The 72,089-nt window shown below is 37.0% G+C and overlaps 4 protein-coding genes and 1 long non-coding RNA gene across 5 annotated transcripts; 3 read left to right on the forward strand and 2 right to left on the reverse strand.

Moving 5' to 3' along the window:
* Positions 1-4,014: 4,014 nt before the first annotated feature.
* On the reverse strand, positions 4,015-15,719 carry LOC104439612 (cell division cycle 20.1, cofactor of APC complex-like). The gene is made up of 5 exons (XM_039309594.1): positions 15,672-15,719; positions 15,255-15,461; positions 4,605-4,863; positions 4,150-4,418; positions 4,015-4,041 (listed from the first exon to the last, which is right to left on the reverse strand). Exons 1-5 carry the CDS (start codon positions 15,717-15,719, stop codon positions 4,015-4,017), a joined length of 810 nt encoding a protein of 269 aa, XP_039165528.1.
* A 270-nt stretch (positions 15,720-15,989) lies between these two features.
* On the reverse strand, positions 15,990-18,565 carry LOC104437473 (cell division cycle 20.2, cofactor of APC complex). Its single transcript, XM_010050432.3, has 5 exons — positions 18,073-18,565; positions 17,662-17,937; positions 17,223-17,492; positions 16,538-17,113; positions 15,990-16,423 (listed from the first exon to the last, which is right to left on the reverse strand). Exons 1-5 carry the CDS (start codon positions 18,145-18,147, stop codon positions 16,283-16,285), a joined length of 1,338 nt encoding a protein of 445 aa, XP_010048734.2. The 5' UTR covers positions 18,148-18,565; the 3' UTR covers positions 15,990-16,282.
* Positions 18,566-21,579: 3,014 nt separating this feature from the next.
* On the forward strand, positions 21,580-25,047 carry LOC104437393 (casein kinase 1-like protein HD16). Its single transcript, XM_039308869.1, has 7 exons — positions 21,580-21,723; positions 21,979-22,764; positions 22,859-22,914; positions 23,028-23,099; positions 23,248-23,342; positions 23,443-24,241; positions 24,321-25,047. Exons 2-6 carry the CDS (start codon positions 22,729-22,731, stop codon positions 23,550-23,552), a joined length of 369 nt encoding a protein of 122 aa, XP_039164803.1. The 5' UTR covers positions 21,580-21,723; positions 21,979-22,728; the 3' UTR covers positions 23,553-24,241; positions 24,321-25,047.
* An 18,235-nt stretch (positions 25,048-43,282) lies between these two features.
* LOC104439687 (MDIS1-interacting receptor like kinase 2) lies at positions 43,283-45,158 on the forward strand. Its single transcript, XM_039309595.1, has 3 exons — positions 43,283-44,195; positions 44,628-45,020; positions 45,142-45,158. The coding sequence occupies exons 1-3, from the start codon at positions 43,283-43,285 to the stop codon at positions 45,156-45,158; spliced, it is 1,323 nt and encodes a 440-aa protein (XP_039165529.1).
* Positions 45,159-54,309: 9,151 nt separating this feature from the next.
* Positions 54,310-55,830, forward strand: LOC108958593. Its single transcript, XR_005549376.1, has 3 exons — positions 54,310-54,530; positions 54,634-55,672; positions 55,815-55,830. It is a non-coding gene; the product is annotated as an uncharacterized LOC108958593 (long non-coding RNA).
* The last annotated feature ends 16,259 nt before the right edge of the window (positions 55,831-72,089 follow it).

The raw sequence follows: 72,089 nt of genomic DNA on the forward strand, positions 1-72,089 counted from the left end.
ATGGACAATCCCATCAATCTAAATGAAACTCCAAGTAGAAACTATGACTACTTTATTTTCCTTCATAGATTTCACAGTTGCAAGATTTCATCCCAATTGCCCATCTTAGCATATATATGTTGCCTGAAGGATATAGCGTCCACTATGTTGAGGTTCTAGTTTTGGATCAAATTCCTGCCTACTTTCTCTCCTAACTTAACATAGCCATGCATCCTACACCCCATTCACCAAAGATGCCTAAAATGCACCATCTGGTTAAATTTTAGAGATGAAGGGATGAAAACTAAAGAAGGGCAGATATCCTAAAACAATTAGTTAATTCTTAGCTTCAAGTAACTTTTACCAGGAGTCAACTTAGTAAATAAGTTATATTTGGTGAAACACATGCAGAAGAGAAGTCATGATGAGGCCAAATGAAGAAAGCTAAGGATGGCTAATTATTAGCTGTGTGAGGAGATAAGCTAGCAATACTCATAAAGCTTATCACCAATCTCTATACGGAAGAAAGAATGGCCAAAAGAACCTATTCTCCGATCAAGTCTAAAATGGTTACACGACCAGAACCTAGCCACAACGGTGGTCAGGGCTTAAAAAGAAAATAGCAAAGGATAATAGTATATGATATGAAGGAAGCGCATATCAGAAGGTCAATCGTGTTGGTCAGGACTTAAATAGAAAATAGCAAAGGATAATAGTATAATATGAAGGAAGTGCATATCAGAAGGTCAATCATGCATGGAAGATTTATTGAATGAAAAGGAAAGGTCTTTTAAAGTAAAATATGATTTGATCAAAAGGGAAGCGGTCGTTTGATGAAAAAGGTCACTAACGTGGTCCTTATTGTAATTTATATCAATGTGACTTGGTTTGGTTCAACATTCAAACCACGTCTTACTCATCCTAAGGACTATAAAAAACTTGTGACATTACTCCAATATATCTATTGTTATTATAAAATATAGGGAAAATTCCAAATAAAAACTTAAAGTGACCATGATCGTTTCAAATAAGAGCTTAAAGTAATCATGGTTGTTTGAAATAAAGGTCTGACCTCACCAGTCGTCAGCTAGCTAAATATTTTGACTAGTCAAAGGCGTTATCATCCAATTACAATTTCAATCTTACATTATTTTTATTCTTTTCTTTTCTTTCCTTTTTTTCAATTTTTTTTTTTTAGCAGGGGCTAGTGGTCGCCAATGAGGGTCGAGGGCTCTATGAGCCTCGCTAACCACTGGTAAGGGCTGACCAGCCCTCATTGGCCCTAGGAGAAGCCAACCCTCGCCAGATGGCTGCGAGGGCAGCCTCCCTTAGGGTGAGGGTCACTAAGCCCTCGTTAATCCCAAAGCAACTAGAAAAAGAAAAAAAAAAAAAAAAAAAATTTCGAAAAGAAAATAAATGACTAAAATACCATTTATCAGCCAAAAAGTAAGGCCCTTATTTAAAATAGACATAGTCACTTCAAATCATTATTTAAAATAAAATCTATTTCATGTCCTTATTTGAAAAAAATGAGAACACTTCGGGCCCTTATTTAAAATAAGATCCACTTCAAACTCTTATTTAAGAAAATGGCATTTCAAGCCCTTATTTGGAATTTTTCTTAAAATATATTCAAAAGCACTTTCAACTTATCTATACATATATATAACAAATAGATCGGATAGAATAGCTTTCCATGATTGTATGAAATATCAGAATATTGTCATTCCGCACTTTTGCATTAATGGACATCATCGATCCATATGACATTTGAGGGCCACAAGGAGACAAAATTCTGTTTCTGAGCTCTTTCCTTTAGCCATGTGGCTGCACTTGTGTATTGCATGTGGCCTTTAACTCTTTTGATGTGAAGCCGAGCTAATTACGTGCACATTTAAGCCAAGCCAAATAGTAACATTTTTGGGGCCATCAAAGGGGGAAAGGGGGGAAATATCTTGATAACAAAGCAAAAAGAGCCAAGCTAATAATTTTTTTTTTAGAATAAATTTATGGGAAAAGAGCAATGTGTGGAGATTTATTGTGATGAATTTGATTTTAAAGCCCCAAGTTCCGGGCGCTCGAAGGCAATGAGAATTCGAAAGGATGAATACCTTTAAAGTTACATGCGAGGGAGTCATTTGTTTTCGAGTTTTTGGCGGTTGTCTTTGTATGAGTAAGATACATGACAAGTGAATTCTTGTGGGAGACAAGCTTCCTCAAGTGAGAATTAGGAAGCAAAATTGTTGATTATACCAGAGCATAACGGTGTGGGATGATGGTGCCGGGGCTTCTTTTTCTTTTCTTCCCCCCCCGGGCACCCCTCCACTCATTGTGTTTCTCTCTCTGAGTGCAAGCTGGTGCAGGGGCTCCCCTTGCTGTACAGTTGTATAGCGTTTTACAATAGTTAATATATCTTTTATCTTTACCCAAAAAAAAAAAAAAACGGTGTGGGATGATGTCGACTAAATATCGAGGTGTGTCTACAAATCCCTTCCACAAAATATGAGACCACCTACAAATCCATTCAACAAGGTAGGAGAAAAGTCTTCTTGACAAAGCCTAAATTGTATGCGTAGTAGGTTTAGTATTAAATGAGGAAATCATTACAACAATAAAGAAGATGTACAACTGAAATTAATATCGACAAATACAGTTTTTATATCTTGTCTTATTTTGAAGCCAAATACGAGAAGACATTTATCAAGAAGGTTACATGGCACAACATGTTTGACCTGTCTTCAATGCAAACTCTTGCTATAAGGAATCCCTAAACATATTTTCCTAATCCGAAATGATAGATATGCCGACTTTTCAAATTTGAGTTAAAAGGAAAAGCAATTTGGATATGATCCATATTTTATACTTTTCGTGCTACGCAACCCTAACTTAAGACTCAGAGATGTGTGATTTCTGAAGCATTTACTCCCAATAACACAATCACATTTTGGTTTTACACGGTAAAAGAATTTTTTTTAAAAAAACATTTCACTACCTGCGGCGTTTATTCAAAAAAATAATAAATTGGGCCCATCCAAGAACTGGGCCATGATAACCCAAGGTAGGCCCAATATCTAGAATATTATGTTTTATGAGTAATAGCCCGAGATGGACGCCTTGTCAGCAACATAAGTCCAGATTTTGATATCATTGGCATTGTTGATTGAATTCCAGAAGAAGAAACCAAAAATAAACGAAATGTAAATTAAGGTTTTTCTGAGTTAAATAAACTATACTATTAATTTCAATTTTAGTTAAGTACATGTGGTTGAATTAAATATAATATTTCATTTAAGTTAGAAAATGATAAGTTTTGTTAAGTTAAACGAATCATATCGTTTCTTTTGTTCTTAATTTGATAGATTTGATTGAGTTTAAAAAAAAAAAACTATATCATTTACAAACGAATTTTAAGATATATTCGATTTATTCCTTATTTACAATTGAAACTTGATAAGAGATGGAGTTCATGGATGACTAATCAACCAATAATACTGTTAGCTTCAGTTTTATTAGAAAAAACAAAAATGCTCTATTTTCTAGAAGGATATTTCCAGAGAATGAGCTGGTTCTCAGTAGGCCCGTGAGAGCTTAGCAATTCCCTCTCCCTCTTGCTCCACAACAGTGCACACACCTGAGAACCGGTGTCCACTGAATTCAGACACATGCCCGTGCATGTGTTCCAAAATTTAACACATCGGTCACTCCCTCCCGAGGCCAGTAAATTCACCTGAAATGGGCACCAAGCAAGGGCTTTCTCTTCACAGTGGCTGTGTGGGCTTCAATGTTGTGAAGCCACTGAGTGCCGAACTTCAAAAAGGCTCTAGATCTGTTCCACAAGTAAAGGAGATTGTCATTTCCTCCGCTAGCCAGCTGTTTTCCCGAGGGCGACCATTTCAGGCCCCAGACTTCCTGGTGATTCCCGCTGTAGGTTCCAACAATGTGGGATCTGAGTCTCACATCATTGTTGATGACCATACAGTCCATGCCTCCTGTAGTGAGGACGTGATTGTTCCAGGTCAAGGAACCAACTCGGAGTCAATGGCCTCCTCTTAAAATTCTCAGCTGCATAAGAGGAAGCGAAAACAAAAAGCAAAAAGCACAGCCTGAATAAGAACCCGTCAGCCACAGGTGAAACGCTAATGCTATCAAAACAAGAAGCAACCAGCTTACCTGTCTTTGAGCAGAGAAATCCCAGAGCTGGACATGAGAATTTTGTAAGCCGATGGCAATACGCTGACCATCAGGAGCCCCGCTCACGCTCGTGACAGGACCCTCCTCATTATTGAAGGTCACCTGTTCTGTAATAGAGCCGTTGGAGGCATTCCACAAGTACACCGTTTCGGAAAGAGCAATCGCTACCACGTCGTTGGCACCCCAGTCCAGCAAGTTCAGATTATAATCATCCGATATGTTAGGGAATCTAGCATCCTCTGGCAGGCCTATCAATTGACAAACCAAAGAAAATATTTCAAAACACTAATTCCACGGTCTTTGAGAGCACAAGCAAAACCAGTACATACTAATGTTCCGGGGAACAAATGCTAACTTGTTGGTCAAGTTTTATGTCATCAATAAAAGAAACAGCACTGGGCATGAATTTGAGGCTACCTTGGGTATCGATCGACAGGGCTTGATGAATTTAGACCGGTAAGCAGTGGGGGAGAGCCAGCTTTTTGGGATTAGCCCTACTGGGGTCGGTGGCTTGTTCTTGAAGGCCAGGATTCGACTTCGGTTCATGTCAAGTGCCTCTGCGAGATGCTTCTGGTACGCCTCACTTGATGCTGACATCACCGCAGACTTCTCCTTCCACTTCTTCCCTCCAGTCAAGAGAGAATGAGCGTAGTCGAAGTCCATAGCCGAGCGGTTCGGGATGAATCTGTCCAACTGTCATTATAAAAAAAACACAACCCAGAATTAGAAGGAAACAATCATATTCAAACTTACTAACAAAGAAAGAAAAAAGAAGCAAAATTGCTTGTGAATCCTCTAAAAGAGGAATTAATCCTAACTTTGTTGTTCTACAGTGAAAAGTACCATATGGTTTGTTCTCTGTCTGCGACGAATGTTACCAGAGAATGGTGACAAAAAAATCCTAAACCCACATAATTCACAATTTTCACTGAATAACATCATAAAATAAAGCCGTAGAGAATTCACATTGCAACTCAAGTATCAATCAAAACCCTTCATTTGTAGAACATTCATTACCGAAAAAACAAACGACTCTCAAAAGTCTCTGTAAAGAAAAAAAAAAGGCACCTCAGAATCAGAAGGAAACAATTCTATCGGAACTTACCAACACAGGAAAAAAGGAAGAAGCAAAATTGCTTGTAAAATTAATCCTAACTTTGTTGTTCTACAGTGAAAAGTACCGTAAGGTTTGTTCTCTGTCTGCGATGAATGTTACCAAAGAATGGTGACAAAAACTCCTAAGCCCCACATATTTCACAATTTCCACTCAATAACATCATAAAATAAAGGCCTAGAGAATTCACATTGCAACTCGAGTATCAATCAAAACCCTTCATCCATAGAACATTCATTACCGAAAAAACAAACGACTCTAAAAATTCTCTATTTAAAAAAAAAAAGACACCCAGAATCAGAAGGAAACAATTCTACCTGAAATTACCAACAAGGAAAGAAAAAAGAAGCAAAATTGCTTGTGAATCCTCTAAAAGAGGAATGAATCCTAACTTTGTTGTTCTATAGTGAAAAGTACCGGATGGTTTGTTCTTTGTCTGCGATGAATGTTACTAGAGAATGGTGACAAAAAGTCCTAAGCCCCACATAATTCACAATTTTCACACAATAACATCATAAAATAAAGGCCTAGAGAATTCACACTACAACTCGAGTATCAATCAAAACCCTTCGTCCGTAGAACATTCATTATCGAAAAAACAAACGACTCTAAAAAGTCTCCGTATAAAAAAAAAAAAAAATAAAAATAAAAAGCACCCTAGAATCAGAAGGAAACAATTCTATCGGAACTTACCAACAAGGAAACAAAAAAGAAGCAAAATTGCTTGTGAATGATGAATTAATCCTAACTTTGTTGTTCTACAGTGAAAAGTGTCGTATGGTTTCTTCTCTATCCGCAATAAATGTTACTAGAGAATGATGACAAAAAGTCATAAGCCCCACATAATTCACAATTTTAACTCAATAATATCATAAAACAAAGGCCTAGAGAATTCACACTGCAACTCGAGTATCAATCAAAAACCTTTCTCCGTAGAACATTCACTACCGAAAAAACAAATGACTCTAAAAAGTTTCTGTAAAAAAAAAAAAAACAGCACCCCAGAATCAGAAGGAAACAATTCTATTGGAACTTACCAACGAGGAAAGAAAAAAGAAGCAAAATTGCGTGTGAATCCTCTAAAAAGAGGAATTAATCCTATCTTTATTGTTCTACACTGATTAGTATCGTATTGTTTGCTCTATGTCTGTTGCGATGAATGTTACCAGAGAATGGTCACAAAAAAGTCCTAAGCCCCACATAATTCACAATTTTCACTCAATAACATCATAAAATAAAGGCCTAGAAAATTCACATTGCAACTTGAGTATCAATCAAAACCCTTCGTCCGTAAAACATTCATTACCGAAAAAACAAACTACTCTAAAAAGTCTCTATTTAAAAAAGAAAAATGCACCCCAGAATCAAAAGGAAACAATTCTATCGGAACTTACCAACAAGGAAAGAAAAAAGAAGCAAAATTGCTTGTGAATCCTCTAAAAGATGAATTAATCCGAACTTTGTTGTTCTAAAGTGAAAAGTACCATATCGTTTGCTCTCTGTCTGTTGTGATGAATGTTACCAGAGAATGGTGACAATAAAGTCCTAAGCTCCAGATAATTCACAAATTTCCCTCAATAACATGACAAAATAAAGGCCTAGAGCATTCACATTGCAACTCGAGTATCAATCAAAACCCTTCATCCGTAGAACAATCATTACCGAAAAAATAAACGAGTCTAAAAGTCTTTATTTTTAAAAAAAAAAAACAAAAAAACAAAAAAAGCACCCCAAAATTAGAAGAAAACAATTCTAACGAAACTTACCAACAAGGAAAGAAAAAACAAGCAAAATTGCTTGTGAATCCTCTAAAAGAGGAATGAATCATAACTTTATTGTTCTACAGTGAAAAGTACCGTATGGTTTGTTCTCTGTCTACAATGAATGTTACCAGAGAATGGTGACAAAAAAGTCCTAAGCCCCACATAATTCACAATTTTCACTCAATAACATCATAAAATAAAGGCCTAGAGAATTCACATTGCAACTCAAATATCAATCAAAACCTTCCGTTCGTAGAACATTCATTACCGAAAAAACAAATGACTCTAAAAAGTCTCTACAAAAAAAAAAAAAAAAAAGAAAAAAAAAAAGCACCCCAGAATAAGAAGGAAACAATTATATCGGAACTTACCAACAAGGAAAGAAAAAAGAAGCAAAATTGCTTGTGAATCCTCTAAAAGAGGAATTAATCCTAACTTTGTTGTTCTATAGTGATTAATACCTTATCGTTTGCTCTATGTCTATTGCGATGAATGTTACCAGAGAATGGTGACAAAAAAGTCCTAAGCCCCACATAATTCACAATTTTCACTCAATAACATCATAAAATAAAGGCCTAAAAAATTCACATTGCAACTCGAGTATCAATCAAAACCCTTCGTCCGTAGAACATTCATCACTGAAAAAACAAACGACTCTAAAAAGTCTCTATCTAAAAAAAAAAATGCACCCCAAAATCAAAAGCATACAATTCTATCAGAAGTTACCAACAATGAATGAAAAAAGAAGCAAAATTGCTTGTGAATCCTTTAAAAGAGGAATTAATCCGAACTTTGTTATTCTAAAGTGAAAAGTACCATATCGTTTGCTCTCTATCTATTGTGATGAATGTTACTAGAGAATGGTGACAAAAAAGTCCTTAGCCCCACATAATTCACAATTTTCACTCAATAACATGACAAAATAAAGGCCTAGAGCATTCACATTGCAACTCGAGTATCAATCAAAACCCTTCGTCCGTAGAACATTCATTACTGAAAAAACAAACGACTCTAAAAAGTCTTTATTTTTTTTTTTTACAAAAAAGGCAACCCAAAATTAGAAGGAAACAATCCTATTGGATCTTACTGACAAGGAAAGAAAAAACATGCAAAATTGCTTGTGAATCCTCTAAAAGAGGAATGAATCCTAATTTTGTTGTTCTACAGTGAAAAGTACTATATGGTTTGTTCTCTGTCTCCAATGAATGTTACCAGAGAATGGTGACAAAAAAGTCCTAAGCCCCACATAATTCACAATTTTCACTCAATAACATCATAAAATAAAATCCTAGAGAATTCACATTGCAACTTGAGTATCAATCAAAACCCTTCATCCGTAGAACATTCACTACCGAAAAAATAAATGACTCTAAAAAGTCTCTGTAAAAAAAAAAAAAAAAGCATCCCAGAATCAAAGAAAACAATTCTATCGGAAGTTACCAACAAGGAAAGAAAACGAAGAAAAATTGCTTGTGAATCCTCTATATTTGGAATTAATCCTCACTCTGCTGATTTTCAATAAAAAGTACTGTGAGGTTGGTTCTATCTGCAATGAATGTTACTAGAGAATGATGACAAAAAAGTCCTAAGCCCCACATAATTCACAATTTTAACTCAATAATATCATAAAACAAAGGCCTAGAGAATTCACATTGCAACTCGAGTATCAATCAAAACCGCTCCTCCGTAGAACATTCACTACCGAAAAAACAAATGACTCTAAAAAGTCTCTGTAACAGAAAAAAAAAAAAAAAAAAAAAAAACACCCTAGAATCAAAAGGAAACAATTCTATCGGAACTTACCAACAAGGGAATAAAAAAGAAGCAAAATTGCTTGTAAATCCTCTAAAAGAGGAATTAATCCTAACTTGATTGTTCTACAGTGATTAGTACCGTATCGTTTGCTCTCTATCTATTGCAATGAATGTTACCAGAGAATGGTGACAAAAAAGTCCTAAGCCCCACATAATTCACAATTTTCACTCAATAACATCACAAAAAAAAGGCCTAGAAAATTCACATTGCAACTCAAGTATCAATCAAAACCCTTCGTCCATAGAATATTCATTACCGAAAAAACAAACGACTCTAAAAGTCTCTGTAAAAAAAAAGGGGCACCCAAGAATAAAAAAGAAACAATTCTATCGGAAGTTACCAACGAGGAATAAAAACGAAGAAAAATTGCTTGTGAATCCTCTATATGAGGAATTAATCCTAACTCTATTGTTTTTCAATAAAAAGTACCGTGAGATTGGTTCTGTCTACGATCAATGTTATCGGAGAATGGTGACCAAAAAGTCCTAAGCCCCACATAATTCACAATTTTCACTCAATAGCATCATAAAATAAAGGCCTATAGAATTCACATTGCAACTCGAGTATCATTCAAAACCCTTTGTTCATAGAACATTCTTTACCAAAAAAACAAATAACTCTAAAAAGTCTCTGTAAAAAAAAGAAAAAAAAAACAGCACCCTAGAATCAGAATGAAACAATTCTATCAGAACTTACCAATGAGGAAAGAAAAAAGAAGCAAAATTGCGTGTGAATCCTCTAAAAGATGAATTAATCCTAACTTTATTGTTCTACAGTGAAAAGTATCGTATGGTTTGTTCTCTGTCCGTGATGAATGTTACTGGAGAATGGTGACAAAAAATTCATAAGCCCCACATAATTCACAATTTTCACTCAATAACATCATAAAATAAAGGCCTAGAGAATTCACATTGCAACTCGAGTTTGAATCAAAACCATTCGTCTGTGGAACATTCATTTCCGAAAAAACAATTCTATCGGAACTTACCCACAAGGAAAGAAAAAAGAAGCAAAATTGCCCGTGAATCATCTAAAAGAAAAATGAATCCTAACTTTGTTGTTCTACAGTGAAAAGTACCGTATGGTTTGTTCTCTGTCTGTGATGAATGTTACCAGAGAATGGTGACAAAAAAGTCCTAAGCCCCACATAATTCCCAATTTTCACTCAATAACATAATAAAATAAAGGCCTAGAGAATCCACCTTGCAACTCGAGTATCAATCAAAACCCTTCATTCGTAGAAGATTCATTACCGAAAAAACAAATGACTCTAAAAAGTCTCTGTAAAAAAAAAAAATGCTCCCCAGAATCAGAATGAAACAATTCTATTGGAACTTACCAACAATGAAGGAAAAAAGAAGCAATATTGCTTGTGAATCCTCTAAAAGAGGAATTAATCCTAACTTTGTTGTTTTACAGATATTAGTACTATATCGTTTGCTCTCTGTCTCTGTTGGGTGTGATGAATGTTACTAGAGAGTGGTGACAAAAAAGTCCTAAGCCCCACATAATTCACAATTTTCACTCAATAACATCACAAAATAAAGGCCTAGAAAATTCATATTGCAACTCGAGTATCAATCAAAACCCTTCGTCCGTAGAACATTCATTTCCAAAAAAACAAACGACTCTAAAAAGTCTCTGTAAAAAAACAAAAAACAAAAAAACAAAAGGCACCCCAGCATCAGAAGAAAACAATTCTATTGGAACTTACCAACACGGAAAGAAAAAGAAGCAAAATTACTTGTGAATCCTCTAAAAGAGGAATTAATCCTAACTCTATTGTTTCAATAAAAAGTACGGTGACGTTGAAACTGTCTGCGATGAATGTTATCAGAGAATGGTGACCAAAAAGTCCTAAGCCCCACATAATTCACAATTTTCACTCAATAACATCATAAAATAAAGGCCTAGAGAATTCACATTGCAACTCGAGTATCAATCAAAACCCTTCGCTCGTAGAACATTCATTATTGAAAAAACAAACAAGTCTAAAGTCTCTATTTAAAAAAGAAAAAGGCACCCCAGAATCAGAAAGAAATAATTCTATCAGAACTTACCAACAAGGAAAGAAAAAAGAAGCAAAATTGCTTGTGAATCCTCTAAAATAGGAATTAATCCTAACTCTATTGTTCTATAGTGAAAAGTACTGTATGGTTTGTTTTCTGTCCACAATGAATGTTACTAGAGAATGGTGACAAAAAAGTCCTAAGCGCCACATATTTCACAATTTTCACTCATTAACATCATAAAATAAAGACCTAGAGAATTCACATTGCAACTCGAGTATTAATCAAAACCCTTCGTCCATAGAACATTCATTACTGAAAAAACAAACGACTCTAAAAGTCTCTATTTAAAAATAAAATAAAATAAAATAAAAAAGCACCCCCAAATCAGAACGAAACAATTCTATCGAAACTTACCAACAAGGAAAGAAAAATGAAGCAAACTTGCTTGTGAATGCTCTAAAAGAGGAATTAATCCTAACTTTGTTGTTCTACAGTGAAAAGTACCGTATGGTTTGTTCTCTGTCTGCGATTAATGTTACTAGAGAATGGTGACAAAAGAGTCTTAAGCCCCACATAATTCATAATTTTCACTCAATAACATCATAAAATAAAGGCCTAGAAAATTCACATTGCAACTCAAGTATCAATCAATACCCTTCGTCCGTAGAACATTCATTACCGAAAAAAGAAACGACTCTAAAAAGTCTCTGTAAAAAAAAATCAAAGGGCACCCCAGAATTAGAAGGAGACAATTCTATCGGAACTTACCAACAAGGAAAGAAAAAAGAAGCAAAATTGCTTGTGAATCCTCTAAAGAGGAATTAATCCTAACTTTGTTGTTCTACAATAGTTAGTACCGTATGGTTTGCTCTCCGTCGGCTGTGATGAATATTACCAGAGAATGGTGACAAAAAAGTCCTAATCCCCACATAATTCACAATTTTCACTCAATAACATAATAAAATAAAGGCCTAGAAAATTCACATTGCAACTCGAGTATCAATTAAAACCCTTCGTCCGTAGAACATTCATTACCGAAAAAACAAACGACTCTAAAAAGTCTCTGTAATATATATGGCATCCCAGAATAAGAAGGAAACAATTCTATCGGAACTTACCAACAAGGAAAGAAAAAATAAGCAAAATTGCTTGTGAATCCTCTAAAATAGGAATTAACCTAACTTTGTTGTTCTATAGTGAAAAGTACGGTATGGTTTGTTCTCTGTCTGTGATGAATGTTACTAGAGAATTGTGACAAAAAAGTCCTAAGCCCCACATAATTCACAATTTTTACTCAATAACATCATAAAATAAAAGCCTAGAGATTTCACATTGCAACTCGAGTATCAATCAAAACCCTTCGTCCGTAAAACATTCATTACCGAAAAAACATACGACTCTAAAAAGTCTCTATTTAAAAATAAAAATAAAAACGCACCCCATAATTAGAAGGAAACAATTCTATCGGAACTTACCAACAAGGAAAGAAAAAAGAAGCAAAATTGCTTGTGAATCCTCTAAAAGAGGAATTAATCCTAACTTTGTTGTTCTACAGCGAAAAGTTTTGTTTTCTATCCACGATGAATGTTACCAGAGAATGATGACAAAAAAGTCCTAAGCCCCACATAATTCACAATTTTCACTCAATAACATCATAAAATAAAGGCCTACGGAATTTACATTGCAACTTGAGTATCAATCAAAACCCTTCGTCCGTAGAACATTCATTATCGAAAAAACAAAGGACTCTAAAAAGTCTCTATATATATATAAACCGCCCTAGAATCAAAAGGAAACAATTCTTTTGGAACTTACCAACAAGGAAAGAAAAAAGAAGCAAAATTGCTTGTGAATCCTTTAAAAGATGAATTAATCCTAACTCTGTTGTTTTTCAATAAAAAGTACCGTGACGTTGGTTCCGTCTCTATGAATCTTATCAGAGAATGGTGACCATAAAGTCCTAAGCCCCACATAATTCACAATTTTCACTCAATAACATTATAAAATAAAGGCCTAGAGAATTCACATTGCAACTTGAGTATCAATCAAAACCCTTCGTCCGTAGAACATTCATTATCGAAAAAACAAAGAACTCTAAAAAGTCTCTATATATACATATAAAGCACCCTAGAATTAGAATGAAACAATTCTATTGGAACTTACCAACAAGGAAAGAAAAAAAAAGGCAAAATTGCTTGTAAATCCTTTAAAAGATGAATTAATCCTAACTCTATTGTTTTTCAATAAAAAGTACCGTGAGGTTGGTTCTGTTTGCGATGAATCTTATCAGAGAATGGTGACCATAAAGTCTTAAGCCCCACATAATTCACAATTTTCACTCAATAACATCATAAAATAAAGGCCTAGAGAATTCACATTGCAACTCGAGTATCAATCAAAACCCTTCGTCCGTAGAACATTCATTACCGAATATATAATTGTGGCCAAAACTAATGCTATTACCTAGTCTTGGTGAAGATGGACCGTTGCATGAATCTACAACATAAATAAGAATGCTAAAAGGATTAGGATTCTTCTATCTACTAAGATTTCAGTACTATTAGATTTGCGGAGCTTCCAATTTTACAAGGCCTTTCCTATTTTTAAGTAGGATTCATGTTCCTCTCAACCTAGTGTAGGTCTTAGTAGAGTATCTGAATAAGATTATTTCTTATGAAGAATGTAATGAACGCCAGGTGAATGAATTTGTTTTGAATTTTGCAAGCCTTTCTTTTGAATTGTGTGATGCAATTCTTCTCTTCATCTTGATGCTTAGGGAGGTGTGATGCTTCGAGGAATGTATCCTTCCTGACATGTGATTTGCTGCAAGTCCTTTTGGAATCTCAATCCTCGGAGGGCAGACTATTTTGGACTCAAGAGTTTCACGTCAATGCATTATATCCAGAAATGTTAAACATCACGTCTCCATTGAAGATAACATGTTCAGCCACAAAATATGCAATACCTTTTTTGGAGTTGATTACATTAAAATTCTGTGGGGGTCCGAGTGTGCTTAAGATTGTCAAGTGTTCATGAAATGGAAACAAAATCAATTTGTAGTTGGCAGCACTTTGGTCATGGTATGCTGTAGTAAGATCAATTGTCTATCTTTTCTCCGATAAAACAGATCAGTGGTCTGAAGAGGTGGTAAAAATGATAACTTCTGCCCAAGGTCGAAACTTGGCTAAAAAGGAAAAGGGCACATGGACAAAACAAGAGTGCTTGTGCAGTGTATAGGCACTCAGATAGTATCCACCCAAAACGGCTGCTTTGGTTTTGCGGGTGGTCAAATTCCCTTATATGCTCGCTGCAGAAGCCTTTGGAAGTTGTGTATTTCTAGATGACATCGGGAAGAAGACGAAAACTTGATAAAATGAATCAAATTTTGCAATGCGACCTTATGGAAAAATGTCAAGTTCTCGTCTGAACTAATCTTGTTTTGCCTCAACTCTTTTATGTAATGTTGCGTTTGCCTATTAAGGTGGATGCTTCTCAGCGCTTCTAGTTTTTTTTTTTTTTTTTCATCATTCATGTTGCCCCCTCAATGACATGATTTCATCAACTAATGGGAGATTGCTGAAGGGTGTACACACGTCAATGATGTTGCTCAGAAATTGTCTTCCAGTGGATAAGATCATCTCTCTCTCACACACACCAGCACAAACCCACGGCCTCACCCCTAATCTGTCTTTAGCTTTGAGTCTCTTGTTTGGGCTATGACAGGGAAGCCATCTGTTATTTGGAAGCGGAAGGTTTGGTTTATTCGATGATTAATGACTTCCACCACAAATCAACTGCCAGTCCACGTTTTTTACTAAACAGCTTTTGGGAGAGCCATTATAAAACAGGAGATGTTATATCCCCTAGCATGATCTCCTAGTGCTTTAACATTTTAACATGCCCGGCTGAGTGGGCTAATGAAAGCATATGTCTTTAGCTTATAATCCTTTTGTTGTTCCATTTATCTTTGTCATGTAAATAGCGGGACATCTAGGATTGCATATCTACCTTCCAAAAGGGTAGTATAGATTGTATCATCCTGTGACCATGAGGATTGCTTGCATTTCTCAAACAGAATGATTTTGCACCCACAAGCCACAAATGTTATAGAAGAGGTTGAAGTTCACATTTCACCAATTACAGTGCAAGTTGGATGAGCTGGAAGTTCTCAGAAACTAATTTATACTTATCCTATAGAAGGAAGAAAGAGATACAAGAGAAGAAGTGATTAGATTAATTGGAGAAAGCACACTGAATACGGTATCAAAGAGCAATATCGCTTTGCCTCCGTCCTAGGCTCACATAACTAGACCCTAATGATTAACAAAACATGTATCAAATCGCACCTGTCCGTGAGAAAAAGAATGATTAAAAGAATACTGCAGTTCTGAGCAGGTGCTTCTTGGTTGTATCCTCTGTCCTGCTGTTGATCAGCATGAGGTCCATTGTATCCTCCCCATTTGCAGCCACGAAAACCATGTCCTCTTCCTCGACCAAGCCTTTGGCATGACCTTGGTTGTGGTCCCAACCTCCATCATCATACTCAGAATTCACAAAACCATTCCCCGAAACGAGCAATATTATACGCTGTTACCAGCAAGCAAACATATGAAGGATTGCAGATGCAGCAGCAAGGGGTATTGCCATCTGCATATTCCTCAAAGAAGTACATTAACATTTTGGTGCCATTACAACAGAGAATGAAAACAATTTACTTAACCATGATGCAAGATCCCATATCTAAAACACTCCCTTCCATGCGATCTAAAAAATTGTTCAGTTTTGTGAATGCAATACCTCTAGATCTTGGTCTTCCTCTACCACCGCGACCTCTTCCTCGCCCATTAGGTGATCCCCCTATTTAAATGAGGAACATAACTAGAAGAAAATTAGAGAAATCACATTACAGTCACTAATAGACAATAATGACAGAATAATTTCTAGAAGTAACCCCTCATAACGAAGCTCTGACGATGTCTCCACCATCTCAACAGATAATAGAGGCTGATACCTGCAATAGAGGGCATTTGAGGCTTATGATGGATCAAACGTCAAGCTCTAAATATTTCTTAACTCTCACAATGAAGAATCAGTGACAAGAGACGAGTGCCATGAACTCATCCAACAGCCGATGTATCCAGTTCCTTCTTTGAAAGATTTACTATAATCATCGACGCATGCCTCAAGGTCTCCAACCAACCCAAACAAGAGAAAGACATTAGATGGAGAAAGAAGAGCACTTTTGAAATTGAAAATTCATGGCCAGTCAGTTTGCAACTACACTTACGCGACAATTTCCTGTCTGAATATCAACTTGCAGCTCCAAATCCAATGTTGGTTAAGCAAATAGGCTGAAAAAATTCTGGGCAGAAGCAGTAAAATGATGAGCACCAATCAATCTGTTGAGTTCAACGGATACCGTGCCAAAGGGCAAATGGCTCAGAAGAGGTTTTGGGTGTGGGCTTAGCCACTTCTGGTATCCCAAACACTTGCCAAAACATTAATCTTTCATCTGCTGCTGCAGATGCCACCTTGCATTCATCCGGACTCTGCAGAACAAGTATATGACAATGAGAATCAGCAGAATGATCAATTCAACAAGCAAACTTCAAAAGTATTTACACTGAAATGCAGATGACTATGATAAGCATACAAAGTAGTACCTGTGCCAGGAACAGAACTCTAGATGTGTGTCCACTTAGCTCTGCCATCCTTCGCATAGAAGGATATTTCCAGAGAATGAGCTGGTTCTCAGCAGGCCCGTGAGAGCTTAGCAATTCCCTCTCCCTCTTGCTCCACAACAGTGCACACACCTGAGAACCGGTGTCCACTGAATTCAGACACGTGCCCGTGCATGTGTTCCAAAATTTAACACATCGGTCGCTCCCTCCCGAGGCCAGTAAATTCGCCTGAAATGGGCACCAAGCAAGGGCTTTCACAGTGGTTGTGTGGGCTTCAATCTTGTGAAGCCACTGAGTGCTGGAACTCAAAGAGGCTCTAGATCTGTCCCACAAGTAAAGGAGATTGTCATTTCCTCCGCTAGCCAGCTGTTTTCCCGAGGGCGACCATTTCAGGCCGCAGACTTCCTGGTGATGCCCCCTGTAGGTTCCAACAATGTGGGATCTGAGTCTCACATCATTGTTGATGACCATACAGTCCATGCCTCCTGTAGTGAGGACGTGATTGTTCCAGGCCAAGGAACCAACTCGGAGTCGATGGCCTCCTCTTAAAGTTCTCAGCTGCATGAGAGGGAACGAAAACAAAAAGCAAAAAGCACAGCCTGAATAAGAACCCATCCTCTCAAACAAAAAGCAAAAAGCACATCAAAACAAGAAGCAACCAGCTTACCTGTCTTTGAGCAGAGGAATCCCAGAGCTGGACATGAGAATTTTGTAAGCCAATGGCAATACTCTGACCATCAGGAGCCCAGCTCACGCTCGTGACAGGACCCTCCTCATTATTGAAGGTCGCCAGTTCTGTAGTAGAGCCGTTGGAGGCATTCCACAAGTACACCGTTTCGGAAAGAGCAATCACTACCAGGTTGTTGGCACCCCAGTCCAGCAAGTTCAAATTATAATCATCCAATATGTTAGGAGCATCCAGCATCCTCTGGCAGGTCTATCAATTGACAAACCAAAGAAAATGTTTCAAAACACTAATTTGACAGTCTTTGAGAGCACAAGCAAAACCAGTACATACTAATGTTCCAGGGAACAAATGCTAACTTGTTGGTCAAGTTTTATGTCATCAATAAAAGAAACAGCGATGGGCATGAATTTGAGGCTACCTTGGGTATCCATCGACAGGGCTTGATGAATTTAGACTGGTAAGCAGTGGGGGAGAGCCAGCTTTTTGGGATTAGCTCTTCTGGGGTCGGTGGCTTGTTCTTGAAGGCCAGGATTCGACTTCGGTTCATGTCAAGTGCCTCTGCGAGAAGCTTCTGGTACGCCTCACTTGATGCTGACATCACCGCAGACTTCTCCTTCCACTTCTTCCCTCCAGTCAAGAGAGAACGAGCGTAGTCGAAGTCCATAGCTGAGCGGTTCGGGATGAATCTATCCAACTGTGATTATAAAAAAACAAACACTTCCAATAACTGTTTTTTTTTTTTTTTTGGTAAAGTACTTCCAATAACTGTTGTTTTTCAATAAAAGTCTAAAAGGTCTCTGTAAATGACACAAGAAAACCACTGGCTTACGTTTTCTCGAGAATTCTTCTTCTGAAGGTATTCCTGGAGAAGATCCAGCGACCACTCCTCGCCCGGTGAAGCCATGGTCCAGCGAACGCCCCCGCCGCAGAGGTAGGTCGAAATTCTGCCAAAAAAAAAAAAAAGAAAGGAAATTTCAAGGACAGAAGAAGACCCAGAAGCGGAGGAACAAAGAGGGACCGAGCGTTGATGATGGATCGTCAGCTTTTCAACTAAAGAGGCTAGATTTTCTCTGGCAATGCCCTCGAATCAGAGGCGCACAGAGGGCGAGCGAGAGAGCGAGATTCAGAGAGCAGCTTGAGAAGGAAGAGCTAGTTTGCTCGCGGAATAACCGGTGAAATCATGGTCCGACGAACGCCCCCGCCGCAGAGCTCGGTCAAAATCCTGCGAAAAAAAAAGGGGGGGAGAAATTTTGAGGACAGAAGAAGACCCAGATGTAGACGAATGAAGAGGAACCGAGCGCCGTTGATGGGTCGCCACTGTTTCAACTGAAGCCCCCAGATTTTCTGTCGCTGTACGCTCAAATCAGAGGCCCACAGAGAGCGAGCGAGAGAGCGAGATTCAGAGAGCAGCTTGAGAAGGGAGAGCTAGTTCGCTCGCAGAGTAACCGGTGAAATCATGGTCCGACGAACGCCCCCGCCGCAGAGCTCGGTCAAAATCCTGCATAAAAAAGTGGGGGAAATTCCAAGGACGGAAGAAGACCCAGATGCAGACGAACGACGAAGGACCGAGCGCCGTTGATGGGTCGCCACTTTTTCAACTGAAGCGACCAGATTTCCTCTCGCTGTGCGCTCAAATCAGAGGCGTGCAGAGAGCGAGCGAGACAGCGACAGAGAGAGAGAGATTCAGAGAGCAGCTAACAGCTAAGATCGTTCGCAGAGGAATGGGTGAGAGGGAGAAGATGACGATGAAGAAGGAAGAAGAAGATGATTTTGAATCAACGTTGCGGGCGGGAACGGGAGTAGTTATGCCAAGGAATACAAGGAGCCGTTGGCGGCAGCGTTCCTCCGATGCCAATGTAATTACTAGCTTATTATATATAATTTACTCGATAATATATTGTTAACTTATTGACTCTTCTTTTTCGTCCGAAAAATAAATTATTGACTCTTCACTACCCATGAAATTATGAAACAACTTTATTTTTCAATCAGCACAAACAGAAAAAAAAAAAAAAAAAACCCACTAATATTCTCTAATCCTCACTATAATTGGTTAATCAAGAAAATTAATTGATGGCTTTTCATACGTCAAATTAGATAATGAAATTTTGTGCACCTCAAAGTGTCATGTAAAAATCAATTTCCGTGAGATGATAGGAGGCGAATTATCGTTCTCATTTTTTTTCTTAAACAAAGTACAATTCTCGATATAGATTTTGAAGATACCATTTTATTTACTAAAAAACTATACGTATTATAAACACAAAGATTGTTTCGACCATCCAAAGATCTCTTGAATTCATTAGTTAGTGATTCTTTACAAATGCACTTTGCCAAATGCCCCGTTCACTCTGCACGGATAAATATTTAAAAAATAAAAAATAAAATTTTATTTTTGAGAAATGTACTCTAAAATTACTAAATAATTTTACCACTTTCGCACTAATAAAACTGAAATTATGCTATCCTTTACGCTAAGAAAAATGTACTCTAAAATTAACTGCATTGTGATGGTGCTATTGGTTGGATTTAATGATTTTACCATTGACATCATTATAATTATACATCTTACGGTATTATACTAGTTAGTGATTCACACAGTACAAGCCACATTACTTATGCACGCTGTATAGTTAATGAATTTGAAAATCAAAGTTCAATGGGTAAAATTTGCTCTAAAGTTAGGTCTACATTTTTACTTTTTGGCGCATATAATCAAGTGTTAATCTTATATTCTATCGAAGTTTGGTTTAATTTTATTTCCATTTTTAATTTTTTTAATGAATACATCATATTTGTATATATAATTTTGATTGTTGTAAGGAAAATCATTTTAATTAATCTCGACAAAATGCAGTAATTGGGATTTATTCTTTCTTAGATTGAATTTATTCGAGTTAAATTTTTTTCTTGGAATTAAAATTTAAAATATTTTAGTACTTTATGAAATTGAGAATTTATTTATTTTTTTCATTTTGTGATGCTCTTTGTTTTTTTTTTTTTTTGTGGTATTATTCGATTGTTGATTGGCCATATGTTCAGACATGTTCCTTGAAGACTTTGCCATGCGCCTAACCCTTTATTTATTTGGCATAAATGAATGATATAGAAAATATTTACCTAAAATAATCACTTGAAATAATTAGCCATTGAAAAATATTTTTATAATTGATAATAATTTATGTCTCAACATTTTCATGAAAAATATATATTTTTTCATTAATTCAATTTTTAAAACGATATATTTAATGAAATCAATTTTACTTAAATCTCGGATGCTAAAAGAAGCTTTGTCAAACAAGTGATGGGCTCAACTAATCCAAAAGAGACTTAGGGGCTCAGATGATAATTACAAGACAATTACAATCGTGATAAAAAAAAATTACTATATTGTCTTAAGCGGTTAAGCACAAAGATCATTCAAACTAGGGTGATCGGTTTCCGATCCCATCCGAGGAACTAAACTTGGAGGACTAGTTCCCAAAATTGGTAAATGAGAACCGGACTATTTAGTCCTAAAATCGAGAATGAAACTGTCATTTTTCAATTTAGTTTGACAGAACTGGCCACATTTTTTTTCCATGAGGATTTAGTTTAAATTTAATATATATGTGTGTGTTTAAGAAATAAAATAGTCTATTTTAGAATTTATTGCTATTTTTAAGAAATAAAAAATATAGTCTTAAAAAAAAGTCGGTATGGTCCAATTCTCTCTCAAAATTAGGAATTTGACTGAAAATCACCGATTCCATAAAATTGGAACCGAGAGCCGAACCAAACCGGTATAAAGACACTATTTATTATAAGTTAAAATTAATTTATTTTTTAGCTAAACTAAGTAATTTTATTCTAAAAAAAAGTTAGAAGACACGATTATTTTGAAAAATGAAAAGGAAAAGAAAAACCTTTCAACCAAGATATATAATTTGAAATACCCTTATTATTTTATAAAAGAAGCAATTCTTTTCCCTTCATAAATCCAATTTAGGGCTTTTCCTTATTTCCACTTTTCTTGAAAGGACGATTTACTATAAGATTTATGCGTACATTATACTTTTCAAACACCATACAAATCAATCAAATTACATGCCTTGTGACATCCGGAATTTTATATTTGGTTCTCCCCAAAATTGGGAAATTGCCGGGGGCTATATTTTCCATTTTCATTGTGATGATAATTTTTGTTATATAGATTTTTTTACAATTTTGTTTTTATAGAAATAGGAAGGGAAAAATAAAAAGGAAACAAACATAAAACGAAAGGACTTAGAGAGAGGGAGAAAGGGAGGGAGAAGTTTCCATCATTTCGCGCCTCTCTCTCTCTCTCTCTCTCTCTCTCTCTCTTCCTTCTCGGCTTCTTCTCGGCGAAGAAGAAGGAGAAGAGGGAAGAGGATAGCTGCTTCAGGTCGATCGCGTGGGTCGCGAATGGCGGCGGAAGGACGATTCCTTCTCCTCTGCTCCCCAGCGAATCTGCCGATGTGTACGTCCCCGATCTTCATTTCTAATACATTCTTTTTATACATACTTTGGGGGCATATAGCTTGTTTGAGTTTTACATGTACTCTTCTACAAGTTATTTCGGGATTGCAGTTACTTGAAGACCTAGCATGAGTAGCGACGGAGCTGGAGTTGAATTTGAAAGCCTGGAAACGTACTGAAATTGTTTACTCCAACTTGTGTGTTTAAGAAATAAATAAGTCTATTTTTAGTTATTGTTTATTTGGTGTTTTACCAGGATGGAATCAACGTGCAGAGCATGGGGTAGGGAGATGAGAGAAGCATTATTACCTGATGATTTGAATGATCTCTCTGGGGACCTCCTTACTACTTTTAGAAACAGCAAAGTGGCAGGCATTTCCTTGTTTTGCCCTCCTGAACCTAAGGTTACTCGATTTGTTTACCTGGTATTCCTCTGTCAAAAGTTTCCAATAGCACTGGGTCCTTAAAATTGTCGTCATTGGTCTTCTTAGAGATGTAGAGTAGGTCGCTACTGCACCGTTGCCTTTTAGCATCTCCTACTTCACAGATTCTCATGTTGAGGCTTACACTTACTTGGCTTGAAGTTGGAAATCACATCGTATCAGAGGGCTTTCAAACTCTGCTTACAGATCCATTGAACATACAGAATAATTTTTTTTAAGCCATGCGCTATATTTTTCCTTGGAACTGATATGTGTGTGCTCATTGGATCTTTTTAAGCTGGGAGAATTTGAGAGAGCGGTCAGGCTTAGCTATAGGCCTTGTGGTGGCGAAAGTACTACGGCTCGAGATGGACAGTTTATTGTGGCTATCAGAGATCAAATCTCTCATGTTGAAGCAGCATTGCCAGAATTTCTTAGTGAGGGGGGAGGGGTGTGGAACAGCCTGCATTGAACATCTTTGAAGGATTTCATTTTGGAAAATTATGATGAGAAGGAAAATGTGGGGTCTAATACCAGTGCTGCTTGCAGCAGTGGCTTAATGGATGAGAGCAAGAGCTTAAAGGATGGAAAATCTAATGAGGATTACAAAGGGCAACAAGGTGACATTATGTCATAGTATGTGGATTCCCTTCCTTCGACATGGATTTTGTACTTTAAAGAATATGAAGTTTTTGATGATCTTTGAATAAGTAGGTCATGGATTTGCTCGGACCCAGTTTACAACCCCGTTTCGTCAACAACTTCCCAAAGTATATTTGGCCGTGCAGTTAACAGCTTTTACTGTGTCTGCTCTTCAGGTTCTCTTAAACAATTTCTGATTCTTTGTCCGCTTCTGATGCTAGCTCTTTCCTTACTGTTCCAGCGTGCCATTGGAAGCAATTGCATATATTGCCGTCGAAGTAATCTCTATACTTGAGAAGCTACACTTTGGAGGGTAATAGCCGACGAGCTTCCAATCGGATCTTTGTTAGTTTTTTCTTTATTAGACAGTGAATCAATGCTTTGGTAGACCAGACTATCAGAAATACAAGCCAGATTCGACTTTTTGTAATGTTTCTCATGCGTGCTTCTTTTATGGGCAGGTACATCCATGGTGACATAATACTAGGTAAATTTTTGCTTGGTCCTCCAGGAACTCCTGAAGAGAGGAGACTGTTTCTGACCGACCTAGGATTAGGTATCTGCCATTTGCATGAATACTTTATATGCTCTAGGAATCAGCGATTGTGAAGGAGAACGCACATGTCTCATCATTTTCATTATTCATGACCTTGCAGTCACAAGATGGCGGGATCCCACCATTGGTTCACATGTCAAGTACTACCAAACTCCAGATGATATCGGGTTCGAACAAAATGATGTTAGTATATCTTGCCTACCTGTGTAATTACTGTTCCATGCACCCAACTAAAGGATTTGTTACAGAAGAACAATTCGATTTGCAAGTGTTCACACTCAACTTGGTAGAACAAGTAGGGGGAGGAATGATCTAGAGTCTCTGGTTTACGTGCTCATGTATCTTGTCAGTGCTTGTTTGCCTAGGCCAAGACATCGGGTTTCATCCCTATACCCAGAGAAGATTTCTTGCACTAAACCCCTGTATCGGTCTTTTGATCACCAGTCTTTCAGGGAGAGGATAAGGCTTACCTTGTTTGCAAGCGAAAGATGGCCACTCCTCTAGACATGCCGTGTGATGCTTGTCCTGGGCCTTACCTGCAATTCACTGCGTCTGTGCTTGATCTGAAATTCGATGAAGAACCAAACTACGCTGAATACATCTCTCTCTTCCATGGGAACACTGGTCAAAATATATACATTTGGCCCGTGCACAGAGATGCTAGTCAGGAGGTAGTATCCATTTCCTGTGAAAAGCAATAGATGTGAATGAAATTTCTTATTTGCGCTTGTCCTCTAATTGCGCCATATTTTTCTCTTTCATGTGATATGGACAGATTAGGTACCTTGTGAGCAAGTGCAGTTAAAGGATGACAACGAGCCATCAAAGAGAACGCGAATAGGGTTGAAATTAAAACAATGGATGAGCATTTACCATGTGCATTTACCAATGAAGCAAAGGTGAGGACTTGAATTTCAGATTCATTTATTTTTTTCTGTGGTGACTTAAGTTTATTCGTAATCTTCCTGTTTCTCGCAGATATTTGTCTAATTCGAATGATGTCAACTTGGTCTTACACATTCAGAAGGGACGTGCGAGGGGAAATGCATGTCACCAATGTGGCTTTTGATCCCCATTCTAAGTCATGGGCCATAATAATGGATGATAGCGTCGGCTACACTGCTCGGACTTATGCTATTTCATTCGGCTATCTACCCGAGGTTTTTGTTGAGCAGCTTTACTTTGAACTTTCAATCATGGTAGATCCCATAGGTGCATATCACAATTCTTATAATACAAACCAGGATGAATTTGTGTTGGACCTATGAGGAACACACACACACCAACCTCTTACCGTGGAATTCTTGATTATGACAGTCTTGACTGCTTGTTTCCATATTCGAAGGACTGGATTCGGGCACATAGGTCGCAGAACTATTACATCACCATAGTGGCTGGAGCAGTTGACCACAGATTTCTTGTTATAAGGTCCAAGGGTTGGTCCGTGAATGTTTAATTTCTATTCCAATGACTCCTAAGTAATGTTATACTTCACCATTTTACCAGTTTTTATTGATATGCCACAAGGACCCCCAGTGTTAGGCAGTATTGTTGTGTTACCAATACATTTCCTTTCAAGTGAAGAGGGCAGAAGGTTTTTACGTCACCGCCTTTTTGAAGTACTTCTATTCAACAGCAATACAAACTAGCTTGTAAGCTGTCAAACGTACATTTTATAGTCTAAAGAAAGCGGATTTCTTTCTTCGTTGTCATGTTCAAATGACATTTTCAATCAATCTTAATGGCTTACTTTAAACCTAAGATCATTTCTACTTCTCCGTGATTAAATTCTATTTGACTTGTAAGGTTACAAGCAAAACCTATGAAACATCAAACTAAAAAAATTACAACTTTCAAGTTCCTCTCTTGCCCAATTTGTTTTAAAATCAATTTAAACTTAAGCGCAAAACTATGTGATGCTCCTTCCGACATGGAAATTGGTTAAATGGCTTATCTTTAAACGACGTAACTATATTTGGAATGAGTGCATTTCAGAGGAAGAAAAGAGAAGCGAATGAAATGTGTGTCTATAAATATATATATAATTTTCTTAAGGATTTGCTGAATTAAATAAACTATTCCAATTTTTCCACTCTTAATTAAGTATATGTGGTTGAATTGAACAAAATGTCTTTTAATAAAAAAATAATCATTCAAAGAAATATATTTTATTCTTCGTTGATGAGTTTTGTTAAATTACATAAATCATATCATTTCTTTCGTTCTTAATTAGACAAATTCAATTGAGTTAAACAAAAATATCACTTAAAAAGAATTAAGATATTTTTCGTTTATCTATAACCCTAACAAGATATGGAACTTGTGGATTGTAAATCAATAACAAATATTGTCGGCTCCCACTTTTTTAAAAAACAATTACCTTAAATTTAGGATGGGCTATTGAGTTTGGGTTCCCTTCGCTAGATTTGGTGCTAGGGCCCCTGAATTATCGAAAATTAAAAAAGGAGGCAATTCATAAACTAGGTAGAAATTCGAAAAGTTGAACTTGTTGAATGTTGATATTTCCCTCGTGTAGCACACATCCATGCGGACAGAACCCAGGCACACGGTACCACGGAAGAAAAATGAGATGAAGGCCTAAATATGTTGCGGAAATGGGCCTTTACTTTGTAGGAACTACAAAAAAGGCTCATGAAGTCCGTGTCTTTTTATCAGGAAGGTCCCATTCATAATATGTTGCAGAACAGCTTCTTCTTTTTTAAGATTAAAAAAACGATTTTTAAAAAAAAATTAAAAAAAAAAAAAAACTTAAAAATCTTGGAAAATTCAAAATTCATAAAAACAATAGAAAATCCCTAAAAGTTATAATTCCTTGAAAAATATTTAAAATAGTTTGTTTTGGGTAGTCTTCTCTTAACATTGCGGGAAAATCATTAAAAAAATTCATACAAAAAAAAAAAATTAAACAAGCCCATAAAACTCTATCTTAGGGTTTCAATTGTCTATAAGGACAATCACCTTTGTTTGCGTACTTACATTGATTTTGGCTTTCCTTTAGTCTAGTTAGAATTAGTATTTATCTTTTTCTTAATATTAGGTATTTGTTATTCGATGCAATTATTTAATGTTTTCTTAATTACTATTTGTTATGTTAATGATTGCACACCTGCATGATTACTTTACACATTATTGGATAGGTATAAAATCAATTCAGATTGCTCGATAAAAATCTTTTAATGAAATGAACAAGATTATGTACCGAAATGGCAATAATTAGTTAATTAGTGTAATCAAATCATTGACCCTAGATTTTTTGATTATGTAGGAAGTGAAGTACGCTCTCACACTTCACTTGGTTCTTAGTTGACCATAATGGGCTAGTGGTAACTCCTTTGTTAAAATTTGCATAGGCTTAATTGATTAAAATTTTGAACTTTCGATGTCCCGCAAGGTATAGACTTGGGAGAGTTCGCGTCTAAATCATGAGTCATAGGCCCGTTCTTTAGGCAATACCCCTAAACCTAACTCTCTCTCCCCCAAGGGATTAGGTCACGACACTCTTTTTTCTTTTCTTTTCATACACACAACTTTAACACATTTAAAGTGAAATTCCAAGAGAGAAATTGAGTGAACTTATTTCTCTATGGCTTTGGTGTGTATTTTGAAGGTATATTTGTTCTAAACCCAACAACAATAATAGTAGAGGCAAATAATACCTTGAAAATAATGATCATCATCATGTATCAAAATATTAAGGATCTATTTCTACTTCTCTATTTTCATCCACAATCAAATTTCCCCAACAATTTGCACTAGTTTATCATCATGATAGAACTCCTTTAATTGTCAAAATAAACCAGAATCATTCTGTCAAGGGTTTTAAGGCATCTAATACCTCAGTGACCAAGCCTTCCGCTACTCACACTTGTCAGTTACCACTTCAGATCAATGTGGGGTTGATCCCAAGGTAATCCCTTCCGTGCTATCTTATTTTAAATGGGGAAAGTGTCAAAGAAGTCCTAAACATTTTGTATTTATATCAATTTAGTCATAAACATTTTTACTAGTGCTAATTTAGTCCTAAATATTTTCACTTTATACCAATTCAGTCCTTTTTGGCTAATTTTGGCCAGATTTTGCCGATTGGGCATCGGTCGGCTGGCGTGGCATGATTAGCGTTGACGTGGACAAATTTTAATAATATTTTAATATTTTTTGAAATTTTTATTTTTCTTTTTTCCTTTCTCCTTCTCTTTCCTCTAGCCGATCACCAAGCCTCGGTGACCAACCAGAGGTGATGGCCGACGAGGCTTGCCATGGCCGGCAAGGCTTGACCTTCGCCAACCAAGCACAAGGCCACCCTCGTGGCCTGGGCAGCCTCGCCAAAGGCTAGTCGTTGAGGCCTCGGCAACTAACTGGAGGAAGGAGGAGGATAAATAAAAATAAAAATAAAATATAACAAAATTCAAAATTCAAAAAATATTAAAATATTAATAAAAGTTGTCTACGTCGGCGCCGATCGTGCCACATCAATCGACCGAGTGCCTAGTTAGCAAAATTTGGCCAAAATTAGTCGGAAATGACTAAATTGACACAAAATGAAAATGTTTAGGACTAAATTGGCATCAATAAAAGGTTTATGACTAAATGGCACAAATGCAAAAGATTTAGGACTTCTTTGACACTTTTCCCTCTTTTAAATATACTCAATTTCCCAGCAGTGATATGTTGTTGCGATGCTTAACAAAAGGAGTAAGTCAAGCACTTGTCAGCCAAAAAGAAAATAGGAAGCGATGGCACTTAGATTTGAGGACTATTTATAGCACAAAGGCCCATTACCATTGGATTCATGATTGTCATTCCTCTTAATTTTTTAGTTCAATTGGGCTCGATTGTCCAAAACCAACGTCAACTAAACTCAATAAGGAAGGAAATTCAATCAAAGCTCAAGCTCACATGCTGAAAATCCTATAAATTTGAGAAACATATTATTTATCTATTCCTCATATCGACAAATATCAAGTTGAGAATGATCTTGTTTATTTGTTTGTAACGTGGTTAACGTGCTTTGTGACAGTCTGATTTTCCACTTCTGTTTTCAATGGAATAAATGGAGCTTTTCATCGACATGTTTATAGTGCTATTCTCCGAACTGATTACTCATGAGATAACTAGACTAGTTGGAGAAGTTAGTAAGGGATTTTAGTGCAACAGGCTTGAGAATTCGACTAGGAATCGACTACTCGACTATGTTTGTTTGCAATGGTTATTGCGGCACAGTCGAAAATCTATCAGAGACCAGAAATAGGTCGATTTGACTGAGGTAAATAGTTAAGTACGAGTGATTCCACTTAATTACAAAAAAAAAAAAAAATCTCGTCAATCGACACTAAATCGATTTTTCTGTCGTTTTGGTACCTTGTGCCCGTAAATGAAACCTCAAGATTTTTCACGACAACTGAGAGTCGCTAATGAATAGAAGATGTACATAGTGGCTTGAAAATAATCGACCACGAGTCCATTGCACCGAAAATTCCCAAAAACTACCTAATAGTTTAAGCCGCGCTGAAATCACGTTTGACTGAATTTAACTGCGAAATTTATTCTGATTTCAGAAATTGAGAACTTTCATGTATCACAATTAATCCTAGGGATATTGTTATATCTTTTCAAAATTTATTGATGACGAAAATTGTTTGTGAAAAATGCAAGAGTGACAAATTAAAAGAATAACGGAAATGCCATATTTTAAATATGTTTTTGGGCCTTTAAGGTGGAACATTTAGAGAAGGAATTATAAGGACTTAAATGAGGAATTGTCCTTATTAACTAAGATTGTGAAATGGGAAAGTGGAAAAAAGGAAAAAAAAATTCTAGAAATGAGGTAAATTCGTATGAAGGCCTTAGGCATGAGATTTCATCGACATTTGAGTTTCATTTGGAAGAGATAAGTGTATTCAAGCAGAGGTGCCAGGCTCATGAGAGAGATAAGAACCAATTTTTCCATGGAAAATAACCATGCTTTTGGAATTTAGGAAAGTGGTCCACCCCTAGTTCTTTTTCCCTTTTTCCTCTCATCCCCCATCCGTGCATCTTCTTTCCCCCTAGATACCATGCGACACTCCTTTCTCTTTTTTTCCTTTCTTTTTCTTTCCTTTCCTTTTCACAGCCACAAAAAGCCTTGTTTTCTTCTTCTTTACGCTAGGATATTCGGCCTCCCCTGTTTCCCCTTAGACGACAAAACAATGCCTTCCTCTGTTTTCTTGGTTGCTGGTTTGTCATCTAAGGGGAAACAGGGGAGGCCGAATATCCTAGCGTAAAGAAGAAGAAGATAAGGCTTTTTGTGGCTATGAAAAGGAAAGGAAAGAAAAGGAAGGAAAGAAAGAGAAGGGAGTGTCGCACGGTATCTAGAGGGAAAGAAGATGCACGGATGGGGGTGAGAAGAAAAGGGAAAAGAACTAGGGGGACCACTTTCCTAAATTCCACAAGCATGGTCCTTTTTTCCATGGAAAAATTGGTTCTTATCTCTCTCACGAGGCCCACCTCGCTTGAATACACTTATCTCTTCCAAATGAAACTCAAATATCGATGAAATCTCATACCTTGGGCCTTCATACGAATTTACCTCCTTTCTAAAAGCTTTTCCTTTTTTCCACTTTCCCATTTCACAATCTTAGTTAATAAGGACAATTCCTCATTTAAGTCCTTATAATTCCTTCTCCAAATGTTCCACCTTAAAGGCCCAAAAACCTATTTAAAATATGGCCTTTCCGTTATTCTTTTAATTTGCCGCTCTTGTATTTTTTACAAACAATTCTCGTCATCAATAAATTTTGAAAAGATGCAACAATATCCCTAAGATTAATTGTGATACATGAAAGTTCTCAATTTCTGAAATCAAAATAAATTTCGCAGTTAAATTCAGTCAAATATGGTTTCAGCGCGACCTAAACTATCGGGTAGTTTTTGGGAATTTTCGGTACAATGGACTCGTGGTCGATTATTTTCGAGCCACTATGTATATTCTCGACTCATTGGTGACTCTCAGTTGTCGTGAAAAATCTTGAGGCTTCATTTACGGGTACAAGGTACCAAAACAACGAAAAATCGGTTTAGATTTTCGAGAATTTTTTTTGTAATTAAATGGAATCACCCATGCTTAATTATTTACCTCAGGTCGAATCAACCTATTTCCTGTCTCTAATAGATTTTCGACTTTGTGCCGCAATAACCCTTGCAAACTAACACGGTCAAGTAGTCGATTCGATCGAATTCTCAAGCTTGTTGCATTAAAATCCCTTACTAACTTCCCCAACTAGTCTAGTTATCTCATGAGTGATCAGCTCAAAGAATAGCACTATAGACACGTCAATGAAAAGCTGATTTATTCCATTGAAAATGTATGGAAAATCAAACTGTCACATGCTTAAAGCATTTTGGTTGTTTGAACATCTATTCCAATGGAAAATGAATATTAGAAAGCTTCAAGCAGTGTCATCTTTTAAGCATCTAAGTTAAAAGGCTGTTTAATTAAGCTTTTTAAAAGCTAAAGGCAATATCTTGCTTTTCGGTCAAATTTTAAAATATCATTCAAATTTCAGAAAATTATGATAAATTTATATGTGAATTTATATATTCGGTATTGGTATATTGTCGGAAAATTATGAATGTTTCAGGTTAAGAAAAGGTAAACATGCGGCCATCATAAAATTTAGAGGAAGTAAGAGCCAAAAGAAAATATCCATTCATGATTTTTATTAATCTACATGATCCTCGTATGGGCATCACACTTGTTCATAAATTGAGATTCAAGGGGTTGGTTAAGTAATTGCGCTGGTGCTGACTAACTTTTGAATATGCAAGTGCTTATGAAACATTATCTATTTATTAATTCAGTTTATGAACGTAATCAACAGAGTTGCAAATGTTAACGAAAATAATAGAGAAGAAATTGACGTCAAAGTTTCATTTTTTTCTTAATCATGGCTGCTCTGCACCATGAGGCAAAATCAGGAAGTCCCACGGTTTCTTAATTTTTGTCCGAAATGGTCTAAATTCAATTTTCAAAATTGTCAAATTTAACCCTAATCCTCAAAATCTCTAAAATAGACCCAAACTCCCAAACTTTCCAATTAAACTAAGGGGGCGTTTGTTTTACAGAAAACTCAATGATAAAATAATATGGTTAGTCTTCCTTTATTAGGCGATATATGATCGAAAACATTTTTTGATGTTTGAATCTCATTGGAAAATGATTTTGATCTTTTGACTTTATTTCAGATAAAAAAATCAAATTTTATAATAAATTTTATTATTTTCTATTTTTTTAAACTTGAATTTTTAATCTTTTTTAATCTTTTTTAATCTTTTTTAAAAATCTAATTTTAATTTAATTTTCTTTTCTTTCCTTTTTCTTTTTCCAACTTCCTCTGTTGCGACCGATCGGCAAGCCTAGCTCCCCACCATTGGGCAAGCTACGAGTCAATTTGCTATGATCGGGTGAGTTGCGAGCTCGACCTCAATGGCTCAACCCGCTTGGGCTCGTCAAGCTCGGTCAAGCCTCGAGCTTGCCAACTCGCATCATTGGTTAATCGCTAGTCCCGGTTGTCGTCGAGGCACAAGGCTGGCAGTAGAAGAAGGGGAAAGGAAAAGAAAGAAAAGAAAAAAGAAAAGAAAATTAATAAATATAACAATAAATTGATATTTTTAAAAAATTAAAAAAAATGATTTTTTTAAATTATTTTTATACGAATGAAAGTTTCATTGACTAAGGACCTCAATACTAAAAGAACATTTGGGAAAACATTTCTTGTTCTTTTAAAGGAGAAATCATTTTCTTGAATTTAAATTTTGGTAGAAAAATCTTTTATGTTGACTAAGAAAATATTTTCCATTGACTTATTTTTCTAACCAAACCAAATGCCGGAAAATGGGGAAAAATATATTTTCCCAAAAATATTTTTACGAAACAAATGGATCCTAAATTAGAATCAAAATTTTGATATTGGTTTTTAAATTAACGAAGGGAGAACAGTAGCAAGTTGAAATTTCACTATCGTTGAAGGACACCAGAAAAAAAAATCTTGAAAAAATGTTTTACCAACTCTAGAATCAAATAAGGCTCGATTCACTTAAAAAGTATCAAATTTAACTTGGATCCACTTTTGGCCCAAATTTCTTTTGCTGCAATTCTCACCCCACTTTCTTTGTCTCATAAAAAAAGCACAAACTTTTAGTTTATGCCTAAATCTAACTCATGCCAAGTTTCTATCTAGTAATGCCATTGAAGATGTGACGTGTCATTTCATGTATACTTGGCAACTCATGGCTGTGTTGACGTGGAAGAATCACACACAATCAGAGAGCTTCCCGTGCTTTTGGACATCTTGGACCGCGAGTTCAAGGTTCCATTCTCAGATCCGGTGAATCGCTTGTTTGTGCTCCATTTATCTTTGGTTAGTCACTTCTTCAATCCATTTTGATTTTTATGGCCAAAATCCAAACTTAGATGTTCCTGTTTCCTCCTCTTGCTTGGTTTGATTCTATTTAGATTCTGACAATGGTTTTGGCAACGACATCCCTAGGTCGCTATTATTAGACAAAAACTTAACAGGGATTAGAATTTGGGTAACCACCCAAAAAGATCTTTTCTTCACTAGAAAAGAAATATTTGGGTTGGGCTATCACAAAAGTGCATTCCATAATTGGTACCCGAGCCACAATTTGTGCTTTAAAAGGGATTTGAGCCTATCAAATAACTAGAAAAGACAAAAATTATCAAGAAATGTCACCTGCCGACTCTCAACGAAAAACAATTAAAAAAGGTGAAAAAAGGTAAGAACAATAGCGGACTCAGCCACATCACCCTTTTATTTTATTTTTTCCTGTTGTGCTAAATTTTTGTGTACTCTTTGGATGATTATTTTCTTCTTCAGCGAATGATGTGTCACAATCAGTATCATCCCTTCAGCGTCCAAAACACGTTCGTGTTGCCGGCCACTTTGGGATAGGTCAAGTCTTATCTCGTAGATAAGGTAAGGAGATGGAGAACACGAGCACACGAAAATCGAAGAAGCAAAGCCTTTTTCTTTCTTTGTTCTTTTGCTTTTGTCGCCATCCTTGATAATCGGCGCCATTCGAGATAAAACATATGTGCTAGGTTTTAATACTGATTTATCAGATGAATTACGATCTACGAATATTCCTGCCATGTTCAAAGGCAAATCCCTCTTTACTTGCTACGGTTAAACTCCACCTTAGGTCTCTGAATTTGCTTATATTTTCCAACTAGATCTTTAAACCTTCAATTTGTTGCACTTGCATATATGACTTATTTAAAAATTCATGCATAAGGCTAGGAAACTTCGGATGAACTAATGCAAATGGGTGTAGGCCTCGCTTAATCAAGTTCCTCACACTTAATCGGGTTAATTTGAGCTAATGCAACTAATGAGATAAATTTTTCTAATGAAGTCTCTTCCCAAATCGAGCGCATGCAACTCTTTTCCTTGTTTTTGTTTTCCATGCTTTCTTCCTTCCCATGTGATTATCCCCGGTGGGTTGTTCATCTTATAGCGATACTATTTTCTATGTCACATTCTTGACGGCTGTAATGGAGATATCCAATTTACTTGTTTTGGATTGCAGAGGGACTTGATTGAAGAAGTGATTAGGCATAGCAAAAGTTCAAGGACTCGATAAGAAAAAATAGACAAGCTCTAGGACCAAAAATGAAATTCTTAACTATGTAATTCCATGCACTCATTCATTCCTCCAATGAGTACATTATATAAGAAAAGTCCAAATCAGCCTAAAGAAATCAATTTCCGGTTTCAAGCCACACCATATAGTTCTTCTTACCATAATAAAATTCAGCGTAATCCAACTTTCTTTCTTTTTATAGAAGCAATCAGTAATGCAATTTCCTCAAACTTACCAAATGGAAGTATCGTATTCATTTAGTAATAAAACAAACATCAAAGCATTTTTTTTTTTTTTTTTTTTTGGGTAGAAACATCAAAGCAATTTTTTTTTTTTTGGATAAAAACATCAAAGCATTCTTTCAAACATATGTGAATATGATTTCACACCTTGATCTACTGGCAAGACCACATGTATCCAGTTATCCACAGTGTAATTTCCACAGTAAAATCATGAACAGTTCTTTTGTTCCAAAATCTCTTATATTTTGACTTCGCGTGTTGGTTTCATTACCTTTAATTATTTTGCTCATGGAATGTAATCACATTGATGGCAGTGCGAATTCATTTCTGGCCAAATTCTCCCAGCAATCCTTACTGGTTCCATGGATAATGAAATCTTTTGACCAAGTTTCATATAAATAATGCATCTTTCGACTATTAAAAAGTGATTGTCACGTTGATAGTGGCAAATTATTTTTGCTTATCTTTCATGTCAAAAAGAATATATAGACTCATATGACACGCAAGGCACCAGTACAAAGGATTTACCCGGTACATGCATGGACATCGATTGAGGTTTCATGGGTTGATATTCCACGTGTAAATATCTATCTTGTAAACAACCGTGTAGACCTCAACAATCTCACATCCCGAAACCAAACGATCCCCAAAATCACTTGGCTTCTTCCTTATTTCTGTCGAACCAGTCTTCCATAGGCGTCTTTTACTTATCCTTGTCGTTCTTCTTCGTTAGCGTTATAACCATCTTTGTTTCCTCTCCATTTTATGGTGCAGGCGTTTCCGTTTCTTTAGCTTCTTTCGCTAACAACCGGTAAAAAGGATGAAGCACAGGCTCTCCTCAAGTGGAATTCTAGTCCAGAAAAACATAGCCAAATCTCTCCTTTCTTCATGGCATGATAACAAATCATGCGACTTAATTTGTGGCACTTGCGAGTCTATGGAGCCGTCACCTGTCTTGATCTTTCGTTTCTCGGTTTAAGAGTAACTTTAGATGGTCTTGACTTCAGCCTCCTAACCAATGTGGTTAGCCTCAAATTTCGCGACAAATTGACGAGTGGTTCGTGGGTCTATTCTTTCTTCTCTTGGCAAATCAAGCAAGTTAACGAAGCGGAGCATACGACAAAATGACCTTTCAGAGATGGGTGACTGGAGGAATTTAAAGATTCTTTATTTATGAGGCAACGCACTCATAGGATTATACCTTCAAAGATTCGGGGCCTTGCCTCTCTTACTCAAATTAAGCTATCAACCGACAATCTCACTGACTCAATTCCCCTTTTCAGGAAATTTGAGGAATTTATCTCTTCTTTATCCAATGGAAGATGCAATCTTTGACCCAATTTCTCGAGAAATAGGGAGATCAATACTTCTCAAATATTTAGATTTGTCAGATAATAATTTGGTTGGTTCAATGCCATAACATCCCTTAAATTTGAGCAATGTGAATATAAGCTTAGATTAATTCTTGAGTCATCTTTGAGGTTCCATTTCATATTTCCATTCTCATTCTAAATTGATATCCTCTTAAGGCTATTTCATTATCTTGGGTAATGAGAAGATTAATCGTTAGTGTAAGACCGGACCGGGTATATTTGGGAATCGGATTGGCCCACCTAGAAAATAGGGCCGAGAATTGGTTCGGGAACCGATTCTCGAAATTCGAAACCGATTTGAACTAGTCTAATTCCCGATTCCAAGTGAATACTCACCTAGGAACTAGATTGATTAGACTAGTCTGGGAATCGGTTTTGTAAGCTCAAAAGTCCAAAACCTTGCTTTTTCCCATGATTTCTAATCTTACTTGCATGGCGGTTTTTCTCTCGCAAACTCGCATGGCGCCCCTCTTTCATCATTTCTCTTCCTCGCTTGCTTCCCTCCCTTGTCGACTCACAGTCGTACCATCCATCGTCGGCTCCCTCTTGCTTTGCCTCATGATGTTTGTTTATGATTATTAGTCTTGTGAATCTTTAGTTTTTCGTTTACTAAAAAAGTTTATATACTTATTGATTACATGTACTTAATGTTTCAATACAAATTAGGACATTGTTTTCTTGTGTATTAATGTAAAATTCGAAATTGTAAAATAGGTTTAAGTGAAAACAAGATCGACCCGGGATCGGATCGGAAAAACAAGATGGTTCCAAAATATGGTCCAATACAAATAGGATTGGGTACATAGTCCAAAAAAGGGGATCCGATTATAATAGGGTTGGGTACATGATCTAAATCCGGAACTTGCCCACCCTAGACTGGATCACCCCTATTAATCATCTCTATACTAAAAAATTTTACTCACAACCTGCTAATCCCAAATTGAAAAATCTCGACAGCAACAAAATCAATGGAGTTCAACTCCAAGCCTTATAGTTGAAGGATGCCATCATCAGATTAGTCCCAATGCAGATTAGATTAATGCCCCCAAAGATAAAATACCATGAATTTGTTTGTATTAGCATCATGCAAACATGACTCAATTGAACTTTTTCTTTAACCAAAGAAAAAATTGAAGAGAAGAAATCCTTTTTCTGACTTTGAACACAGACAGATTGAAACAATTTTCTAAGCTTATGTATGCTTCTTTCAAATGGAAGTCGATTTCAATCGATAGAGATTGAAAGGACATTATTCAAAGAGACATGTTCTTTCGGACATGTCTATTAAAAACCAAGAAAACTGCAGCAAAAAATGATATTAAGAGACTTTCTTTGGACATGTCCATTAAAGACAAAGAAAATTGTTAGTGCCCCAAGGCTTCAAAAAATCAGGCATGCAGCAATTCAGCGATTGTCCCCTCCATTTTGCTTCAAATTGGTTTCATTTTTCCTTTCTTGTTTCCTCTAATGGCCGTACAACGGGAAGAAGAAGACTTCGTTCAAAACACGGTTGCCCCGTCACTTTTCTCCACTAATTTTTACATGCAATATAAATTGGCTGGCGATTAAGGGTCTATTTGTTAACACTTCTATTCTTTTATTTTTGTTCTTTTATTCTTCATAATTTTTTTAAAAAAAAAAATTTGTTGCAAAATAAATTTGGAACAAAAATAAAAAGTAAAAAAAAGTAATTTCTTTTTTAATTTTTAGAAATAAATCATTTTTCTTTTCTTTTCTTCTTTTCTTCTTCCTCAAAAATTAAAAAAAAGAAGAAAAGAAAAGAAAATTTAAAAAATTAAAAGAAAATCATTTAAAAAATTTATGGATTATACCAAATGCATTCCTGTTTTTAATCCATTTCTAAGAATAGAATTTTGTATAGTTATTAAATGTGTTTTTTTTTACTCAAAAATTGTTCAGGGAATAGAAATAGAAAAAGATCTATTTTTTAAAAGAAATTATTCCCTGGAACAAAAGTGTTATCAAACGAAGTCTAATTCAGGTTTTGAAACAATTTACACTTTCTTTCTTCTGGGGTCTAGCTGGTACAATTATATCCACCTAGGGGCCTTCAATTTTGTAAAATACTTAGGCCGTTTATGATATTTCCAAATGAGTTTATTTAGGTCCTACACCGATGAAAATTTTACTTATATGTCGTTTAATCACACATTGGTGCACCTATCCTCACAACCGCAGTAAGACCTCGAATAATTCGAGGTGCCATTCGGTGTTAAAAATTCGGACAATTACACTTGCAAAGTACATAGACGGAAAACAACCCATCTATAATTATACCAAAAACATGAAGAATCCGAGCATCTCTTAATCAAATACTGAAACTTGTTTAAAATAAAACTCTCTGCCTTTTTCACAACATTTGACCATTTTAATTAATTTGCATAATCGGACTTGTCCACACAAGTCATTGTTTAATTAGATTCCATGTTTTGAATTAATTTCCGCATTTAATTAATTTGCATAATCAGACTTTCCCACACGTTGGAAGTCTTTATTTAATTAGACCAACCACTTCGATTACGATGGCCGTAAAACATATTTGATCAACACCTTCAATTACGACGGCCGGCCATAGCAATAAACAAAACGTCAATCATTGTAATCACGATGAGATAAGTTGGCTAATGACGACCTGTCAATAGCAATAGCATTGCTACGAAGTTGCAAATTTCATGATTAAAAACGACTTGATAGTCCATTGTAACAAATAGTAAATTGTTGTTGAGTTTGATTTACGACAATTTATATATATCTATTGTGAAAAGTTATCGACTATAAAAGGTTGTAGATTTTTTTCTTTATGGAATAATAATGTAACCAATATTTACCCCGACAGAAATAGGTGTCGTTTTTTGCTTAGGAATATATATGCTCGAAGTGTGAGACAGTCTGTGGTAACGAAGAGAAAAACGTTGGGTAATCAATTGCTACACAGCATAAATTTGTGTCTTTTTTTTTTCGTTTTTACTCAAAACTATTTACACCAAGTGTGCGACGGTGTATGGTACGAACGAAGAAAAGGTCACGCAACTAACAGTACCACGCTATAGAGTTATGTCATTTGTTTTCTACTTAGAACTATTTACCCAAACGTGTGCGACGGTTTGTGTGACTAGAAGAGAAATAGACGGCCCCGGAGTAGTGGGCAGTCTATCACTGTCTTTATTTGACTAGCGTTTTCCCCACGACCTATCGGGGCCTCACGAGGACTTTGTTGAACCAACCGTTCCCGTGGCGAGATGTGACATTGAGACAAGACCCCCCACGATTGAGGCAAACTGATTGGGAAAAGGAAAACTGGGGCAAAAGAAAGATCAAGTTGGTGTTGCTCTGATGTTCCTGAGGATATCATGTGTTCAAACGCTCATGAGGGTTGTAGGAGGTGAAGACTGGTTCAGCGAAAAAAGAGAGAGACCCGCGCTAGTCAAGTGAATCCAAGATCGTGCTAGTACGTAGAATCTTTTAATGGCACCTAGATGAGTCGCACTACTTTCCAAATATGATTTTTTAAAAAAAAATTCAAAAAATCTCAAATTATGTCTATTTTGCCACATTTACTTTAAATTTTTTTCTCTAATGCAAAATATCACAAACTTATATTTATGTGATATATTTACTTTTCATTAATAAACACCATTAAAAATCTACCTATGTGGATCCTAGAATACTAACAATATTGACATGATATCCATGACACTTAAGTAAAATAAAAACAATATTTTTTTTACTGAAAATGTAAGTTTAGGATTTTTTTATGTCACAAGAAAAATTTATGATAAATATGTTATAGTGGGCATAATTTAGAGTTTTTGATGTCATAAAAACAGTTTGTAGTAAATGTGTTTGGGATTTTTTTTTTTTTTTTAGTTTTTCCTTTTTAAATAATTTCAACATAGAAATTTGAGAAAAATATAAATAATGGCTTGAAGTATCCTTAATTTTTCAAATAAGGATTTGAAGTATACATTGTCTAAAATATGGACTTAAAGTGGACCTTATTTCGAATAAGAATTTGAAATGATCATTTCAGTCTCAAAGAATAACCTAACCTCACTGACTAGTCAAGGGCATTTCCAACCTTTGAATTTTCTTAATTTCTTCCCATTTTTTTCTTTCTTTTCAACCTTTTCCTCTTTTTTTTTCCAAAAAAAGACAAACTAAATAAAAAAAAAAAAATTAAAAAAAAATAAAAACACAAATTAAAAAAAAAAAAAAAAAAAAAAAAACAAGCGGAGGGCTAGGGCCAGCCTCCCGCCCGTATTTATCTTCTTTTTTTTGAGTTTTTTTAAAAGAAAAATAGAAACAAAGGAAAAATAAAAGAAATAAGAAAAAATAAAGGATGAAAAGCCCTTAACCAACTAGTGAGATCAAGTCCTTTGAGGTTGACATGGCTACTTCAGATTTATTTGAAATAAAATTTACTTTAAGTCCTTATTTGAGAAAATCATAGCACTTTAGGCCACTATTTGACATAGCGTTCATTTTTTGCCTTAATTTGAAATTGAGGATATTTTAGGCCATTATTTTGAATTTTCCCTAGAATTTTTTTAAAAAAAATCACTTGTGGGGAGGAGGAAGAGAGGGGGAGAGAGGGAGGGAGGGAGGGAGACCTCCATTGAACTAGAGGATGAGCCGCTTACAAGGAGCATTTGCTTGGACTTCAAAGAACCAGTAGAAGAGAGCCATTAATCACATTATGAAAATTATGAAAAAATTGCACGTGAATTTATATATCAATATTCGTATATTGTGAAAATTCGGAAGATTCAGTTTAAGAAAAGAAATTCGGAAGATTCAATTTAAGAAAAGATGAAATTGCATCCAACCCAAATTTTGAATGAAGTAAAGAGTAAAGAGTAAATATCCATGATTCAAGTGGTTCTAATTGAACTATATGTTCCTTATATGGACATTACAACTGTACTTAGATTCAAATTCAAGGTGTTGTTTAGGGGATTGCGTTGGTGCCTAGCAAATTTTAGATATGCGAGTACTACGTTGTTTATTAATTTATTCCATCCATGAAGACAATCTCAACAGAGTAGGTGGAAATATTATAAAAGAAATTGACGTCAAAGTTCCATCACGTCTTAATCATGACTTTTCTACACCATAAGGAAAATTTGCAAGTCCTGCGCTTCCTTAGTTTTCGTCCAAAATGGTTTGAATTAAATTTCCAAATATCCCAATCATACTTATTAAAAAAAGAAAAGAAAAAGAAAAGATCTTATCTTGCAAATAAGGCCTCAATGGTGGGGAAACACTATGCTGTTGTAGAAGGCATTGGCCTTGACTAAGGAACTTCAAGAATGGTGTTCCATCTATAAATATGTCATTAATCTTGCTAACAATATGTGTAGACTTGAACCAACTCACCACCTAAAAACCATCCATTCCCCCAAAATCATGGTTTCTTCATTATTGCTATCCAACCTGTCTCCTTTATGTGTCTTCTTCATCTTCTCCTTGCTCTTCTTGGTCAACACCACTTCATTTTATGGGGCAAGTGCTTCTGCTTCGTCGACTTCTTTTTCCACTATCCACACAACTGGTAATAAGGATGAAGTAGAGGCTCTTCTAAATTGGAAATCTACTCTTGACAACCATAGCCAATCTCTACTCTTTTCATGGCACGGCAACAACCCTTGCCGCTTTACTGGTGTGGCTTGCAACGACTACGGAGCCATCACCCATCTAAATCTTTCCCATCTCAATTTGACAGGAACTCTAGATGGCCTCGACTTCTCGTGCTTAACCAGTGTTGTTAGTTTTGAACTTGCCAACAACTCGATCTATGGCTCCATTCCCTCAGGTATCGGGAACCTTTCCAAACTAAACTCTCTTGATCTTTGCTTCAATAAACTGTCTAGAGAAATTCCTCCAAGTATAGGTACGTTAAAGAGTCTTCGTTATTTGTACCTTTGTGCCAACAACTTGAGTGGACACATCCCTATGGAGATTGGACATTTGGATTCTCTTTTGGTACTTTTTGCCCCCCAAAATCAACTTTCAGGGCCCATTCCTACTTCTCTTGGAAAATTAGGCAATTTAATCAAATTAGTCATTTCACATAATAACTTTTCTGGCTCCATTCCAATAGAGATAAGTGACTTGAAGAATTTGAAGTCTCTTCAATTATGGAAAAATGGACTTTCAGGATCCATATCTTTAGAAATTGGGAGACTCACTTCTCTTATTAAACTTAACCTATCATCCAATAGTCTCACCGGCTTAATTCCTCATTCCATTGGAAACTTGACAAGTTTATCTCTTCTTGACCTCTCCCGAAATGGATTTTCGGGATCCATGACAAGTTTATAAAACTTATTTTGCTTCTCACCTCTTCTTAAATGGACTTTATCTATTCTTTTCCTCTCCCAAATGGACTTTCAGGACTCATACCTTCAGAAATCGGGAAGCTCACTTCTCTTACAGAACTTGACCTATCAGCCAACAATTTATTCGGTTCAATTCCTTGATCTACCGGAAACTTGACAAGTTTATCTCTTCTTCACTTCTATGGAAATGGACTTTCGGGACCCATACCTTCCGAAATTGGGAGGCTCACTTCTCTAATTATGCTTCACCTATCAACCAACAATCTCCATGGCTCAATTCCTTGTTCCATCAGAAACTTGACAAGTTTATCTATTCTTCACCTCTTCAAAAATGGACTTTCAGGACCCATACCTTTAGAAATTGGGAGTCTCACTTCTCTTGTAAAACTGGGCCTATCATCCAACAATTTTACTGGCTCAATTCCTCATTCCATCGGAAACTTGACAAGTTTATTTCTTCTTCACCTTGATGAAAACAAATTATTTGGTTCCTTGCCTTCTGGATTTAATAAGTTAACATGTTTAAGTACTCTAGATCTATCTAACAATGAACTAGAGGGGGAACTACCAAAAGACGTATGCCTCGGGGGATCGTTGCGGTATTTCTCCATCATCAATAATCATTTCACAGGTCCCATCCCAACAAGCTTAGAGAACTGTAGCACATTAATCAGATTGAGGTTAGAAGGAAACCAACTTACCGGAAACATATCGGAAGCTTTCGGAATATATCCACATCTATATTTTATTGACTTGAGCCACAATCATTTGATCGGTGAACTTTCATGGAAATGGGAGCGTTGTCGTAATTTGACGAGCTTAAAGATATCAAACAACTACATTTCTGGCAAGATACCTGCAATATTTGGAAGGATGGCTCAATTACAACTACTAAACCTTTCTTCAAATAGTTTAAGTGGAGAGATTCCGAGGGAATTGGGGAGCATGTCGATGTTGTTAGAACTCGACTTAAGTACCAACTCGATCATAGGAAATGTCCCAACTGAGATTGGACTTTTATCACATCTGGCACATCTAAACTTGGCATCAAATAATTTGAGTGGATCGATATTGGTGCCGTTAAGCTCATGCAAAAGCTTGTTGAGCTTGAACTTGAGTAGAAACAAATTTTTTAGCAATATTCCTCTTGAGATAGCCAACATACAATTTCTTCAAGTTCTTGACTTGAGTCATAATTTGTTGAGTGGAAGCATACCAAGAGAGCTTGGAAAGCTAAGAATGCTGGAAGTTCTAAATATTTCCCACAACGGTCTATATGGTTCTATCCACATACTTTTGGTGATATGTTGGCCTTGACTTCTATTGATGTATCCTATAATGACCTAAAAGGTCCTCTCCCAAATGTCAAGGCTTTCAATGAGGCCCCATTTGAGGTAATACAACATAATAGAGGGCTTTGTGGAAATGTTGTTGATTTACCAAAATGCAATTCCATCGGGAGTGAGAAACATAATCAATACATTGGAACCAGAGTCATAGTTATCCTCATTCTCTCATTCTTGGGGTTTCTCTTTTTCTCTTGCACATGGGCCATTCTTGTAATCGTCAATCATCGTCAAAGAAGGATTATCAAGAAGGACAACTATGAACGGGCAAATGACTTGGATTTCATGCGTATTTTGAGTTATGATGGCAAAGTTTTCTACAATCGAATCATCGAGGCCACAGAAGGATTTGACTCTAAGTACTATGTGGGTGAAGGATCATATGGAATTGTTTATAAAGCCGAGATATCAAAAGGTCAAACGGTTGCTATCAAGCAAACCTCTTCATCGCAAGAAGATGGTGAGATTGTTGATTTGATATCATTTGAAAGGGAAATTCAAGCCTTAACGAATATACGCCATCGCAACATTGTGAAATTCTATGGATTCAGCTCTCATGCCCAACGCTGTTTTTTGGTGTATGAGTACATGGAAAGAGGAAGCTTGAGGACAACTTTGAATGATGATGAAAAAGCAATAGAATTTACATGGGACAAGAGGGTAAATGTGATCCGAGGAATTGCAAATGCATTGTCCTATATGCATCACGAATGTTCACCTTCATTGATTCATCGAGACTTGACTAGTAACAACATTCTATTGGATCGGCATTATGAGGCTCATGTTTCTGATTTTGGCACTGCAAGGCTATTGAGGCCAGATTCGTCAAATTGGACTCTTATTGCTGGCACTATCGGATATATTGCTCCAGGTACTTTGTAAATTTTTCAATTTTAATGGGCATTCGGTGTCAAACATGCCTTCTAAATAATTGAACTTTTGCTAGGTTCTTGATTATTTAATCTTCTTATGGAAATTAGGTTACTAATTTAGAGCTTTCAAATTTTGTGTTGACCTTCTGATTTCCTTGATAAGGAAGAATTGGCAAATGAGGAAAAAAATCGTAATTGATCCATTCAAGGATATTAAGTTTGTGTTACAAAAATGATATTCATACTTGAAGCGTCAAACAAAATCCTTTGGAATTCACCGCAGCATAAACTCCAATGCTCAAATCAGTTTTGTGAGTGTAGACTAGGTAGAAATTTGTACTTGTAATCATCACATCATGGGAAGCAATGTTGTCAACTTGAATTTAGCCTGTGATCGAGGATATAAAAAAATAGGATTTTTCCACTTGCAGAGCTGGCTTTTTCTACAATGCCTACGGAAAAGTGTGATGTGTATAGCTTTGGAATAGTTGCATTAGAGACAATCATGGGAAAGCATCCAGGAGATCATGTTTCTTGGGAATGTTCATCGTCTTCCCAAATTGAGTCGCCAATGATGCTGAAGGATGTGCTGGATCAACGTCTCTCACCTTCTAGACTTCATTTTCGAGATGCACAGGATGTGGTCTTGATTGCCAAGCTAGCATTCGCGTGCTTGCAGGCCAATCCACGGCTTCGACCGAGCATGAGACAAATCTCACGTGAGCTTTGCATTCAAGTACCCTTGGAAATGCCACTCTCTACAATCAGTTTAAAGCAACTTCGCGATCTTAGTGTCAAGAAGATTGGAGCACATAGAACAGATGGTAAGTTTCTAAATTATTTTTCATGTGTTATTTTGTTTAGTTCTTAATAATGATGATGATCGCCTTTTGAATATCGTCTTAGTTCTCACTCATCCCTTGTGTTTTATGACTTTCATTGCAGAGCCAGCTTCTCTTTGAACATTACAGGAAAAGTGCAATGTTTATTGTTTGGAGTTGTTGCACTAAAAATAATTATGGGAAAGCTTTTGGGAAGATCTTGTTTCACAATTATTTCAAAATTTTTGCAAAGCAATCAGGAAGTGAATTTGCAAAATGCATTGGATCGATGTATATTGCCTTCTTTTTAATCAAGATGTATATTGCTTCTAAGAGAGATAATGATACTAGTTGTCTGTGAAATTTTATCAAAATGCAATGTCATTCTTGAGCACTTTTGACTAATGTGCGATATCATCTCGGAATTTTCAGTTGGTTCAATTCCATTCTACAATTGGATCTACCCAACTTCTAGATCCAAGAAGCACAAGTTGATCATTCAAACTTATGGAGCCATTAAACTAGTAAAATTGGATAGATTTCATATTTTCTTACACAAAAATCCATTCTCACTTGATTTAGCGTCGTCCACACTGAATTTTTTTTTTTTTTTTTGGTAAATACAAGATACAAAACTAAGAAAAATTAATGTCTAAAATCTATAATCCCAACTTTATCACTAAACAAAACATGAGATAATTCTCTAAGAGGCCACAAGTAAAATGTAGTATCCAAACGCTTCACTATGCCAACATAGACAAGCATATCAGCAGGCCGATTGCCTTCCCGAAAATGTGATGAATTTTGAACTCAAAATGAGAGCTTAATAGTCTTCTAATATCTTTAAGAAGTGTTGGTCTAGTGTTGTCCGCTATTCTCTTTTGGTTAACAAATTCCATAAAAATTTTGGAGTCCATCTCAATAATGAGTTTATGGAAACCTCGTTATTTTGCGATGGTAAGTCCCAACCATAGCGCCCATAGTTTTGCTTGTAAAGATGAGCATATTTCAAGAAATAAGATAAAATCGCCAAGCCAGTCACCCCATTCATTTTGGAATACTCCTCCGGCTCTTCTAAGTCCAGGATTACCTTTAGATGGTCCATCCGTATTCTATTTGATCCATGCTGGAGGAGGATGATCCCAAGCAACCATAACGGGAGAAGTAAGTGATCTAATTTTAGACAAGTTGATCATGGGCAAAGCTATGATTTCCTTTGTGTATGATTGGATTACTTGTATAGGGTTGGAAGGAAAAATAGTTTTTTTTTTTTTTTTTTTTTTGGAAAAGTGACTTGTTTTGCCATTACCAAAAAACCATCTTCTTACACCAAAAGTAGTACTCCAATCAAAGTGGGAATTAAATCTCTCCTACTTAGCCAGGTTGAATTTCAACCATTGAGATAAATTTATTGAGAAGAACTCTTCAAATAGTGTTATGAGACGAGGTGAACCCATATGTTCTAAATAATTGGACAATCCGGCAAAACATGCAATGTTGTTTCCACCGAAGATTCATAATGCGGATAGTAAGGATTACCTCCTAGATTGCGAGACATTCTTAATTCAGCCAAAGGAAGGTTTTACTACATTGAGGTCTTGTCAATTTCTTGATTATTGATCCCTTTGATAATTTCACATGCTGACCTGACAAAAAAAGATCCACTGCTATTACCTTCCCACAATAAACTATCTTTCCCATTGGAGGGTTCCAAAGGTTTGATGCGCAAATTCCAAGGATTTCATCTTTTGGTAAGATTCCTTGGAAAAGCGGAAAGTTCCATTTCCCATTCAACACAAAATCATGAACTTTTTGTCTGTCTCAAATGAAAGTAGATGGAGAGTAACTATATTGAGGAGTGGCTCCAACCCTAGAATCCATCCATCTTTCCAAAAATATACATCTTCTCCATTTCCCAAGCTCCATACCGCTCCTTCCTCTAAAGTTGGCCATACATTAACAATTGCTTTCCATAATATTGATTCACCAGATTTAACGTGAACAATATTTCTTTGTTGTGAATAATATTTAGCATGCAAAACCTGTGACTATAGTGGGGTTGTGTCTTGAAGCTCCATGCTAGTTTCATCAATAAACCTTGGTTAGTAATTTCAAAGGGTCTAAGATCAAGACCACCACTTTTTTTAGGCGTACAAATAGTCTTCCAATTCAAAAGGTGTATGCAATGCTTGTCTCCAGTATCTATCCTAATGAAAGCATAGCAACATTTCTCAATCTGTTAACAAACATGAGTTAAGACTTTATAATATTACATTTGATAGGTAGGTACAGACATGATTGCAAATTGAGCTAATGTGATGTGGCCTGCCATTGACAAGCTATCCGACTTCTATCCACTAAGTCTATTTGTTGTCTTCTCTAATAAAAGTTGAAAATGCCTTGAAGATGTTCTTCCATGAATCAAAGGCACACCCAGATATTTGCCTAGGTTTGAACATATTACAAAGTCGAAGATATCGCTCAAGATGCATTTTAGCCCTAGAGAAGTATTCTTTGAGCAAAAAAGTTTGTTTTTGGCCTTGCAGACAATTTGACCAGAGCTTTGACAAAAATTGTCCAAGCACTCCAAGATAACCTTCATCTATTTTGTTGAGGTTTCTGCCAATAATAATAGGTCATCTGCAAACATTAAATGAGATGTTTGTGGTCCTCTCCGACCAAAACAAAAAGGTTTTCATGGTTTTGAATTCACTACTACATAGACAAGATGAGACAATCGCTTCATACATAATACAAAGATATTGGGAGAGAGAGGGTCACCTTGATGTATTCCCCTCTGATGGCAAGAAGGTCTCCGTAATCTCCCCATTCCACAAAACCTGCATGGACAAAGAGGTGATACATTTCATAATGAGTGGAACCAATGAGTCTGGAATACCTTTCAAGTGGGGAGTTTCCTCAATGAAGGACCATTTTAGTCGATCATATGCTTTCTCCAAATTAATTTTTAGAATCATGTGCCCTCATTTACTTTAGGATTTGCTCATTGAGTGAATTGCTTCTCGTACAGTAATAATGTTATACTGAATGTACCTATCGGGAACAAAACTAGTTTGAACAAGTTGTGGTAGAATATCCTTTAATCGATTCATGATCACTTTGGAGAGATTTTTATAGGTGACATTACACAAATTAAATGGTTGAAAGTTGTTTGTAGTCTCCGATTGCTGCACTTTCGAAATCAGCACTTGGAGTGTTTTGTTAATCTCAGCCCAATTACAATTTCCTTACCAAGCATCGATAATAAAATTGGTTGATGAGTTGCTAACCAAATTCCATTGATGTTGAAAGAAAACCCTTGGAAGCCATCCGGTCTGGGTGATTTCAAAAAGTGTTTTATAGACTTCTTTCTTGTCAATGATTCTAGCTAGACATGAAGCTTGCGAGAAATTCAAGACTTGAAAATTTCTATCGACAAATCAAGCGCTCATCCTTATAAAAGTACAAAAATAGAAAATAGTATATAAAAAAAAAAAGGAGTGGGCTTTTCTAGTTCGTGGCCCAATTTACATAGCTCACAACATTAAATTTCGCTAAATCCACAAGCCCAGCAAGCCTGTTGGCTCTAGTCCATCTTATGCATCAATGAGGCCCTATAAGCTGTTGCCCCACTAGCCCATTCCATATGCTAAAGCCACAGCCCATTAGACCAAAACCCATAGAGGGTGAAGTCCACAGGACAAGGAAAAGCCCAGTCCATCTTCTTTCTCACGCAATCTTTGAAGACGACTCACGTGAGAATGCGCAAGGGGGAACGCGCGCGTAAGGGCGAATGAGAAAGGAGCTCTTGAAGGAAAAAGTGAGACACCAGGGCCAGGGAGGAAGGAGCTTGAGATTTTGAAAATGCCCTTCCAAAGGCTTATTCTCGGCTTCCCACGGGATCCCTAATGCCATTTTTGTTGACAGAACTTGAGACCACGCAAAAAAAAAAAAAAAAAAAAAAAAAAAAAAAATCAAGAAAAGCCCTCTAGAAATTGATCCTCTTCCTTGCCGGACGTCCATTGTTGACACCTGCTGAAGGAGAAGAAGAAGAAGAAGAAGAGGAGGAGGCTTGATTCTGGAGTTATTCTCGGAAACAAAAAAAAAAGCAACATTTTCTTTACTTCTTGATTTTATTTTAAATTTATTCTCGAGAACAAATTTATTTATGGGAACAAAAAAATTACTAAACGGAATTCTGTTCTTTTTTTCATTCCGGGGAACAAATGGATAGAACTAAACATTGTTTGTCACGTTATCAAATAAGCCCTAGAATTTCCGATTGCGTCGAAACCTATTTCTTAAGCAAAAAATATCGTTTTTTCATTTCTTTTTCATTGGCTATGCATTTATACTTAATTTCCTTGCCATTTTCATCAAAAAACTCAAAAAATCATAATTGACTTTCAAGTTGACTTTTCCGAGTCAAAATTTGATTTTTTTCATCAAAAAACCCAATTTCACTTTTGCATTACATTTTTTTTTTAGAAAAACTCAAAGATTGATCATTAATTAGATTTTAGTGATTATTGAAAAATGTGAAAAATTCACGAAACATCTTATTATAGTTTCAAATTTATTTTGGCATCGAAAATTTCTCAAAATTAAGTAAGCACCTAGTTCTCTTCTTTTTTTTTTTTTTTTTTGTATTTAGGTTCAAAATCGGCCAAAAAAAAAATACTTTATTACTAGTGATATTTCAATCTTTTTCCCTTCACGACGTTTGATCTAGAGACCATTTTGCACTCACTTGTTGAACCAAGTTTGGTAAAAATCTCCAATTAATTAGGGGTCCCAATTGATCCTCCATGATTAGTGAGATTGTACATTCAATGAACAAATTTTCTTAGTGGCTATCCAAAACCAACATTAATTTTGACAAAGTCATATGGGAACCTTTTAATTCAACAAGTTTGGCTTACTCGAAGGCTGTGAAATCGAGCTAATGTGTTATGATTGATCCAAATCGACTTGACCCATTCTAGATTAGCATCCAAGTAATATAATTGAACTTCAATTTAGCCAATTGGAGTGCAATAAAAAATGCTAGTTTAGCTTTTTAGCTTGGCTGAGATGATCCAATTACATCCAGTTTAGTTTGATTTGCATATAAACTTTAAATTTGGTTTTAATTGAACACAAAATTAGAAAATTATGACAAATTCAGAGCCAAGACCGAACCGGTTCAACCCCCTCAAGCCCGGGTCCAACTGGCTTGATTGGTTCAATCAGCGTTGATCGGTGAGATCTCTCTAGCCAACTCTTGGTTAGTGATTGGCCAAGCCATGGTCCACAGCACAATTCATCTCCCTCGTGTCTTTGAAATTACAAAAATGCCATTGAAATGGGAAATTACCAAAAATACCCTTGATTAATCATTAATTTAAAAAAAAAAGAATTAATCTTGGCCATTTATTAAGGTCTTCATATTGGCCATCCAATGTGACAAGTCATCAATTTATGTGCATAATATGCATCCAATCATGTAAAAAAGCTTAGCAATTAAGGATTTTTAATCTTATCTTGGGAGAGTAAATCCTAACCGGGATAGATTCAAAGTCGAGGGGAATATATTTCCCTCCAAAATTTAAAGGGGCTCATTTTACAGAATATTCTCTCTCTCGTGTGATGAGCAAGAGGCTGAAGCCTTGCCTGCCACTTGTCAGCCAATCGTCGCCCCTCACTGGTGAGCCACCTCATCTTTGACGACCTCTGGCCATCCCCTTGCCCGATCGCAACCTCCGCTCCACTGTGCCATTGCCGGAAGTCCCCCATCGGCAATTGTTTCCTCTCAGGCCCGAAGGCCATGCCCCATGCCAAAGCTATTCCAGCTATCATGATGGTGGTCCATTAACGTTCGGTGACTCCTTGATCCTTGTGGCGTCTCTTGCCGATGAGTCTTTGAGCTCATGGTGGCCGGAGCAAGCTCGAATCCTCGTCGGACCTATTCCCATTTCTTGATCTTTCTTCAATTGTTCATTTCAAGTTCAATTGTATTTGTTCTCACTTCTCGTTTTTGCGCGATTGATTCAAATTTAAGGAGCTATCACCTGTCATCTTGTGGAGTATACTCGGCGGCCGAATAGCTTGTTTGAGCTTGAAGTTGTTTATGACTAAGGTAAGGCATTCTATTCTCTATGATTTTAGTCTGATGAAGCGGGTCGTAATATTGGTTTTCGAAATAATATTTAGTGGCCGGGGCTAGGAGTTATTTATAGATGTTTAGACATGGTGATTTGATGAGCTGAATTGATCATTGGATGCTTGATTGTTTGATTATTGTGGATTTAATGTTCTGGAAAATTCGTTTGTTCTTTGTACCGAAATTCTTCCACTGATGATACGAGCTAGAAAACGTTGCTCTTTCGAGATGTGATCAACCAGAGTTTTGTAAAAGATGTTCTAAACTTCTAATCAAAATATTGTGTACCTTAAATGGACTTCATTTGCTGTGTCAAAATGCCCCAGCAACATTGAGGCCTGATTTGGAAAATTGATATTTCTTTCATGATTGTTCTGTTTCTGATGTACATCGGTGATTTCTTGATTTTTATTTTTTTTTTAGGATTTTTGTGATTAGATTTTCGGGATGATGTCTCCATGAAATTTGTTTGCCACATCTGGATCTAGTTAACCTAAAATTTCATTTAAAAAAAATGAAGGTCGTTTGGTCAGTTTGATCATCATTCAATCATTCGTGCTTGCCTCTGAAAATCGGTTTTCCAGTCAGATCTTTATGTGTTCTTCAATTTTTATAAAAATTTGTGTTCATATTTTCAAAATGAGTTCTTCACGAAAGTTTGAGCTAACATCTCAAGCTTTCATTTGACACCAATTTTATTGAAATCGATGCATGTTTGGTCATTCAAAGGATCATAATCAATTTGCCCCCAGATCGAGGAACTTGTTTCTCAAGAACGACCGGGTGTGTTTTGTAATTTTGATGAAGTTGAGGCCCTTTTTTGCAAATTTCTAAAAAATTAAAGTTTTTCCCGAGGCTCTTATATGCAAATATCAAATATTTCAATACCTTATTGCAATTTTTGAGGGGCTTAGTTGCAAAACATTCGGATAAGGTTTGAGCTGCTACCGAAACTAATTCAGTTGTAACAGTTAGGCACTGACCGATTTTCCAAAATATTCTCTTATGAATTTGTCAAATATAAAAACTGAAAGTTTGTAATTGATTCCCTTCCCTAACTACTCAAAAATTTTCAAGCCAATTTAAAGTCGGTTGATATTTTTTCCAAATTTTTCAAAAGTCGGACCTGAAACGGGCCGGATTCTGGACCCTTCGGGACAAATCGTATTTTTCGAGTCAAATGGTAAAAAAATAGATATAATGACCTTATAGACATTTATTCTACACGTATTAAGCTTTCGAAGCATGCCTGAATCACTTCATTTGATGATCGTTTGTCTGGTCAATTAATTTCAAAACCTAATGATATGAATCCTGCAATTAATGAATAAGTGATCCTATTTATGATTAACTAGCTTTGTTTGATGGTTTGAGATTCAAGTCCATTTTTCATCTGAATGCATGTTTGATTGTTCACGTAGGTGATTGTTAGATGTATGCATAAGTTCAATGCATGAACAAGGGAAATGCGAAAAGGAGATTTAGACCTTAAATTTAGGGATTACTAAAAAATTGACCACTGTTAGTGAACACAAATGATGGCCAATAACTATAATCACAATTTAATCAATTTTAGTGGTCTAGAATGGTATGATATGTGTGCACAACCAAAGGCCAACTTCAAGGCTCGTGTTTCATGTTCAAAATTTGCTCGAGTTATTGGCACTTGTTTGTACTTTCTTGGACTTGTATGGCTGCATTATATGTATTACATAAGTCGAATACTTAGAATAGTATGTCGAGACGATCTGTGAAGAAGTAGATTGAAAGACTCGAAAGTTGTGGCATGCCCGATATCCAGCGTTTGTGATGTACCATTCATTCTCGACCATTTCTCGAGCTTTTCATTCAAATTTGTAATAATATCCAACAAGTTGTGGGTTTTATTTTTCATGCACTTAGAACAGTTTGCGCTTTAATTTCTTGAGTGTTTACCTTCCCACAACATATTTTCAGTTATATGCGTGTTTATTTCATACTATGTTGACTAGTTTAGAATTGCATGAACAAACCATCCACATATGATCGCATTTCAATGCTCAAAATGAATTTGCACAAAAACATAAAAACAAATGCATGATCACTTTAGGTAACAGCCAAACCGTTAGGTACCAAAATTGCACTAATATAAATATTAAGATAACCCAAATTCTTTGGTTCTGTGGAAATCAAGGGAATACTTTCAATTCTTGATTGGGCAATGTAGCCGGCCCCCAAAAAAGAGGCTAGTAGTGACTCTTAATTAGTTGTTTAACGAACATTAAAATGAATCCTTATCATGTAAGGTATGGGTTTGGGAGACTCTGTATTCTTTAGCATTTCCCTACCCGTGATCCCTAGATTATCTCTTTAAACGGTTATTCTCCCGAAAAAGAGTGTTAATTGCCTCCATGATTTTGTTATAGTAGTGACCAGCGATTGGTTATTGATAACTACCTCACAATTGTACAGCTCCTTTGTTCTGTCTTTGATATCCCTTTGTCTAATATTCAAATGGCAATTGTTCCCTCCAAGGGTGCACGCCCATTTCTTCCCAATTCAAATTGTTTTGTCTTGTAACCATGCCTCTACGTCTCTTTGTTGATTTCTCGTGCCGTTAAAGATCTTTAGATGGCACTTTGCTATTTGTATCATTGTCGACATTCATATCGATGGTTTATCGACATCTCGTCCCCGGGTGTTGATAACTAAGTATATACCACATCACCGTCGGCTGTCACATATCGTCTTTTATGGTCATTGACAGGACGCCATGCATGTGGCAATGTTTCCCATGTGATTGTGTATGCTCACATGCCAAACATGTGCTTATCGATGACCCAACCATATTTAGGTGTAAACATTTCTGGAATTTTCTCGTGATAGCCAGGGGAGCGATCTTGCCTGGAACTCTTTGTTGTCAAGGTAAAGCTCGAAGCACTATATTATCCCGCAAATAAGACTTGGGTTTGAAATTGATACTGATATTTGCACGAATTAAACCCTCCCTGGATGTCTCTGGACAGAAATGTTGCATTAGTATCTCATATAGAATCGTTTTCCCAAGATGCCCAGTGTGGGTTCGTCGAAATGCATAAGTCAGATCCACGATCGTTAACTAGCGCTATTGATCGTTTGAGAAGCAAACCTGTCATATTTTAGATTTTTTTTTTTTGGTTCAAAATACTGATCGCTTGATGTATTTGTCGGTTTTGTTCCTTGTAAACCGAGAATCTCCTTCACTTGTCTTCGATTTGATTTTACCATATTTGAGCACTTTACTAAACATCTGTTTCTGCAATCGCATGCATTCTAAGTGGCTCAATGACGATGGACGGTGGTTCCGGACGAGAAATATGATCTTCAAATCACATACGCACGACAGCTTTCTGGTAAATTCCATGTTAGCCGCATCCCAGCTCTTGCATTCGCATCCTGTGCGTATTTTAGTAATGCCTGGCTTGTGTTTGTTGAACCTTTGATGGCTAATGGCAGGGGAGGTAAGGGTTAACGTCGGTGGCCGTGGGATGGTGGTCGGAGGTGAAGGGCCAGCATGGCCGAGGATGAAATCCGTCTGGGGTTGTCCTGCGTATACATACATAAATGAGCCTGGCATATCCATTATGATTGGCCATCTAAAGTGTTAGCATAAAACAGAAAATACATCATGAATTAGTCTTTCCAAAATCATACGTTGACAGATTTTTTTTGGCTATTCTGAGTTCTTTAATCTTACGAATATTCTAACAAATATATAATTCCTCTGTGTTTCTTAACATGAATAATAGAATATTAGTGTGTGCGAAGTATGAGTATGCCACAACTACATATCTTTACTTAGGATGAGGATTTCTTTCAACTTGTACCCAGGAAGTATTGTCTTCCCTACTTGTATCTTGAAATTTGATTGGATGACTCTCGGTAGGAGTGATACTGGACATTTGTACAGAGCAAGAGTCTATCGGAAAGGGTGCTTACTTTATTTCTTTGCTTTCTATTGGAAGCCAATTTCATTTAGCATGCACGATTGATTCCTGTAGAAAAGGTCCTGGCATGGTTCTGCTGCAATTTTTTTTCAAAAAGTGCATGATGCTGAACTTTAAGATGTTGAGGAATGGTTGGTGATGTATCAGTAAGTGTTTACTGCAATTTTGTCATTTGTGTGACGTTTCTTTCGTTGGCGGCTTTACTTTAAAAACGGGGATGGAATGTATCAGTTAGTGTTTAAGTCGAAGGTTGCACGTCGTGCATTTCATCTATAACTTGAATAAGCTCAATATATTGTAGCAAATGATTGGGTCTGTCAATTATTCCTTTTTCGGTAAGTCCATTATTCTTTCACAAAGCTTTTGGGATTAGTTTTTCTAATTTATTCTTTAATTAAGATATGGAAAGGCCATTATTCATTTGACGTTCCACTTTTATGGTCTTTAAACTTCTGGCTTTATCTCTTGTTAGGTACCTGAAAATTATTACTTGATGTACCTTTGCCAACTTCGTGGGAGCACATGGGGCACCGCAACAAGCGCCCGAGGTTGCTATGCATTAGCTTCTTCTTGAACTTCGTGGAGATGCCCGCATGGCACTTCTTTCCCTCGCCTCTTGGAATGAGCTGCGTGTTGTTATTTAGGACAATGCTATCTGATGATCTTTTCCTCTCTACACAAATTATGCAGGTTTCCTCCGTTGAAAGGAGAAGGATCCTGAAGTTTTGATGGCAAGGGACTAGAATCATGATGCGTGGGTCAAGCAACTTGCTCAGGCAGTTGAGAACAGGGACAAAGTGCTATTTGAGATGTCTTGCATTCTCACTGTAGGAGTAGAGTTTCAGGTTGTCTTTTAATATGGAAGAAGCCTGTGCCAGTCTTGAGGCAGGTTCCGCCAATGGAGCTCAGATTGTCTTCACCACCCTTTCAAGCAGTGATAGAAAGTCATTCTCTCACGTTTCTCATGGTTTCGACTTGATAATCATTGATGAGGCAGTCCAGGCCAATGAGGAGGCAGTTCTTCCTTCCTTTTCTGCTGGTGCTGCTCTGTGTTTCTAGTTGGGGATCCACAGCAGCTTCCTACCACTGTTATTGGCAAAGTAGCTGGGACTTTGCTATAGGAGATCTTTTGTGAGATTTCAAAGGGCTAGATACGCAACAATGTTGTTGTCTATTCAGTATAGGATCCATCCATAAATCCGTGATGTCCCTTCCAGATACCTTTGCCAAGGACTTTTAATCAATTATGAGACTGGTGTAGTTACCTGATAATATATTACAGGATCTATTGCTATAATACCTATGGGCGGGAATCCTAGGGAGGTGGTTCTGTCTCTTACCACACAAAGCACAAGTTTTGTCTCGTTACATATGACCATTTGTAGAAAACTCTTAAATCTATGGGCGTGGGGAAGATTTCAGTGGGATGTCATTATAATGTCGTATGCTTGTGCGTTGAGTCATGGAGTTAGCTTTGTTGTAGATATTTGTCGAATGAAAGTTGATGCAACTTGTGCTGGGAGAGCTCTAAGAGAATGGTTTCATCTGTCTTGTTATATGCCTCTCTCTTCTTGGCTTACTCCCTATCTTTTTCACTTGCCACTTGCAAGGATAGATTTTGATTGTTTTTGCATCTTTTTTTCTTTATAGGTAATGGGAAACGCTTTATCTTTGATTTGTCTGATGACTAGGCTAGAAGTTCATTGCAAGTAATATATTCTTCGAATTTTCCTCTTGTTCTTCTCCAAACAATGGAGTGAGCCAAATTTTCTAATTGAATGAGGAACAAGCGATTCTGTTCCACGAAGCCACGCCCACGCCCTCAGTTTTCTGCCACGAAGACAGCTTGCTGCTATTTCCTGCAGCTTCACTCACCGAACCATCTCTCTCTCTTCATCCAACGATCCACCGAGCTACCTGCTGCCATCCACCGAGTTCTGTCTCCATTGTTTCTGCCGTGTGGGATTCAACCGACCGAAGCCACACCCTGCCGAAACTTCTTGAAGCTACCACCGTCTCAGCTTCTTCGACAACCAGCTTCCACTGAGCTCCATCATCCACCGAAGACCCCTCCATCTTGCTGCCACGCCATTCACCAGCTCAACCTCTTCTCCAACAAAGCTTCCGTTGACCACAACAGCCCGCGCCGCACGCCTGCAGCAACCGAAGAAGCCCCCACGTCGTTCTCTCCCACCAGCGATTCTGCTCCACCACCGATCTTCACACGGCTTGTCACGCCACTTCACGAGTCAACATGCAGCAAAAAATTCTTCCATCGGTGACCGAAGCCCAGCTGCGCAAGCCACGAAGACCTGCAGCCACGCCAGCTTCCCCACCAAATTTCTTCCTCCACGCGGCCACGTCCAGCGACGATCGAAGACCCGAGTGAAGCGGCATCACCGTCCACCGAAGCTCTTCGTTTTTCTTTCTGTTCCACCCGCGTGTCTCCTCTGCCATGCGGGAGTCAACAAACCGGCCAAAGTCTCTCCAAGTGTTGACTCCACCCACACAGCCAGCGTCCATTTTCCTTCTGTCTCGTGTTGCCCCGTCCAGCACCGAGTGAAGCCTCCTGCCGAGCCTTCTTCTTTTGCCACGAGAGCCACCCACCACCGAAGCTTCTCTCCACTATCTTTCTCTTTTACTCGGCCAAGATGACCCAGCAGCGACAGGCTTTGCTGCTTGTTCGGTCAACAAACGGTAGAGCTCTCCTCTTTGTTGACCCCCTCATCCACGCGTCCAGGCCAGCGTCTTCTCTTGGTCTCGTGTTTAGTCCACGTGTCCAGCGAAGTCTGCAGCAGCTTCAACCCGCTCCATCTTCAGCTGCCAGCAAATCTCGAAGACCTGCAGCTCCGTTTCTGCTTCGGTCTTGCTGCGCCAACGTCGATCGAAGCCCAAGCTGCTGCCGTTCGTCCGGCCCACCTTCTTTGCAGCGAGCAGCCCAGCGAGTCAATCTATTCGGCCACGATTTGCCAGAGTTTCGGCCCAACTTGTAAAGTGCAGCCCGCGTGATTGTCATCTTCAAGTCCAGCGACCATTTGAAGCCCACTTGAAGCCCGGCCCAGTTCAGTGTTTCCAGCAGCCATTTCCAGCCCATATTCAGCTTGGTCCATTTAAGTTACAGCCCACTGTCAGTCTTGAAGTTCAACCCAACGTTGACCCAAGAAGTCAGCAGTCCAAGCCCGCGATTTTGAGGCCCAAGCCCGTGTGGTCAAGCCCAGTTCAGCAGACCCAAGTCCAAGTTTAAGTCCAGAGAATTTCTGCAGGCTTGCAAAGTCTCTTGGCCCGGCTCGAGTGTGCATCGACACCGCCAAAATTTTGGAATTCGGCCGCCGTCGCGTTGTCGTCACGGTATCCCGGTCCTCGCTTTTATTCAAGTGAGTCTTACTCACTAATGCTTTCTTAGTTTGCTAATTATGCGTAAGGGTTGTTTAGATTTATTTAATTAGGAATTAGGTGGTTAGTTATATTAAATTAAAAACTCAATTATTCAATTACGCATGTTAGGTGGTTAAATTAAATTAAAAGAGGCCTAGAAAAATTATTCTATTTATCTAGAAGGGTCTAGGAATTTTTGGGTCCGTATTGGTATTTAATTTAATGATTTTTTCCTAGGTTAGTATTTTTAATTTTCGAAATTAATTATTTTATTTTTTTAAGGAAATTCAACCGGGATGGTCGGTGACTGGAATTTCGTGCTGATTGTCGTAGTGCAGTCCATTTATTTAATTGAGCTTTATTTTGTGCTAAATTGATTTATTAGTGATTTTAGGATTTATTCCTAAATTGATAATATTTGGTTATTAATTCAAAAATAATTGGGCATCGGTTGGCAATGCCAAAAATGTTTTGGTAGACTAGAGAAAATGGTGGGATTTATAGAAATGAAACTATTTTATTTTGGCTAAGGCAGATCGTGTACCCACACACGATATTTTATCGAGTATCTTTGATACCAACAAATTAGGCTAAGATATTATGAAATTGAGAATTTAATTGCGATGTGCAATATCGTTGGTCGCGGTTGAAAGGGTCGGGTGGGACCATAAAGCCATTGAATCTTGAAATGGTTGCGTGGGACCATAAAACTATTGAATTTTGAAAGAGTTGGGTGGGACCATAAAGCCATTGAATCTTGGAAGGGTCGGGTGGGACCGTAAAGCCACTAAATCTAAAACAGTTGCATGGTGGGGCCGTGGTTACCACTTATAGATAAGTTGTGTCCTAAGGACCGTGATTTATAATTGGGAATTGAGTTGGAATAGTTGAAATGACCAGAAATTGTCTGTTTGATATGTAATCGACTAGGTCGATTGATCATTACTTTGATTTGATTTTGTGAATTGATTGATTGAATGGGAATGATTGGTGAGTGGTCTTGTTTACTTGTAATCGACTAGGTCGATTGATCAAAATGTCGATCTTTGATGTGATTGCTAGGGTGCCTATTGAATTGTGCTAATATGCAAGTAGAATTTGAGGCCAAGGTAAGTCATCCGATTCATGTTGTGCATTGGCAGCCCTTATGTGTATTGGTTTACTAATCGGGTCTTAAGGGGTAGAACTTGCTAAGATATCGTCTCATTGGTTATTGAATAACCATTTCAAGTCCCTAAATATAGTAGACTTGGATTTTGAAGATCTCGAAAGTTTGGTGCAGCCTGCTGAAGGCTCTAGTTGGAGTGTGGAGGATGATGAAGATAAGGATGGGGACCCATAGCTTGTAGAACCCCACTTCTACTTGTAGACCTTGTTTTTAAACTGGCTTATAGTGAATTGAACTTATTAGTTCACCTTGTATATAAGAGTGAAGGTTTTTAAGAGTTTGAAATTTGGTCCTACTGATCTATCCCAATATTTTATTGTCTGGGGATTTTTAATTGCTTTCGCATGTGCATATTAAAAGAAATGGGTCGGCGATACGTCCTGGGAAATCGCTAATTTTTTAATCAACCAAGGAAAGGAATTGGCACGTGCCCGAGGATCGGGGCATGACATTTGCTATGCCTAATCACTTCTTCAATCAAGTCCCTTTGTAGTCCAAATCAAGTAAATCGAATATCTCCATTACTGCTGTCAAGAATGTGACATGGAAATAGTATCGCTATAAGATGAACAACCCACCGGGGACAATCACATGGGAAGGAAGAAAGCATGGAAAACAAAAACAAGGAAAAGAGTCGCATGTGCTTGATTTGAGAAGAGACTTCATTAGAAAAATTTATCTCATTAGTTGCACAAGCTCAAATTAACCCAATTAAGTGTGAGGAACTTGATTAAGCGAGGCCTACACCCATTGGCATTAGTTCATCCGAAGTTCCCTAGCCTTATGCATGAATTTTTAAATAAGCCATCTATGCAAGTGCAACAAATTGATCAAACAAATTGAAGGTTTAAGGATCTAGTTGGAAAATATAAGGAAATTCACAGACCTAAGGTGGAGTTTAACCGTAGCAAGTAAAGAGGGATTTACCTTGAACATGGCAGGAATATTCACAGATTGTAATTCATCTAATAAATCGATATTAAAAGCTAGCACAAATGTTTTATCTCGGATGACGCCGATTATCAAGGATGGCGACAAAAGCAAAAGAACAAAGAAAGAAAAAAGGCTTTGCTTCTTTGATTTTCGTGTGCTCATGTTCTCCATCTCCTTACCTTATTTACAAGATAAGACTTGACCTATCCCGAAGTGGCCGGCAACACGAACGTGTTTTGGATGCTGAAGGGATGATACTAATTGTGACACATCATTCGCTGAAGAAGAAAATAATGGCGCGTTTGGTCACGATCCTATTCCCGGAAATAAATTTTAATTAGAAATGATTTTTTTTTTAATTATGTTTCCAAGAACTGATTTTGAGTAAAAGAACACCTTTAATAATTGTACAAAAGTTCTAATTCTAGAATAGAATTGCATTTGATACCGTACTCATTAATTATATTCGAAATCAATTTCTTTTAATTTTTAAATAATTTTAAATAATTTTTATAATTTTTCCTTTTTTTTTTTTTTCTTTTCTTTTTTTTTTTTTTCTCCTATTGTTCTTCTTCTTCATGTTAGACCCCCAACTTCGAGTACATGCACATCCCTCCGTGGTTGATATAATTTTGCAACATCTTAGGAACTGTTGCTGACCTGTTCATTTTATCAAGCATGCGAAAGCATAATCATAACTCCAAACAACTCACAAATGGAATAGCAAACATCGGGTTATATATTTTTACAAACTGCATATGTTTTACAAACCACACATATTTCTATTGTAGCATTATATACATAAGAGTTTAACATAACATGGTGTTTTTCAAAATGAAGAGCTTCTAGGCTAATTATGCTTCGAGCTCCTCGTCCATAGGCCAAGTCTCTCTACCTACGACCTTGCCAGACTCTTCAATAGATTAGGGTGAATGGTCACTCACTATCCAGATCAGAAGGCAGACCCATCAACATCTGGCAGAGGCTACTGAGGCACCCATACTCTATTGCCTGCAGTCCTTTACTTCTTGCATATCCACCATTTACCTAGGAACTTGTAAAATTTTAGCCCACTATGAGGTGAGATCACATCTTAGCAAGTTCAATCCTTAAATCTCGATTAGGAGAATGGTACACTCTACATGCAACCTAATCACGTTTCTCACAACCCTTTTCAATAACATTGCTCTGCACATTAGTCTTAATCAAATTGAGTCATACATAATTGTATCAAGATTAGGCAACATAATAATATTTTCACAAATAAATGCTCAAGAATGTACACATTGATATAATCATACGGGCCCCCAATTAGTAGACTAAACTGTGATGGTATGTCCCAATATATACCATACAATTCCGTTTTTTAATTAGGTCCCTCAATCTTCGAGCATTCATGCGTTTCACAATTTCCATTCGTTGATTATGGCCAACCTCACAGATAACAGTCTTTTGGCATAACCGGGCTTCGCCCCGCACCGTCGAGCGCGGCAACATCTAGACGACATTTCGATTATGAGCATCGGTCTAGCATCCACTGCGACCGGCATCCGTCGACTTGGGGCATTCCCGAAGGAGTATCGTTCAGCCCCAAAAGCTCGTGATGGCATGTCATATCATGTATGCATTCACTCAATGCCATGATTCAATGCTCAATTGCACATTTCATTCACAATATCAATTAAACAAATTTCCAGCAAGAAACACCTCAAAACAGTTATAAACTTTTATTGACTAGAATTGACAAAAACTGCCCAATTGCGCACTTTCGGGTTCAAGATCATAAACCAATTTATATAAGTTCAAAAAAATTTCAAACATGAATACGTGCTAAATAAAACGTAAAGAAACATTTTTCATGAAATACCGAGGCCCAGATCCTTCTAGATTTGGCCCAATAATTCACTCAATCCAGTACTAAAATCGGGTCCATTTCCAAATGATCTGTTTTTCAAAACTAGCTTAGTTCAGGGTCCGAAACAAATTTGTATGGTCCGAAATTCGAGTATGTTAAACTAGAAAACATAATGAACAACTTTTGTGAAGAACCTATTTTTAAAATCGGATCCGAATGGTTAGTAATAACTCATAGAATCTTTATAGGTCGCAAATTCCAGTGCAACTCGAGTCTCTGTTTAAAGGAAACGAAACCAAAATCATTTTCCTTTAAATCCCCAAAAATCTTGAGAAAAAATATGTTATACTTGAAGATGTGTAAACATTTCTTCAAAATGAATCCACTTCAAAATCACCACACATGTTAGTCTACCAAAAATAATAAATCGTACACGTCCAAAAAACAGTTTTAAGGAACAACCCCTGTCTTTGGCCAACTTGTCCCCTACGGTTCTTATTTTGTCATTTAAACTAAAACTAAGCCCCTCTATAGTTACTCTAACCTTTCTAAATTAACACTCAACCATATTTAATCTCATCTAAACCTTTCCTAACTTATTTCAACCCCTAAACAGAGGTACTCGACCCCTAATCCAATTTTAGGAAAACAACTCACCTATTTAAAACTAAAGGCGGCTCTTGCTAATGATTGGACAGCAACACAAAGCCAGGTCTTGGGTCATTTGGTGAAGGGGTTGAGCCGAACCAGCAGAGATGTGTGCTACGGTATGATTGCAACAGCAACACACAAAACTACAAAATTTTCGGTAGAGAAAAACAAATGTGGTGCTTGGTCGGCTAAGTTGATCTCCTCTTGGTGAAGGGGTTCTGTCGTCACTTGAATATCTTGTTAGGGATTCAAGAAAGATAAACGAAAAATATCTTAAATTTTATTTTCAAGTGATTTTTTTTTTGTTTAACTCAATCGAATTTATCTAATTAAGAACTAAAGAAATGATATGATTTATGTAATTTAACAAAACTCATCAACGAAGAATAAAATATATTTCTTTGAATGATTTTTTTTTATTAAAAGACATTTTGTTCAATTCAACCACATATACTTAATTAAGAGTGGAAAAATTGGTATAGTTTAGCCAATTTCTATGTCGGAATGAGCATCACATAGTTTTGCACTTAAATTTAGATTGATTTTAAAACAAATTGGGCACGAGAGGAACTCGAAAGTTGTAATTTTTTTAGTTTGATGTTTCATAGGTTTTGCTTGTAACCTTACAAGTCAAATAGAATCAAATCAACGGAGAAGTAGAAATGGTCTCAAGTTTAAAGTAAGTCATTAAGATTAATTGAAAATATCATTTGAATGTGACAGTGAAGAAAGAAATCCGCTTTCTTTAGACTATAAAATGTATGTTTGACAACTTACAAACTAGTTTGTATTGCTGTTGAATAGAAGTACTTCAAAAAGGCGGTGCCATGAAAACCTTATATCCTATTCACTTGAAAGGAAATGTATTAGTAACACAACAATACTGCCTAACACTGGGGGTCGTTGCGTGCATATCAATAAAAAACTGGATAGCATTACTTAGGAGTCAATGGAATAGAAATTGAATATTCACGGACCAACCCTTGGACCTTATAACTAGAAATTTGTGGTCGACTGCTCCAACCACTATGGTGATGTGATAGTTCTGCGACCTATGTGCCCGAATCCAGTCCTTCGAATATGGAAAGAAGCAGTCAAGACTGTCAAAATCGAGAATTCCACGGTAAGAGGTTGGTGTGTATGTGTTCATAATAGGTCCAACACAAATTCAACCTGGTTTGTATTATAAGAATTGTGATGTGCACCTATGGGATCTACCATGCTTGAAAGTTCAAAGTAAAGCCTTTCAACAAAAATCTCAAGTAGATAGCCGATCGAAATAGCATGAGTCTGAGCAGCGTAGCTGACGCTATCATCCATTATTATGGCCCATGACTTGGAAAGGGGACCAGAAGCCACACTGGCGACATGTATTCCTTCCTCGCGTCCCTTTTGAATGTGTAAGGGCAGGTCGACATCATTCGAATTAGAAAAATACCTGCAAGAAACAGGAAGATTACGAATAAACTTAAAGTTACCACAGAAAAAATAATTGAATATGAAATTCAAGTCCTCATCTTTGCTTCATTGGTGGATGCACATGGTAAACACCCGTCCATGGTTTTAATTTCAACCCTATTCGTGTTCTCTTTGATGGCTCATCGTCATCCTTTAACTGCGCAATTAGAGGATGAGCGCGAATCAAAAATTTCATCAACATCTATTGCTTTTCATAGAAAATAGATACTACCTCCTGAGTAACATCTCTGTGCACGGGCCAAACGTACATATTTTGACCAGTGATCCCATGGAAGAGAGATGTATTCAGCGTAGTATGGTTCTTCCTAGAATTTCCGATCAAGCACGAACGTAGTGAATTGCAGGTAAGGCTCAAGACAAGCATCACACGGCATGTCTAGAGGAGTGGCCATCTTTCGCTTGCGAACAAGGTAAGACTGATCCTCTCCCTGAAAGACTGATGATCAAAAGATCGATACAGGGGTTTAGTGCAAGAAATCTTCTCTAGGTATAGGGATGAAACCTGATGTCTTGGCCTAGGCAAACAAGTGCTGACAAGATACATGAGGACATATTGCTCTAGGTCATTCCTCCTCTTATTTGTTCTACCAAGTTGAGTGTGAACACTTGCAAATCGAATTGTTCCTCTGTAACAAATCCTTTAGTTGGGTGCATGGAAAAGTAATTACAGAGTCTGGATGAATGCACAGTGGCATCTGCAGCAGCAGATGAAAGATTAATGTTTTGGCAAGTGTTTGGGATACCATAAGTGGCTAAGCCCACACCCAAAACCTCTTCTGAGCCATTTGCCCTTTGGCACGGTATCCGTTGAACTCAACAGATTAACTGGTGCTCATCATTTTACTGCTTCTGCCTAGAATTTTTTCAGCCTATTTGCTTAACCAACATTGGATTTGGAGCTGCAAGTTGATATTCAGACGGGAGATTGTCGCGTAAGTGTAGTTGCAAACTGATTGGCCATGAATTTTCAATTTCAAAAGTGCTCTTCTTTCTCCATCTAATGTCTTTCTCTTGTTTGGGTTGGTTAGAGATCTTGAGGTATGCGTCGATGATTATAGTAAATCTTTCAAAGAAGGAACTGGATACATCGGCTGTTGGATGAGTTCATGGTGTTCGTCTCTTGTCACTGATTCTTCATTGTGAGACATAGACATATTTAGAGCTTGACGTTTGATCATCATAAGCCTCAAATGCCCTCTATTGCCGGTATCAGCCTCTATTACCTGTTGAGATGGTGGAGACATCGTCAGAGCTTCGTTATGAGGGGGGTACTTCTAGAAATGATTCTGTCATTATTGTCTATTAGTGACTGTAATGTGGTTTCTCTAATTTTCTTCTAGTTATGTTCCTCATTTAAATAGGGGGATCACCTAATGGGCGAGGAAGAGGTCGCGGAGATAGAGGAAGACTGAGATCTAGAGGTATTGCATTCACAAAGCTGAACAATTTTTTAGATTGCATGGAAGGGAGTGTTTTAGATATGGGATCTTGCATCTTGGTTAAGTAAATTGTTTTCATTCTCGATTGTAATTGCACCAAAATGTTAATGTACTTCTTTGAGGAATATGCATATGGCAATACCCTTGCTGCTGCATTTGCAATCCTTCGTATGTTTGCTTGCTAGTAACAGCTTATAATATTGCTTGTTTCAGGGAATGGTTTTGTGAATTCTGAGTATGACGATAGAGGTTGGGACCACAACCAAGGTTATGCCAAAGGCTCGGTCAAGGAAAAGGACATGGTTTTCATGGCTGCGAACGGGGAGGATACAATGGACCTCATGCTGATCAAAGCCTAACAGAGGATACAACCAAGAAGCACTTGCTCAAAACTGCAGTACTCTTTTAATCATTCTTTTTCTCACGGACAGGTACGATTTGATACATCTTTCATTAATGATTAGGGTCTAGTTATGTGAGCCTAGGACGGAGCAAAGCAATATTGCTCTTTGATACCATAGTCAATGTGAACCCTTGGCTTTCTCCAATTAATCTAATCACTTCTTCTCTTGTATCTCTTCCTTCCTTCTATAGGATAAGTATAAATTAGTTTCTGAGAACTTCCAGGTTATCCAACTTGCACTGTAATTGGTGAAATGTGAACTTCAACCTCTTCTATAACATTTGTGGCTTGTGGCTTGTGGGTGCAAAATCATTATGTTTGAGAAATGCAAAAAATCCTCCTGGTCACAGGATGATACAATCTATACTACCCTTTTAGAAGGTAGATATGCAATTCTAGATGTCCCGCTATTTACATGACAAAGATAAATTGAACAACAAAAGGATTATAACAAGCTAAAGATATATGCTTTTGTCACGGGCCGATCGATCAGCTCTCGATCACTCATCGATTTACCCATGCGGCCTTAAGGTTCTACCCTTAACCAGCCTTGCACACTCGACTCACAAGACTCGTATGTAGAGAGAGAAGATTTGGTTTTTGTATTGCTTGTGAATAAGAATACAATGAGGGAGGAGACCCCTTTATATACAAGTACAAGGCAAACCATATCCGTAGATCTCCCTTAGATCTAACGGTGGAGATTGCACCTCCTCATCTACCAACTACCAGCATTAATTACACAACTACTAGCTACTCGCATTTATTGTCCCTTAGATCTAACGGTGGAGATTGCACCTCCTCATCTACCAACCACCAGCATTAATTACACAACTACTAGCTACTCGCATTTATAGCGTATGCGTACAAATACAGTATCGCCCGCCCCCAGGAGAATACTCTAAGTTTTTGGGGTATAAGCCGAGGATCTTTAATGTGTCACGCCCGTGTTCAAGAAACCTCTTGGATATGCTTTTTTTTTCGGGCCGTGACACTTTCATTAACCCACTCAGTTGGGCATGCTAAAATGTTAAAGCAATAGGAGATCATGCTAGGGGGATAAAACATCTCCATGTTTTAGAATGTCTCTCCTAAAAGCTATTTAGAATAAAACGTGGACATCAAGTATTAGCAGTTGATTTGTGGTAGAAGTCGTTAATCATCGAATAAACCAAACCTTCCGCTTCCAAATAACAGATGGCTTCCCTGTCATAGACCAAACAAGAGACTCAAAGCTAAACACAAATTAGGGGTGAGGCCGTGGGATTGTGCTGGTGTGTGTGTGTGTGTGTGTGTGTGTGTGTGTGTGTGAGAGAGAGAGAGAGAGAGAGAGAGAGAGAGAGAGAGAGATGATCTTATCCACTGGGAAAGACTCATTAATGAGAGAAATCGATGAGAGGTGTTTATAAAGCTCTCGGCGTTGCCCAAAATCAGGTTTTCTTTTGTGGCCAAGCTTCCTTATTTGTCTAACCGGAATTGTGGTGGTCGAGTATGATAAACGATGGGTGGTGAACGATGGATGCCGCAACCTACCCCTCAAGGTAGGAAGGGCCCTCTAGTGGATAGATTTATGGGTATTTAATTGTAAAACAATTTAAGCATGTGTTCCCATAATATAAAGCTTTAGAAGCATCGCCTAGTCGGTGAGCCGCACTCAGTCTATTAATTACAAATACAGATTCTCCCAAACCTCACATGATAATGATTCATTTTAATGTTCGTTAAACAACCTAACATGTTAATTAAGAGTCACCGCCAGCCTCTTTTTTGGGGGCCGGCTACATTGCCCAATCAAGAGTTGAAAACGTATGAACCAAAGAACTTGGGTTATCTTAATATTTATATTAATGCAATTTCGATACCTAACGGTTTGGCTGTTACCTAAAGTGATCATGCATTTGTTTTTATGTTTTCGTGCAAATTCATTTTGAGCATTGAAATGTGATCATATGTGGATGGTTCGTTCATGCAATTCTAAACTAGTCAACATAGTATGAAATAAACACGCATATAACTGAAAATATGTTGCGGGAAGGTAAACACTCAAGAAATTAAAGCACAAACTATTCTAAGTGCATGAAAAATAAAACCCGCAACTTGTCAGATATTATTACAAATTTGAATGAAAAACTCGAGAAATGGTCGAGAATGAATGGTACTTCACAAACGCTGGATTGGACATCGGGCATGCCACCACTTTCGAGTCTTTCGGTCTACTTCTTCACAGATCGTCTCGACATACTATACTAAGTATTCGACTTATGTAATACATATAATGCAGCCATACAAGTCCAAGCAAGTACAAACAAGAGCCAATAACTCAAGCAAATTTTGAACATGAAACACGAGCCTTGAAGTTGGCCTTTGGTTGTGCACACATATTGTCCCATCCTAGACCCTAAAATTGATTAAATTGTGATTAATATTCATTGGGCATCATTTGTGTTCGCAAACAGTGGTCAATTTCTATTAATCCCTAAATTTAAGGTCTAAATCTCCTTCTGGCGTTTCCCTTGTTCATGCATTGAACTTATGCATATATCTAACAATCACATACGTGAACAATCAAACATGCATTCAGATGAAAAATGGACTTGAATCTCAAACCATCAAACAAAGCTAGTTAATCATAAATAGGATCACTTATTCATTAATTGCAGGATTCATATCATTAGGTTTTGAAATTAATTGACCAGACAAACGATCATCAAATGAAGTGATTCAGGCATGCTTCGAAAGCTTAATACGTTTAGAGTAAATGTCTAGAAGGTCATTAAATCCAATTCTTTACCGTTTGACTCGAAAAATACGATTTGTCCCGAAGGGTCCAGAATTCGACCCGTTTCAGGTCCGAGTTTTGAAAAATTTGGAAAAAATATTGACCGGCTTTAAATTGGCGTGAAAATTTTTGAGTAGTTAGGGAAGGGAATCAATGACAAACTTTCAGTTTTTATATTTGACAAATTCATAAGAGAATATTTTGGAAAATCGGTCAGTGCCTAACTGTTATAACTGAATTAGTTTCAGTAGCAGCTCAAACCTTATCCGAATGTTTTGCAACTAAGCCCCTCAAAACTTGCAATATGGTGTTGAAATTTTTCATATTTGCATACAAGAGCCTCAGGAAAAACTGTAATGTTTTGGAAATTTGCAAAAAAGGATCTCAACTTCATCAAAATTACTAAACACGCCCGGTCGTTCTTGAGAAACAAGTTCCACAATCTGGGGGCAAATTGGTTATGATCCTTTGAATGACCAAACATGCATCGATTTCAATAAAATTGGTGTCAAATGAAAGCTTGAGATGTTAGCTTAAACTTTCGTGAAGAACTCATTTTGAAAATATGAGCACAAAATTTTATAAAAATTGAAGAACACATAAAGATCTGACTAGAAAACCGATTTTCAGAGGCAAGCACGAATGATTGAATGATGATCATACTGACCAAACGACCTTCATTTTTTTTTTTTTAATGAAACTTTAGGTTAACTAGATCTAGATGTGGCAAACAACTTTCATGGAGACATCATCCCGAAAATCTAATCACAAAAATCCAAAACAAAAAAAAAATCAAGAAATCACCGATGTACATAAGAAACCGAACAATCATGAAAAAACATATCAATTTTCCAAATCAGGCCTCAATGTTGCTGGGGGCATTTTGACACAGCAAATGAAGTCCATTTAAGGTACACAATATGTTGATTAGAAGTTTAGAACATCTTTTGCAAATCTCAAGCTCCTTCCTCGCTGGCCCTGGCGTCTCTCACTTTTTTCCTTCAAGAGCTCCTCTCTCATTCGCCCTTACACGCGCATTCTCACGTGAGTCGTCTTCAAAGATTGCGTGAGAAAGAAGATGGACTGGGCTTTTCCATGTCCTGTGGGCTTCACCCTGTATGGGTTTTGGTCTAATGGGCTGTGGCTTTAGCGCATATGGAATGGGCTAGTGCGGCAACAGCTTCGAGGGCCTCATTAATGCATAAGATGGACTAGAGCCTTCGGGCTTGCTGGGCTTGTGGATTTAGCGAAATTTAATTTTTTAATACTATTTTTGTACTTTTATAAGGATGAGCGCTTGAATTGTCGATAGAAATTTTCAAGTCTTTGAATTTCTCGCAAGCTTCATGTCTGGCTAGAATCGTTGACAAGAAAGAAGTCTACAAAACACTTTTTGAAAGCACCCAGACCGGATGGCTTCCAAGGGGTTTTCTTTCAACATCAATGGAATTTGATTAGCAACTCATTAACCAATTTTATTATTGATGCTTGGTTAGGAAATTGTAACTGGGCTGAGATTAAGAAAACACTCCAAGCGCTAATTCCGAAAGTGTAGCAATCGGAGACTACAAACAACTTTCAACCATTTAATTTGTGTAATGTCACCTATAGTATAAGATGCAAAGCTCAAAACCTTTGGGCAAAATCCCAGTGGAGTCCTTTGAAAATATTGCTGTAGCAAATTGTTGAAGTGGTGTATTATTAATTAGAAAATATTTTAAAATTATTTATTAAAAAAAATAGAACGTCTATTCAATCTTTTGTTCACTAGCTTGGCATTCTTTGCCATTGGCCCACGTGAAGGTAAATGCTTTGCTCTTTGAACCGATATGACTGGGAGCATACGTAAAAGTACGTAATCCTCCATGCTTGCCTTGCCATTCTTGTGCCGGCCATCACAGATGACAAAAGAATTTCATTAAAATCTCCCATACAGATCTAAGATAAGGTGTTCGAGTCTGCCAATAAATGGAATTCCATCCCAAACTCGGAGTCTTTCTTAGACAATTCCGAAAAAGTGACCGGTAGCCCGTGTCGATGAGACCAATGAATAATGGCAGCCCAATTTTTTTGTTTCCATTGGCAATGGTGGTTTGGGCCTTTTTCTCGACCTATAGAGGAATGCGGTATCTAGATTGTCTAAGGATTGGCTCGATCCCTATCAATTGCAGCATAAAAGAGGCTCGATCAATTGGTGAATTATCAGAACTAGCCACCCGAGTCCGCAACCGTAAGTCGATGAATTGTTTTTTGAAAAACAACATTGGAGTGTGATTATGCTAAGACGAAAGATATAAGGAAAAAGAGAAAGAAAGAAAGGAAGAAGGAATATCTCACAGCAAAAAAAAAAAAAAAAAAAAAAAACTTTATAAAGTTTGCAAGATATTAAGATCTCCAATATTTTTCTGTTTCATCAATATCCGGCCAAATTAATTACTTGCCATTTATAATTAAATTTATAATATGATTTGACAATTTTTTTTAAAAACTTTGATCCTCGTGACATTAGAGATAGCTTCTTCTTTTTTTCACAAAAATGATCATTTTAAATAAAATTCGGCACTCAAATAATCACTTTACATAAAATTTGGCACTCAAATAATTACTATTTATAATTTTTGGACGGCGTCATTTAAGGGTTATATCCTGATTAAGCACGTTAGTAAGTCACGTAGAACCGAGAAATTAATAAAATATAATCACGTCGGATTTTCAGAGACACAAATCATAATTAGTACCTAAATGATTTTTTTTTAAATGACACTAAAAATTTTGATAGTGATGTGAGTACCGTACCTGATTTTTGATATATCTAGCGTACTTACCCTCAACGTGAAAGGATTTTCATGATTAAAATAAGAAGCGAAAGTAATTGGAAATTGG

The sequence above is a fragment of the Eucalyptus grandis genome, chromosome 3 (assembly GCF_016545825.1).
Source record: "Eucalyptus grandis isolate ANBG69807.140 chromosome 3, ASM1654582v1, whole genome shotgun sequence".
Classification (NCBI taxonomy): Eukaryota; Viridiplantae; Streptophyta; class Magnoliopsida; order Myrtales; family Myrtaceae; genus Eucalyptus; species Eucalyptus grandis.

Bases quoted from the DNA above. Each gene is read 5' to 3' on its own strand.
- LOC104437393 (XM_039308869.1), top strand. From the start codon at position 22,729: ATGGAAAATCTAATGAGGATTACAAAGGGCAACAAG. The intron at 22,765-22,858 runs GTGACATTATGT...TTGAATAAGTAG, and splicing joins GGATTACAAAGGGCAACAAG to GTCATGGATTTGCTCGGACC. The intron at 23,100-23,247 runs GTAATAGCCGAC...TTTTATGGGCAG, and splicing joins GAGAAGCTACACTTTGGAGG to GTACATCCATGGTGACATAA.
- LOC104437473 (XM_010050432.3), bottom strand. From the start codon at position 18,147: ATGGCTTCACCGGGCGAGGAGTGGTCGCTGGATCTTCTCCAGGAATAC. The intron at 17,938-18,072 runs GTAAGCCAGTGG...TTATAATCACAG, and splicing joins AGAAGAATTCTCGAGAAAAC to TTGGATAGATTCATCCCGAA. The intron at 17,114-17,222 runs GTAAGCTGGTTG...CCTCTCATGCAG, and splicing joins ATTCCTCTGCTCAAAGACAG to CTGAGAACTTTAAGAGGAGG.
- LOC104439612 (XM_039309594.1), bottom strand. From the start codon at position 15,719: ATGGGCGAGGAAGAGGTCGCGGTGGTAGAGGAAGACCAAGATCTAGAG. The intron at 15,462-15,671 runs GTATTGCATTCA...TGCTGGTAACAG, and splicing joins AGGAAGACCAAGATCTAGAG to CGTATAATATTGCTCGTTTC. The intron at 4,042-4,149 runs GTAAGCTGGTTG...CCTCTTATGCAG, and splicing joins ATTTCTCTGCTCAAAGACAG to CTGAGAATTTTAAGAGGAGG.
- LOC104439687 (XM_039309595.1), top strand. From the start codon at position 43,283: ATGTTGGCCTTGACTTCTATTGATGTATCCTATAATGACCTAAAAGGT. The intron at 44,196-44,627 runs GTACTTTGTAAA...TTCCACTTGCAG, and splicing joins TATCGGATATATTGCTCCAG to AGCTGGCTTTTTCTACAATG.